Consider the following 72,089-nt stretch of genomic DNA (forward strand, 5'->3'; position numbering starts at 1 on the left):
TCACCAGGAGAAACCACCTGAAGAATGAGTCAAAAGGACAAAACAATGTTACTTAAATAGAATAGATCCAAGGTAGAGACAGTCTGGTGCTACAGTGAACAGAGCACTGACCCTGGAGTCAGGAAGATGTGAGTTCAAAGAAAGCTTCAGATACTTGGGAGTTTTGTGACCCTGGGCAAGACACTTAGCCTCTGTTTGCCTTAATCTACAGAAGGAGATGGCAAACCACTCCAGCATCATTGTCAAGAAGCCCTCCCAGATCTATATACCTCTAATCTCTCTACTAAACTTTAGTCCTGTATTAACAATCACTTACTTTGATTTGTCATAGGTACCTTAAACTCAATGTATTTAAAACTTAACTCATTATCGTTCCTCCCAAGGCTATCTCTCCTTCAAACTTCCTACTTCTGTTGAGGACACCATCATCTAGTTTCTAATGTCTCCCTTCTCCAATTTATCTTTCATGCTATAGTTAATTAGATATTCCTAAATACAGGTCTGGCAAATCTAGTCCCCTTCTTAAAAAATCTTCACCGACTCCTTACTGGCTTTTGGATAAAAAATAAACTCCTCAGACTGGTATTTAAAGTTTTCACAACTCAGTTCTCACCTACCTTTCTGATTTCATTTTTTTTATTTTTTGTTTGTTTATTTTATATTTTATTTATTTATTTTTTCCATCTTCATGCAATGGTAGTTTTCAACAATTTTTTTTGCAAGATTTTGAGTTTTACATTTTCCTTCCTCCCTCCCTCTTCTCCCCTCCCCCTCACAGAAAGCAATCTAATATAAGCTATACATGCATAACCATGCTGAACATCAATCCATATTAATCATGTTGTGAAAGAGGAATCAAATTCAAACAGAACATTAGAGAGAAAAAAGAGATATAATACATAAGAGATCTTTTAAAAATTGAAGGTAGTAAGCTTTGATCTACATTTAAACTCCACAATTCTGATTACATATTATACCCCTTTCCACATTCTAAGTTTTTGTCAAACCCTGTTGCCCAGAAACAACTCTCCATCTCCCTCCTCAGAGTCTTTTCATAAGTGATCCTTTGTACTTGGAATGCATTCTCTCCTTCTGTTATTCACCACTTAAATTCACAGCTTCTTTCAAAGCATAGGTCAGCTGCTACTTCTTTCCTGATCCCCTCTGTTTTCTCCTTTCCTCACCATCTGTTTATTCATATTCTCTACCTCTTCAAATTACTTTTTATGACTTTGTATATATATTTTGCGTTTTCTAATTTGTATACAGTATGTATTGCCTGACCATCAATATAATAATATAAGCTCCCTGAGGATGAGGACTGTTTTTTAGTGTCTTTCTATTCAGTATCTTGTAACTAGTAGGTGCTTAGTGTATGTTTAATTTAATTTAATTAAAGTATACTTACCTGATTAAATCTTTCATTTGGAATTGTATTCTATTTTCATAGTCCATGCAAACTAACAAAAACTGCCTATTGTCAGACGATGGTTCAGGAAAAATAAGATACTTGATCACATCTGAATCCATCAGTGTCAAATTTGCTGAAGGAAAAAAACCACATACACAAGGGAATAAGTGATCCTGTTGAGCATTGTATAATTAATTAAAATCCTATTTTAGAGCACTCATTCAAATGGAATATTTTAAAATTTACCATTCTTCAGAGATGAAAATTGTGCATATTGAGAGGTTTGCTGTCACTTGCATTGAATATCAGACTGATAACACATTTCTGATGAGTGTCTACCATTATGAGTTGTAAAATATCCCTCAGTCTTTTCTGTTATTTTAACCCCAGAGAAGACTAGCTTGCTAACTTAATATCTCTGGTTTGAACCAGTGTCTCAGGGGTATTGAAATACTCTACTCGGCATGAATGTATATATCATTTATTTGTTGTTTTTCAAAGAAGAATTTATCAGTAACTTATTTCATATTTTTTCATTGGAATAGGTCATCAACTTATGAAAAGAGAACTTTGGTCTTTGTAAAATGTATTTAATTAGAGTTTTTATGCAACATATATACCAAAATCTCTTACAAATTATAATCATTGTCCTAGATTTCACCCAAAGTGTAGTTTCATTCTCATTAATCAAAGAAATCTGAGAAACTGGCTGTGGTCATGTTAATACCATAGAATAAATTCTCATTTATTTATATAATAAAGATACTATATTAAATCTAAAAGTATAGCTTTTAGAAATCATTGCAACTAGAAACAGAAATATTGAATTCCTCCTGTTATGGACAGCTGCCCTCATTTCTCTCCAAAATTTCTCTGGTTTCAGTGAATTTTGGATTCTTTTGATTAGTACTCAGTGAGATGCTAATCTGACTTTTGTTGTTCAGTGATGTTCAACTCTGTGTCCCCATCTGGGGTTTTCTTGGCAAAGATACTGGTATAGTTTGCCATTTCCTTCTTCAGCACATTTTACAGATAAGGAAACTGAATTAAATAGGATTAAGTGACTTGCTCAGAGTCATACAACTAATAAATGTCTGAGGTCAGATTTGAACTGAGAGAAATGAGTGTTCCTAATCCCAGGCCATGAACTCTATCAGCTTCTACATCTAACTGCTATAACCTGACTTTAATTCTTTGCTTTTAATATAGTGGTGGGTAGGGAATAGTCCTGCTAGCTTCTCCACCCTTCCCCATAAAAAAAAAAGATGGGGGAAGGGGAAGCACCCCGGCAATGAACCTATTCTAAGCCCTCTCAACCTCAGATGGTACACTATAAAGGAAATACTATAAAGACCAGAAGTGAAGGTGAACCAGGATTGAATTCTAAAGAAGGAACCCAGGGGGAAGGAGACAATAAAATGAATCCCATTTTTGAAGGCAGCAGATGGAAAAATTACCCAACACCCTGGGAAATAAGGACAAAGAAAATATGTATGACTCATCAAATTGGCAAAGATGATAAAAGACAAAAACAGCAAATGTTAGAGGTGCTAAGGGAAGACAAGCAATCTATTATACCATTAGTAGACCTGTGACTTGATCAAGGCAAGAAAAATTCAAAATATTTTTCATATCCAGGAATTCCATTACTATTTTATCTCCCAAGGAGATAAAAAAAATTAAATCAGATAAAAGGTCTATGTATTAAAAATAAAAAATGTCACAGTAGCATTTGCCTGTGATAGCAAAAAACAAAACCTGGAAACAAAGTGGGTATCCAAGGACTGAGGAACAAATTACAGCATATGAATATCCTGGAATATTACTGTGCTATAAGAAACCACGAATTTGAGAGATTTAGAAGTTATGGGGATCATAACCTGAAGTGATTTAAAGTGAACTAAGTAGAACTAGGAGAACAGTGACACACTGATTATTGATGGTGACCACTCTCACTGTTTATCAGTTATTGGTTCTGAGCAATGCTACAAAAGAGAAAATGCACTTCCCTCTTCTCAGTAAAGAACTCAAAATATTGCATTCAGCCCAATAGTCATTACACTGGTTTTGCTCAACTTTTTGTTGGATGGAAAAGGAAGCTGAGGAAGAGGAGATTGTTTCTATTAGGACTCTAGTTATCAATCTATATCCAGAGAAAGAATTATGGACTTTGAACAAAGACCAGCAACTATTACTGTTAAATTAGGGGAAAAACTGTTATATTATTATGTAATTTTACTATCTCATACTTTATTTTTCTTTCTTAAGGATATGATTTCTCTGTCATTACATTCAACTTAGATCAATGTATATCATGGGACCAATGTAAAGAGTAATAGAATGCCTTTGGTGGAGGGTGGGGGGAGGGAAGCAAGAATGGGGGAAAATTTGTAAAACTCAAAATAAATAAAATCTTTCTTAAAAAAAAAACCAACACGGGGTAGCTAGGTGGTGGCACAGTGGATAAAGCACCGGCCCTGGAGTCTTGGGTTCAAATTTGGTCTCAAACACTTAATAATTCTAGCTGTGTGGCCTTGGGCAAGCCACTTAACTCCATTTGCCTTGCAAAAACCTTAAAAAAAAAAGACACTAGGTATCAGTAAACTTAGGTAATAAACAAATTTTATTGGAAAGTGCAAGGAAGAAAAGAGGATTAGTAATAGGAATGACAAAAAATATGAAGATCACTGAAATATATATGTTTATGTATATAATCCACAATAGAGAATGGAAGTTCGAAAGTAGAATTTTTCAAAAAATTGTGTTCTTATTTTTTTTTGCAATATGGTTAATAAGGAAATATTTTGCATGACTTCACATCTATAATTGATATATTGCTTATCTTTGGGGTGGAAATGGGTAGAAAGACTAGAGGGAGAAAAATGTGGAACTCAAATTTTAATAAAATGAAGTCAAAAAAATGTAATACATATTAATATACATGTATAATAAATATAAAAATATAAAAAAATTTGATGGATTTTATGGCATTTTTTTAAAACTAGTATTATGAAAAGGATTTTCCTACAGCTTCATACGCAAATTTTGGAAAGTTCTGCTAGGTCTTTGGAAATGCTTTTTTTTGGCATTTAAATTTAATCTCGTAAAAAATTTTTCTTTTCAAAAGGAAGCAAAGATGGCAAAGGTACCCAGAGCGGGCCTGGCATTAAGCATCGGCTCAGGAAATGGGGGGGGGGGTGGATAAGGGGGGGGCCCTCTGGGGCAGTCCGTCTGTCAAATTTCGGAAAATAGGGCTCCTGAATGGCGCCGGTGGTTGGCATCTGCCCGTCTGATGTCAGAAGGGCATGATGGGCGCCCTTGGAGGCATGGTAGTGCCCGTTAGGCCCCGGGCTGCAGGTGGGCAGCGAAGCCAGCAGGGGCGCAGGCCGCTGCGCAGGCGCACTGGGCTGCTGCGCGGCGCACCCCCGCAGGCCTTGCCGTCCTGGGGGGGGGGGGGGGGCGCGTAGAGTAGCCCAACCTCTGGATTTAACACACAGGGATCGGGAGGAATGACTTTGCTGTAAGATCCAAGGCCGAAAAAATAAAACACCGCGGCAGTCTGGGCCCGGAGCCCCGAGTTACGTTAGCGGCGCCTCTGCTGTCCCCCCTCCCCCAGCCCAGCGGGCCCGAGGCGGCAGGGAGCGGTTTCCGGGGGAAGAGGGGGAACTACATTTCCCAAGATTCCATGCGGCCGCAGTCGCGGGATCGCGCGCGCCACCGGGCGGAGGCAGGGAGGGGGACGAGCAGGAGAGCGATGCGCGCGCCCGCGCGCCCCAGAGCGCGGGAGCGCGGGCCGGCCGGCACGAGGCTGCCCCGGGCCGGCCGAGGTCAAGTTGTCCCTCCCGACCCGGCTGCGGGGAGCGGCGCGGCGGCCACGGCCACGGTCACGGTCACGGCCACGGCCACGGTCACGGCCGCGGGAGACGGGCTGCGTCCACTGCGCGGGTGAGGGCGAGCGGAGAGACTGCGGCGCTGCCGGCCGACTGACCGGGCCGGCCGGGGGCCGGGGGCGGGGGGAGGGGCAGGAGCCGCCCGAGGGGGGGGGCGGGGGGCTGGGCAGCAGGTGTGCGGGGGGGAGGAGAGGGCCGGTGTCCTGGGTTCGAATCCCGCCCACTTCGGTCGCTCGCATCCTAGCCCTGGAAGCAGGCGGCCCTGGGGCGGCCGCCCCGCGCTGGACCTCGGCCACCCCAGCCCCACGCAAGCTGGCCGGGCACCCCTCGCCGCAGCCGGTCCTGAGCCCACGGGGCTTCCGTGGCAGACATACGGGAGGGGCGGGCTATTTCTTTGTAGAGCTCATTTTACAGATTGGGAAACTGAGGCAGACTAGTGTCTAGAGCCGGATTTGAATTCAGGTGGAGTCCACAGGGCTACCTGGCTGGCCACGCTCAACGTTTGCAAGTCTCCTCTTCTGAACTGGGGGGCAGTTTAGACCACCTCCCTCCTGTACAAAAATAGATAATTTTCAATTCAAACTCTTAAGTCTGATCCCAAGATCCCAAGTTGGGGTGCAGACTCTCTCTGTCTCCGTCCCCACCAGTCTCTGCCCCCCCCCCCCCCGTCTGTCTGTCTCTCCCTCCCTTTGTCTCTGTCTCTCTCTCTGTGTGTTTCCCCCCCTTCTCTTTCTCTCTCTGTCTCCCCCCTCCCTCCCTCTCTCTTTCTGTCTCTTCCCCCCCAGTTTTTCTCTCTCTCTCTCTGTCTCTTTCTCTTTCTCTCTCTGTCTGTCTCTCTGTCTCTCTCTCTCTGTTTCTGTCTCTCTTTCTCTCTGTCTGTCTCTCTTTCTCTGTCTCTATCTCTTTCTCTTTCTCTCTGTCTCTCTTTCTCTTTGTCTTTCTCTCTCTTTCTCTCTGTCTCTCTGTCTCTCCTCTCTTTCTCTCTCTTTCTCTCTGTCTCTCTGTCTTTCTCTTTTTCTGTCTGTCTCTGTCTCTCTGTCTCTCCTCTCTTTCTCTCTCTTTCTCTCTGTCTCTCTGTCTTTCTCTTTTTCTGTCTGTCTCTGTCTCTGTCTCTCTCTTTCTCTCTGTCTCTCTCTTTCTCTCTGTCTTTCTCTCTCTTTCTGTCTCTCTCCTCTCTGTCTTTCTCTCTGTCTCTCTCTCTTTCTTTCTCTCTCTTTCTCTCTGTCTCTCTCTTTCTCTCTGTCTCTCTCTTTCTGTCTCTCTCTCTTTCTCTCTGTCTCTCTCTCTTTCTCTTTCTCTCTCTTTCTGTCTCTCCTCTCTGTCTTTCTCTGTCTCTCTTTCTCTCTGTGTCTCTCTCTCTTTCTGTCTCTCCTCTCTGTCTTTCTCTCTGTCTCTCTCTCTGTCTCTCCTCTCTTTCTCTCTGTCTCTTTCTGTCTCTCTTTCTCTCTGTCTGTGTGTGTGTATGTGTGTGTGTCTCTCCCACCCCCTGTCTTTCTGTCTCTCTCTCTCCCCCTCCCTCTCTCTTTCTGTCTCCCCCCCCCCCAGTTTCTCTGTCTCTGTCTCTCTTGTCTCAAACTATCTGCTGGAAAGGCATCTACCTTTTAAGTCTGTTAGCATGAAAATTAAACCAGGTGGAAGCACATCTAGAAGGATTAAGAAATAAGTATTTCTCCAGCCTAAAGTCCATTCCACACTTCCTGTTCAGTTGTGCCCAGCTTTCCCTGACCCCATTTGGTGTTTTCTTGGCAAAGATACCTGAATGGTTTACCATTTCCTTCTCCAGCTCCTTTTGCAGATAAGGAAACTGAGATAAGTGACTTGCACAGAGTCACATAGCTAGTAAATGTCTGAGATCAGATTTGAACTCAGGAAGATGATGCTTCCTGATTACAGGTCTGGCACTTTATCCCCTGGACCACCTAGCTGCCCATTTCAGATTTGCCTAAGGGGGAAAAAAACCCAACTTTAACAGAGGGTTTGGCCTGCAGTCAAGAAGACTTGAGTTCAAATTCAGCCTTAGATATTGACTAGCTGTGTGACCTTGGAAAAGGCACTTAACCTCTGTCCCAGTTTCCTTAATAGTTACTTTAAAATGAAGACAGTAATAGGATCTATCAGATTGTGCTAAGCATCAAATGAGATAAGGTCTGTAGGATGTACCTGGTGCTATATAAAAGCTAACTCTTATTAGAAAATTATACTTTCCTCCAAAATACTCTTCCCTCTTATAAGACTTTTCTTTAAAAAGAAGAAAGGGGGGCAGCTAGGTGGCATAGTGGATAAAGCACTGGCCTTGGAGTCAGGAGTACCTGGGTTCAAATCTGGTCTCAGACACTTAATAATTACCTAGCTGTGTGGCCTTGGACAAGCCACTTAACCCCATTTGCCTTGCAAAAACCTAAAAAAAAAAAAGGTACTTGTAATTATTACTTTAAAATGTTTTTTAAGTTGGGAGTTTTATGGCAGATAAAGGGATTCTTCCATTTCTCCCTCTGAACTGAAAAAAAATGCTTAGTTTTAGGGGAAAATTATAAATTAATAAAGATTATTTCTTGTAGACATAACCCTAAAATGTTTTAGTATAGTATTATTTTTTTCCTCCAATAGTCACCTGTGCTCAACCATTTTCTTCATGGGCAAATGTTCCTTTATAAGCACTTAACTTTGTGTGTGTTTTGTGTGTGTGTGTGGAGGTACTCAGCACTTGCCTTTAGAACTCAATTGTAATCACACTCTGCCCCTTTATTATTCCATACACAACCTAAAATTTAGTAGCATTCTCCTAGATCCATAGAATATCAGAGCTGGAAAGGACTTCAGAGATTATCTTGTCCAATGGATCTCAAACTTTTTTGTTCAGAGCCTCTTAAAATCATTGAAGATCTCTCAAAAAGCTTTGTCTATATGACCGGAACAAAAGCAAGACAGCTGGTTGGCTCAGTGGGTAGGTGCCCTGGACCTCGAATTGGGAAGCCCTCCAGCCTCAAACTTATATGTGATCCTGGCAAGTCACTTCCCCTCTTCTCAGCCTGTTTCCTCAATTATGAAATAATAACAATAGTTCTTCCCACTCAAGGTTTTAGTAAAGATAGAATAAGGTATTTTTGTACTTATTTTGCAACCCTTAAAATACTGTGTAAATGTTTGGGTTTTTTGTAGCTAATAAGAGGTGTTAAATTCTGGAGCTTTGAAGAGAATTTGTTATATGAGAACTAGTAAAGAAATCACAGAAGAATGGGAAAATTCATGGGAAGTTTTCCACAAGAAAGAGGTGATTGCCATAGAAGAGGAAACTGTTTTCTGTCACTCATTAGGCTGCTCTAATTGATGTAATGGAAAGAGCAATTAACTGAATTTGAGGAGGATGAAGACATATGTGAGTTCTAGTCTGGTTTTTACCATTGATAAAATTCCTGACCTAGACTACTAACACTTTAACTCCATAAACCTCTGTTTCCTTCTCTGTAAAACGAGGGTTACTGGGTGAACCTCCAAGCCCCTTCAAACATTCTGAGTCCTTGCTGGTCTGAGGTTTAGAAAAGGCAACAGGATGAGCTTTGAAAAAAATTATATTACAGAATAAAGGCAAACTGCATACTTTTACATATTAATTCCCTCCTATTTGTGGTACACAGATTTATAGGCTTAAGATCAAAGTCAAAGTAAAAATTTAAGAGGAGAAATGTACCCTTTTGTATTCATTTGTGAATTTACATATAAAAAGAGCCAAAAAGAACCACTTCCTAATTCTTTCCAATTCCAAGAAAACTTCAGTGTTCTCCTACTCCTCATTGCCCAGAACCTTTTGAGAAACTTGGGCTTTAAGCTTCTGATATCTAGTGGACATCTCTTAAATTATCAATGCAACTAATTCCCTAATCCTTACAACTTCCCTTTCTATTCATATAGACTGGAATATATCCATTATCTGCAAGATCAAAAGTGTAAAAGAGGAAATATTGGTCAAAGAAATAATGTTCTATAATTAATCTGTTCTGAGATGGCCTTACAGGTAATACTGATCTCCATCCCATTGCTCAAGCCCCTTGACCCACTTATGTGCCCCAAAATACCTTCTCCCTCTTTGGAAAGGACTTGGTAAATCCCTGCCTCCATGCCCAACACAAGCCCCTAGCAACAAAACAATGGATCCCTGTCCTAAACCTGAAAGAATTAAGTCTTTGAGCCATTACCCTTTGCCCCATACCCTTTTTGTAGCTTATCCCTTGGTGGTGGCAGTTTCCCTTTGGGAAGCCAGCCTACTCTTGGGGAGTGTGATCCCCCAAAAAACTCTCATGCTTCTATATACTTCCTTATGATGCTTCTGCTGCTAATCCCCTATTTCTCTATCTTAGCTTCTACTAACTTTAGAAATATGTAAATAAATCTTTTTTTGTGTGTGTGTCCCTAAATTCTTCTGGGTCAGAGTCAATCTTTCAAGTGAATTCATTCATGGTTCCTCAAACCCTTGAAGCCTATAGCCAGCCACATATTTTCTAGCAACAAGAGAAAGTCTATAAGCAAAGAAAGCATTGGATTTTCCTTCTGAAAATAGTATTGGTCTCTGGAAACAGAGAGTCAGCTTTATCTTCAATTTAAAAGTAGTTGATGTTTTTTCTTCATTCTCAAAGAAGACCATGGATGCCATGACATGCAAGTGAAATAGATTTAAGTTGTGGGGGGAAGGTGTGCAAGGTTTCCAGCCTCACTTTCTCCTCTAGAGCCATCTGTTTCAGGATGACTAAGATGGCCCTGGTTGCAATGGGAGACCTGGACCTTTTAAGCTAGTCTTTCCCAGGTCACAGTTTAATTGAAGCAGCACTCATTAAGGTTAGATAAGAAAGAGAAAAAGCTTAGAGGACAAGAATGACCACTTTTACTTAGTCAAAAAAAATTTTTTTAAAGGGGAAGGGAAGACCCTCAGGGGGTTTTTCTGTGATTTAGGTTGATAAGAAAGAAATGAAGCAAATAGTCTCTTTTGTATAGACCAAAAAAGGGAGGATTGAGGAACTGGAACAAATGCTATTTACATGCACTATGAGTCAATCAGAGATCCAATCAAAGAGGTAGAGTGATTTGGAGGCCTGTAAAACCCTAGAAATCTTATGGGCCTTTGGGCAGTCACCTCTAAATACTGAAGGAAAAGAAAAGAGGCCCTCAATTTGAAATCAGACATGCTGAATTTGAGTCTCCACTCTTCCTCTTAATTAGGCAAGGAACCTCAGACAAGGCCATCTCCCTGATGATCAGCCTCCTCATCTATAAAAAGAGAGATGAAGATTGTACTTCTCCCAATAAGTCAATTTAGAGTGGGTGGAAACAAATAGACCCTTTATCTTAGACATTTTTGTCATTCTTCCAAAATTTGAGAATGGGGGAAAAAGAGAAGGAAGTGCCATGAATAGGAAAACCTTTTAAGTAAGAGAAAAAATAAAAGGAAATATTTTTCCCTAAAAGTGTTTCCTTTCACCTTTCTTTTCCTGTTTTTCAAGGCTGTAACAATTTGGTTGAGTGGTAGAGTACTGGGCTTAGGAGCCAGAAAAAATGAGTTTAAAGCCTGCCACTTAAACTGAGCCTTGTTTTCCCCTTCTGTAAAATGGTAATAAAATCCATAGTTCCTATTTCACAGGGTTGCTATGGGAGTCCAGGGAGATTAATTGTGTAAACTTCTATATAAATCTCAATTATCATCAAGGCTTCATTCAGAAACTTCATAAAAACTTGGGAATACTTAAGAAGGATTTTTAACGTTTCTTCCTCTTCATGACAGATCTTCCTCTTTGACTTGACTCACTCTACCCATCATTAACTAACCCTCATTACTTTTTTAGATTTTTTTTTAGATTTTAGCTTTTAGACAGTCATAGGATTGCATTCGAATTGTCTGTAAACCTGCTGAGGCACTTTGGAGACTGCTGATTAAGCCTGTTATTTCCTCTTCTATTGCTGTTCTCAAAACCAAGTTCTCTCTGAAAACACAAGTCTTTAACAGAATTCAGAAATGCTTACTAGTTTGAATTTGGGCCAGCTTCCTGAGCCTGCAATGTAATAGAGCTTGTTCCTCTTTCCTGCCAAATAAGTTAAGATCTCACTGTTCATTATGAACATCTTCTACCTGGAGAGGAAGAGATTAGAAAGAAGATGAAACTTAAGCTTGATCACTTGTCACTCCCTCTGAAGGTTTTTTTTAGTAATTTCTCAGTACCATTCATGGACTGGCATTCAGTTTGGTTCAGGTGGCTGTAAATCCATAAAACTGAGAGACAAACTAATGAAAATTGAGATAGAGAAACACAGTTTAGTGAAAAGACTAGGAATATAGGAAGGATACATGATATCTAAGTTACAGCTGTGCCAGTAATAATTCTGAATAAGTTACATCTAGGTCTCTGTTTCATCTTTAAAATTAAAGAGACTGGGTGGAGAAATCCTCCCTTGATCACCTCTAAAATTTTTCTCCATTTTTGTGACTAGAGAGTCATGGAGTATAAATTTATTTTAATTTTCTTAAGGCATCTATACAATGAACTCTAAATTCCCAGAGGAATATTTTAATGTCTTTCAGCAGTTGCATTAAAAATTCAGCTTGAGCAATAAGAAAATATTTTGACCAGTTTTCTTTGACACAAAGTAGAGACTTTGTATTTCAGGGGTAACATTTTAAAGTATTTTACCTTTATCTAAAAATCGAATGACAAATGTAAATAGGGTCCCTTGGGCACATTGCTATTTAAGCACTAAAATTTTTTTTGGGGGGGGGGATTTATTATTTCCACATCATTATTTCTAGGATCTCACTTTTTGTTAGAGCAGTTTTGATCCAAGAGCCTGTCCAAGATCAGAAATGTAAAATCTCTTTTAAAATTAATTTTTTCCCTTTTTTTCAAAATTTTAAAAAGAAAAAAAGACTTTGTTTTGTGACTAAGTTGAATCCCCATCTCTGCTTTGTGTAACAGCTAAACTTACAGGCAAGATTTAAACTAAATTTCAATTTATATCTCTTGATAGTGAATAAATAGCCTGTTCAGAGGAAGAGATGGATACCTGGAAAATATCCAGGGCAAAAATGGTGAAGGACCTTGAGTTCTTCATGTAAAGATCAGTTGAAATAATTGGGGACAATTACTCTGAAGAGAAGACTCAAAAGGGAAGTGATCCCTATGCCCCGTGTTTGAAAGCCTGTCTTGTGACAGGATTTTGACTTAGTTCTGCTTAGCTCCAGAAGACAGAATGGGAGTGTTAGGTAGAAACTGGACTCTTTTTTTTCTTGCATTGGTTGGACAAAATAGCCTCTGAAATGACTCCATCCCTGACATTCAGTGATTCTATGATTTTTTTCAATGAGCAAGCAGATTTAATGAGTGCTTTCCATGTGCCCAACACTTTTTTTAGATGCTACATCTGACAAAAAAGAAAAAATAGAACATAAACCCTACCTTCAAAAATCTTATATAGTTAGGGAGATGAGCACATAAAATAAGTACTAGAATGGATGGTATAAGTTATAAGCTCTGAATGAAGTCAAAGCTAGAAGAGATATGAAAAACTTCATGAAGAAAGTGGTACTTAAACTAGACTTGAAGAAAAACAGGATCAGATTACAGAGAGGAAAGACTGTACCAGGCCAGAGGAAATTCATATGTGTGTGTATATTGTGTGTGTGTGTGTGTGTGTGTGTGTGTGTTTCATTATAGATTATCCTACTATAATAGGAGAAATGGATTAAATCACTTTTATTGCTTGATCTATCATTAGGATAATCTATAGTGAAAGGAATTTGGTTTCCTAGTCACCTATGGCTTTCTAAGATGGTAGACTTGATAACTATTCAAAGCCCTCAATGTTAGCTAATGAATGTCTCAATTTAAATTGTATACAAAGATAAAGCTGTAACTAATATTTAAATTTGATTTCATTTATTTTAAATCTTTTAGGTAAAATTACAAAAAGAAGATATTGGCAAGCTAAATAATTCAGCCAGGAAGAAATTTCACTATTTTCAAATATGATCCATAGACTTTTAACTATATGCCTAGGAGACTATTAAACCTTTGACCACCTGTTTGATTTGTTGGCAGAACTACTTTAAATAGGTGTTCTTTTATTTTCAGAAAGCTTACTGTTATTTTTTATTTCTGTCAAATGTTAAGTGATTTTATTTTATTTTTCTTGAGTTACTTAGTACACATTGTATTATTATCCCATGATTTGAGGCTTTGAATTAGCTCACTTGGATTCATTTCCTGTGGTTTATGCAACATCTTATTTTTTAAGTGAATATTTTAGATATTCTAAAAAACACACTATGGGATATATTCCAACAGACTTCAATATTTCCAGGATATATAATTTCATCAGTGTGGGTTCCCCCCAATGATAAACTGCAGCTCCTTACTAACTTAGATTATCATAGGATTTATATAGATCAGGGGCAGCTAGGTGGTACAGTGGATAGAGTAGTGGCCCTGGAGTCAGGAGGACCCGAATTCAAATTTGATCTCAGACACTTAATAATTATCTAACTGTGTGACATTGGGCAAGTCATTAACCCCATTGCCTTAAAATAAAAAAAATTAAAGGATTTATGTAGACCTTTTACAAAGTTCTTAACATGTTTTATTTCATTTGATCCTCCCCAAAATCCTATGGTATAGGTTCTATTCTTATCCTCATTTTATAGATGAGAAAACAGAGACTGAGAGAACAAATGACTTGTCCAAGGTCACATAGCCTGTAACTGACTGAGGCTAGATTTGATTATTTTATCACCTAAGGGATGAGCCAGCCTTCAAGATAATCGACATTGGTTCTCCAACCACAGACACATGTTCTACCATTGGGCATTAAGTTTAAGCCATCCCTTTTTAGTTAGAGGGCAGCAGTGGTTAGGGTGGCAAAAAAGTCAGAAAGATTCCCTTTCCTGATTTAAATTTAACCTTAATTTGCTAGTTGTATTATCCTGACCAAATCACTTAACCCTTGCTCAGTTTCTTCTTCTGTGAATTGAACCATAAAAGGAAATGATGAGCCACTCTAGTATCTCTGCCAAGAAAATCTCAAGTTTGGGCAGCAGGGGAAGGGTTGTGAAGAGTTGGTCATTATTGTAATGAGAAGTCTGGAAAGGACTTTAAAGCTGGAAAAATACTTATTTCTTAATATTTTCATTTGAAATAAAAAGGGTTTTAATATGCTACCACAAGTCTTTCCAGTATCTTTGCCAAGAAAATCCCAAATGAGGTCACAAAGAGTCAGACCTGACTGAAACAACTGAACAACAACATCTTGGTTAGACTGGCCAAAGCCTGTGTTCCACTGGCCTGGCCCTGGGGACTTTACCACACCACTATGAGTCACCAAAGACTTTAGCAAACAATTATACTCCCTGTAGAGCAGTTTGACCCCAAAAAAGAGAGGTCATGATGACTTTGTGCTTAGATAGTGAACTTCCAAGAGATTATAGAACATGATGCCTTTAAGTGGTGACCTGAGAGGTATTCAAATTGGGGGAAGGGGCTATCTCTTAAGGCAGTAGAAGGAATTCCATCTAGAAGGAGATTAAATAGATGGCCTCTGTCCTTCCTCCTAAACTGTACCTTCCTCCAATTTTAGAATGGTATGGAATGGTAGATTAAGAGGTAGAATAGACCTCAGAAAGCTGCAGTACAACCTCCTCATGTCACAGAAGAGATGGACTTGTAGAGGTAATTGATGTGGCAAAGGTCACAGGATAGCAGGGTTCCAATTAGAACCCAGGACATTTGACCTGGACCCCAGCAAGCTTCCTTTCCATTGAATCAGGCTGCTGTGGTTCCATGGAGACACACACACACACACACACACACACACACACACACACACACACACACACACCTTCCACCTAGTTTTTTTCAGATGTGGGGGACCACGGGTATGAACTTCACATGCAGTGTCTTTACATGCAGACTTCTTTGGTGTGTTGGTTAATTTTGCTTAACTCCCCCCCACACACTATTTTAATTTTGTGAGAAAGAACATCTCTCTGGGAGGGAAAGGGGAAAGGAATACATTAGAAATGTAGCTAATGTGGAAAAAAAAGCTATAAATAAGTTGTATTTAAAATATACATCAAAAGAATATTAGATCTCTCCAACACAAGTTCTGCTTCCATTTCATACCTGTCAAGCTAGACTGCACAAAATAGAAAAGTCTATAATTTTCTCTCCCCACAATGATACACAATGCCTCTAATCACCCCAATCCCACAATGAAACACTGTGGTGTGGGCTGATGCCAGAGAGATGAAGGTGTTTTTTATCTTAGGAATTTGAACGTGGTAATTTTGTGGAGAAAATGGCTAGAACTTTATGCTGTGAGTTTGGTCAGGGAAACATCTCCCCTAAGCAGCATTAGAGGTCAAAGAAATAGAACCTGCCAGGTTGCACATAGACAACTCTAAGTTTATTCTCTTCTGAGAAAAAAGAGACTGTCAGTCACTATCTTGGAAGATTTACCAAATGGTTTGATGTGATTAACTGTAGATACTTCCCTACCAAAATAAGTCTGATCTTGAGATACAAATTTAACTCTGGTCCAAAATGTGGCCCTGCTGTGGGTTTATTTGTTTGTTTGTTGCTAGGCATTGGGGTTAAGTGGCTTGCCCAAGGCCATACAGCTAGGTAATTAGTGTTTGAGGCAGGATTTGAACTCAGGTACTCCTGACTCTAGCTCCAGTGCTCTATCCACATCCACGGCGCCACCTAGCCACCCCTCCCCCTGTGCACTTATTAAGTGCTTTAGTAAAAGAAGTGGAGCTTCCACAGAGTTCTCACTAAAATGGCAATCAAAATATATTGTCTATTGTTTCAGTAAAAACTTTTAAAAGTAAAGTTGGACAGCCCTGATAATAACCCTAAGCTTAAGTCATTCTAACCTCACCCCACCCCAGGAAAGAGTAGAGGAGCCTTACCTGATTAGTTCCTTTAGCCACCTCCCACAGAACTCTCTAAAACCCTACATATATCCCTCTGTTATGTAGATTTGCTAGTCACCTGCCCATCAGCTGATCTAATTAGACATTTTATCTTCTTGCTGCTTCTCTTGGTTTACTGACTTCCAGTTCTTCTGATCAAGCATTTAGCCTCTCTGGATTGAAGAATTCCCCTACAATCAGGTAAATCCCTCAATGACCCTAGGTGAGGGTCATAACTTGATAAAGTTTTCCCCAAAAAGAGGCTGAGAAAAGATTATCATTTGTCCTATTCCCTCCTTGTTTGTACCTACTGAGTTCATTATATATAAGATTTTCTTGACCTCCAAGCTCTCCACTCCTTTGATATTTTTCATGCTGGTATTTCCAAGATCCATCCCCTTTAGTTTTACACCAAGTGGTGCCTTCTCAAGGCCTTAAGATACTGTTTTTTCCTGTCCATTGATTTCTGAGTGGGGACCTTGTACATGTCAGTTAACTTGACTGAAAGGCATGGGGAGTGGACTTTGTTTGGGAGTTTTGTCATTAATGGGAGCTCTCTGAAGAAGGAAGGCTCTAAGCTGTGTGTTTTCCTGACTTCTTCCAGCAGTACAATGGCCCTCCCCAAGAAGAAGCTTCAAGGTCTTGTTGCAGCAACTCTCACACCTATGACTGAGACTGGGTAAATATTACTCTGGGACATGAAGGGTTGTCTTTATAACTACATGACTATAAAGACAGTCAACATTAAGTGACTTCTATATGTCAGAAATTTATTATACAAAGTGCTGGGGTTACAAACGGAGTCAAAAGGCAGGTATTTTATAGTCTAATGGAGGAGGAAGGAGATTAACAACTGAGTACAAATAAGTTATATACAGGAGAAACTGGAAATAATTAAGACAGTAGGATTAAGAGGAATTGGGAAGGGTTCCCTGGAGAATGTGAATTTTTAGCTCAGGACTGAAGGAAGCTGGAGGCAGAGATGAAGAGGGAAAGCATTCCAAGCAATGACAGTCAGAGAAAAAGAACAAGATGGAGTATCTTGTTCGTGGAACTTCCAGGAGTCCAGGGTTACTGGAATGAGTAGTACTTGACCCTGAATAAAGTGTCAGAAGTCTGGAAAAGTAAGAGAAAGCTAAGTTATATGAAGGGGGTTTTATGCTTAACAGAGGATTTTATATTTGATCCTGGAGGTTAACAGGGAACCACTGGAGTTTTAAGTTGGGTTGGATGTCACGGTCAGACCTGTGTTAGGAAAATCACTTTAGTGACTGATGGAAAGTGGATTGGAGTGGAGAGAGAGGCAGATAAAGTCACCAACAAGGTATTGCAATACTCAAGAGGTGAGGTCATGGCAAACTGCACTAGTCTCAGGAGAGAAAGGATGTATTGGAGAGATATTGCAAAAGAAATCAACAGGACTTGAAAACGGATTAGATCTAAATGGTGAGAGACAGCACAGAGTATCCCTACCTATTATTGTTTCTATTGTCTAAATCACTAACCTAAACCAAAAAATACAATGTCTCATCCTAACTCTCCTACCCAACCCCTGGCCCAAGACCAGTTTATAGAAGCCTGTCTCAAAGCTTGACCTAGGAGGAATGAATGTGTGTGTGTGTGTGTGTGTGTGTGTGTGTGTGTGTGTGTGTGTGTGTGTGTGTATACACACACACACACACATGTTCTTCCTCAGGTCTTGCATTATAGAGCCAGTCTTTAAAACAACATCCTCTGACTTCAAATCCTGCATCTTTAGATCATTCTACAATCAATGATGATCAAGTTTATATAGCAATTTAATGTTTGTAAAAATCTTTATTATTTGAAATCTCAGTCTGTTAGGTACTTCAAATATTATCTCTATTTTATATGTGAAGAAATTGATTTGCCCCTAGAAAGAAGGGAAAAAAAAAAAACAAGATTTATTGGGTAGTACTCTGTGCTAGTAGCTTACAAATAATCTCATCTGATAATGGTTGCACAGCTAATAATTACCAAAGACAGATGCTATGAATTGGTGTATCCATTCCAGATGCCAATTTGGAATTATTCAAGGTAAATAATCAGAGCCTAAATTTAAACCCAGGCTATTCTGACTCCCAAGTTCATCTTACCAAATAATGTTCTTTCTCTGACAGAAAAAGGGAATGACAAACAAGGGAGCCAAAGAGATGAATTAAATGAGTCCCTTCAGCTGTGACTAAATAGTACAATTAAAATCAATTTATTATATTTGTTATCAATAATAATATTTGTTGAATGAAATGCCTTTTTTGTCAATAACAACACAGCCGAGCAATCACTACACCATCTGTTAATTCCTCATAATATTAGCAATATTACCTAATTTTGTTTTTAAGGATTGACATTTTGGAATCTACTAGTGTAAACCATGGTTTTCGTTTATCCCTGTATAACTAGATAATATAACCATTTTTTTTCACATGAACCCATCTCCTTTTGCTCAATATTCAGCTCTGCCTTCTACTCTTTCTCTCTTTCCATCAGTGATTCATTCTATATCCCTCAACTCTGGCCACAGCATTCTTAATCTAAAAATGTTAATAACTTTTATAGTATGATTGTTTTCCTTAATGATCCTGTGTATTTTATTTCACATATTTGAAAACATGATGAGCAGGAATATAGACTTCAGCAGACATTGCCAAAAGGGTCCATGAAACAATCAAGGTGAATGAAGCATCCTCCTCTAACTAGATATGCCCAGTACCAATACAACTCAGGATAATCGAAATAATTAGAATTGTTATTCAGTCAATGAAACTGTCATATAATTCATCTGACTAAAACCAATATAGATTTATTAATATATGTGTCTGCTGGTAAGTCTTTACAACTGGCTCTTAAGAAAAATACCCAGGGCTCACTAGATGCACTATTAGAATCAAATTCATCATTTTCTTTAATCTAGACAATCTCCAAAATAATCAATCCAGCCCTGATTTGTAGTGAGCACCAATTTCAGAGGTATGAATGACTCCCAAGGTAGTTCAAACTGGCTCTATCACACCCCTGTGTATTCCCCAGTAAAATGTAAACACAATGCTTTAGGTCAGGAACTATTAGCTTTTTTCCCCCCTGTTATCCTCAGCTTTGTTTTTTGGTGTTGTATCCTCAACACCTATCACAATGATTTGCACTTTTTAAGGTTATGCTTAAGAAGTGCTAGTGAATTGAATTCAACTTCATAAAATTAGAAGCATCCTAACATTTGAGAATAGTGTAGTGTCTTAGAAAGAGAGATGGGAAATCAGGAGACCTAAATTCTAAGCTTAACAGTGCCATTTATCTTGAATAGGTTCCTTAATTCCTGAGTCTTTTTCTCTATTTGTCAAATTAAGGAGTTGAATTAGATAAACTCTTAAAAAAAACTTTATCTAGATTTCTGTGTTTCTATGTGACTCAGGTCTTGCTCAAGAACCTCTGGGGACATGTTTCGAATACTCACTAGAATCACAGCATAACAGTGGGAGGGACTTTAGAAGCCCTCCATTCTTCCTACCCCCAGAAAGACAATGTGACATGCCTTCACATTCATGGATCTAAATGCTGAAAAGGTGAACATACTTTTGGACAGGCACCAGGTGAAAACTTGCTGAGGATGTGGCATTTCTGTGATTGCAGCTGGTTAATACCAAACTTGTCTGGTTCTCCACCCTTCTCCTGAGCTACATGGATGAAACCTGAAGTCATCAATTTCTCAATGTTTTTAGGGCCTTTGTTGGCCAGATAAGCTAGAAAACATGTGACTGTAAGAATTTACAATTTTTACATCCTGTTATGAGCGATCCTTTTTCAAACTGAAGAGCTGCATCTGGTGGATGTTACTTTAACCTTTTTGAACTAGCTTCCTTCTAGCCTGGAAATAGCTTTTAATAGCTTTTTTATTCTTCTTGTGACCTATTAAGAATGTTAGTGTGTTCTTTGGGCTCTTGTGTCCAACAAAACATCCTGCATGTAACAGTTTTTCTCACATGAACCCATCTCCTTTTGCTCAATACTCAGTTCTGCCCTCTCCATTCTACTCTCTCTCTTCCTTTCCGTCAGTGATTCATCTTGTCTCCCTCGACTTCGAGCCTCAGAGTTCTTAATCTAAAAAAGTTATTAAGTTTTATAGTATAATTATAATTATAATAATAATTTTTATAGTATTATTATTTTCCTTCATGATCCTGAGTATTTTATTTCACTAATTTGAAAACATGATAATGAGCAGGAATCTATAGACTTCAGCAGACATTGCCAGAGGGGTCCATGAAACAGTCAAGGTGAATGATGCACCCTCCTCTAACCAGACATGCTCAATACAGAAACTAGCAGGTCTGGGGCTATCTCAGAAAACAACCAAAGGAATGACTTTTTTAACTCTGTGTGCCATGAGCTGGTTTTCAGTGTCTATTGGAAAGGAACCAAATTCCTTGAGGAGTTTAGTAAGACAGATAAAGAAACATGTGTAAATCCATTATTATGATATTACTGAGACAACCCTGCACCAAAGATAATCAGGGTAATCAAATCCTGGCTCTGCCACTTACTAGTTGTTTGACTTGGACAAGTCACTTAATTTCCCCTAAACCTTAATTCTCTCACCCAAAAATGAGAGCATTAGAATAGATTGGCCTTCCAGCTTTGACATGTCATAATTCTCTGGCCAGTAGCAAGATTCTCCTAATTATACTTAATCCTTATCCACAAAAACAAGAAAAAGTAACTTTGCAACTCCTTATTTAAGAAAAACTGGAAACTATTAGCTTTCTTAGAATGCTTCTGTATTAGTGGAAAGTCCCCTGAATTTGTAGAGAAAAGACTAGGTTCCAGTCTTAGTTTGACCTCTTAGTACCTGGGCCTCAATTTCCTTATTTGTAAAATGAAGAAGGTTCACACTACATACCATGATAAACTCTGGAAGGTAGAGAATTAAGATGTATAAGGTCGTAACCTAAAGATATTAGAGGGAAAAAAGGAAGATAATACCTTTAGTAATTGTGGATAGGGAGAGGAATAGAAATGATAAAATGGACAAATTTGATTATATAAAATTCAGAAGTTTTTGTGTAAACAAATCCAGTATTGCTAAAACTGGAGGGAAAATAATTAACTGTGAAAAAAAAATTTCATCTAGTTTCTTTGATAAAAAAAAATCTCATTTCCAAGATATATAAATAATGGAAAAAAAGAAGAAAAGTTATTTCCCAAGTGATGAATGGTCAAAGGATAAGAAAAGTAGTACTTTAGAGAAGAAAACAAAACTATAGCCATATTAAAAAAAAAATCTCCAAATTACTAATAGTGAAAGAAATGAAAATTAAAGTAACACTGAGGTTCCATCTTATATCCAGACTGGCAAAGCTGACTCAAAAAAAAGAAAATGACAAATTTGGAGGGGCTAGCAGGAAACAAAAGCATTGTTGCTCTATTTATGGAACTGTGAATTAGAACAGCCATATTGGAAAGTAAATTGTATCTATGCCCCCAAAGTCACTTTACCAAGCACTTTGAATTTACTACTAGGCCTGTAATCCAAAGGAATCAGAAAATTGGGAAAAAGAACCCATAAATACAAAAAAATGTTTATAGCATCTCTTTTCCTGGAAACTAAAAGGAATGCCCATCAATTGAGGGAATGACTAAGCAAACATTATATATTAGTCTGATACAATATTATTATTATACCATAAGAAATTCTGAAAGGAACAATTTCAGAAAAATTTGGATGCAGAATGAAGTGAGCAGAAGCAAGAGAAAAATTTTTAATTATGACATCAATACTACAGAGAAGATAATTTTGAAAGATTTAAATACTTTGATCAATGTAATAACCAATCTCAGTTCTAGGAGATTACTGAAGAAGCTACAGTCCACCTCCTGGCAGGTGATGGACTCAAGTTGCAGAAGAAGATACATTTTTAGATGGAGCCAATTAAGGGATTTGTTTTGCTTTGTTATGAAAGGAGACAGAAGGGGCGGCTACGTGGCGCAGTGGATAAAGCACCAGCCCTGGAGTCAGGAGGACCTGGGTTCAAATCTGCTCTCAGACACTTAATGATTACCTAGTTGTGTGGCCTCGGTCAAGCCACTTAACCCCATTTGCCTTGCAAAAACCTAAAAAAAAAAAGGAGACAGACAAGAGAGGGAAGAAGAAGATGGAGGAGGAGGAGGAAGAAAGAAAGGAAAGTCATGGAAGCATTTTTAAGACCAAAAGAGAAAAGGAAGGATAAATAGAATAAAAAAAAGTTAGCAACTTTGAAAGTTACTTATATTTCTTAAAAGAAAAGCAAGTTGTACATGACAGAGATCTGTGATTTTATATACAATCTTTATTGTTCCACTATGTATATGGAAATACCTATTTTTATTTGGGATTTGTTCGATTCAGAATAAAAACTTTTTCTAAAAAAATTGTATGAAAGGGGCAGCTAGGTGGTGTAGTGGATAGAGCACTGACCCTGGAGTCAGGAGGACCTGAGTTCACTTAACCCCATTGCCTTAGCAAAAAAAAATTAAGAGAAGTTAGATGTAATCCCCTGCAGCTCTAAAAACCCAATCCTATGCTTGTCTGTTTACCTAGAAAAGTACAGGTAATAATGTTGAAGGCTGGCAGTGGTCTGAGCTGATTGATCATTGCTATCCCTTTTACTCAGGGGGCTGGATGATAAGGGTCTCCAGAAAGCCTCCTCTCCTTCCTCACTTCCCTTCTCTTGGTGCCCTTTACTTTTAGGAAGATGCTTGATCATGTTTAAGGATGCCAAAGAGCCTAGTGCTCTGCTCCATGCTAAATAACTTCAGAACCTAGGTTTCAGGGAAATGAATGACCCATCCTCCTCCCACCCTGGAACAGGACATTTTTCTACTTCTGGCAGTCAAGGCCTTACTTGCTCCTTTGTCGAAAAGAGGTTTTTAAGCCATGATTTTGGCAAAGACACAGCACACATTTCAACTGTTCTTGGGTACTGAAAGTGATGTTGAAAAGCAAAAAAAGAAAAGCACAAACAGGAAGGAAGCAGATTTTTAAACATGTATACCTCTTAAGAGTACTGTCCTATTTATTCTCAAATGTGGAACCCAAGTCTCTTTGTGTCCTTTCTGCACAAAAGATTAGCCACGAGGCCAGGCAGGAACAATAGGGATTTTTTCTCTGAGAAATCACCTTGAAACAGTCTTTGTGGCTTAATGAAAAAGGAGTCTAGGCTGGCATTCTGAACCCTGTGATCTGGGCCAACTTCAGTGTACACACATTGAAATGGGGATGATAGGGATGATGAATCAGGTCAGATTCACCCAGTCCTTTTTGCTCCTTGGGAGAAAAGTACTGGTTTTTATATATCCATTCAGCTGGAGAATGAAAGATCAAAGAAGTCACCCAGGAATGTAACCCAACTCAGTAGCTCTGGGCACATTCCCAGGGCCAGCTTTTGGTCTACAATGGAGGGGGAGGGGCAGAGAGTTGGTCCCCAGTGCATCCAAACAATGTGGCTCCCTACCTCGACTGACAAAGCTAGCAAAGAGTTGCTGAGGGGCTTCTTGGGGAAAGAATGGATGCAGCAGAACCAGGAAGGCACCAGATCAGTCATTTGGCAAGTGCCAATTGATCCTGTCTCTTTTCATCCCCATTGCTTAGCACATAGTAGGGACTTAATAAAGGATTGCTTCATCATTTAGTAATGTACATAATATATTTTGAACTATGGAGACAAATTTTAAACTCAAGGCTGCAAAGGCAAGAAGCCATTATATGGTGCTATAAAGTTTACAAAGCACTTTACATTTGTTAACCTTTTTGATTCTATTATTATGGACTGAGGCAAACAAAGAGTCCAATATAGTAGTAGTAGTAGTAGTAGATGGATGGTGGATTAGGAACCCAGGCTAGGTGACTAGAGGTAAGACTCAGGGATTGAGCTAGGTTGACTAGTTTTAAGCAATAGAGCATCAAAAACCCAGACCATAGAGAGAGGACAAGCAACTAGCCTAAGAATTTGATTCTGAGCCAGACCCCTTCTGAGACACCTTCCAAGCTTCCTATCCAATGCCAGGCATGGTTGCAGAGGATGAGGAGGCCTCAGTCTGAAGATGGAGACAAGAAAACAGTGTATGGTTGCAGTCAAAAAGTTCAGAACTAGAAAATCAAGTTGTCTCTTTTGATAAAGTTTAAATTTATCTCAGCTGTCACCGTAGAGTCGTAAAATGTCCTCAACCAAACCAAATCTCATTTTTAGAGAAGCCATGGAGCATAAGGGATCTCAAAAAGGAGAATTGAGGTTCAACCCTTACCTCTCAGTTTCCTTATTAATAAAATGAAGGGGATGAACCAAATGATTCCTAAGGTCCCTTTTTATCCCATGATCCTATGATTCCTATTTATTGGGCTTCATGTTTAATGAATGAGATTGGGTCAGATAATGGAAGTTTAGTATCCATGTCTTTTGGAGATTGGATAAAGGTTTCAGAATTAGGGATCTGCCAGACTTTGAGTGGCTCCTCCATCCAAAAGACTTTGTGTTGACTTTGCAGATAATGTCTTTACTTCCAGATGTCAACTTTGTTTCCTTAGATTAAAATGTAATCACACTGATTCTGAGGGCACTGATGGCTAGTTTTATCATTGGTTTTATATCCCTAGCATCTTTAATTATTTGATGGTGAGAAAAATAATCCTCAGTATCACACTATAAATTAAAGCAAACTGTTTCCATCTCTATTTAGAGAAGAAATAAGTGGATAGCCTGAATTGACCTCTTCCATTCCAAGGACTATTTTTATTATTTATTTTTCCAATTATTTGTAAATATAATTTTCAACATTCATTTTTGTAAGGTTTTCTCCTTCAGTCCTCTGCCCTAGGATAGCAAGTAATCCAATATTAGGTTATAAATGTGTAATCATATTATTCATGTTCTCATATTTCCATATATCTTTAGAGGAGGTAAAATTTCCTCCAAGCTATTAAGAATAATAAAGGACATTCGTTTATGCCCTTTGAGGAGACTGATTTCACTATTCCAGAGCTTTGCAGAGATCTCCAGGCTTCCTATCCCATAATCCTGTAGACTATCCAAAAAAACATTCAGCTTTATGTTCATAAATGAGAAACGTCCTTCTCTACTCATGGCTTAGGAAAGAACAACACTAGTAGAAGGGAGAAAATAGATCACTTATGAGATGAGCTTTTTATGCTCTAGTGGACATGCTACATTCATAGGTACATGTTCATGTATGGGTGCACATGTATACACATATATATATATATATATATGTATACACGCATCTCTGTATGTATATCACTACCCCCTTCTCAAATGCATTACCATGATCTTATCAATCAACAAACATTCATTATGGCTCACTGCTTGCTATAGGTATTGTTCTAAATGGAACATCCTACCTAGATGAAATGTGATCTGGGAATAATACAATAGGACTGAACTTGGGTTGTTATGTTCATTGTCCCTCTAAGAATTGTCCTAAGATTGCAATTAGCTTTTGTGGCTCCAGGGTTACTGCTGACACATGGAGTTTGAAGTTTACTAAAAGATTTGAGCAGTTGAATACCAGGGTTGAAGTCTACTCACCTCTGTCTCTTAGTTTCTCTGGCTTTCTTCAAGACTCAACACAAATGTTATCTTCTACATGAAACCTTCCTTGACTGGTCCCCTATTTAAGGGCTTTTTGTATCTGCTGTCTGTTTATCTGATTATATGTCAATTTATACATGGTATCCTCTTCCATTAGATCCAAGTTCCATGAGGGCAGAAACTTTTCTGCTTTTTATTTGTATCCCCAGTACTTTCCACAGGAATTGGTACATAGTCCACACTTAATAAATTGGTACATAGTCCACACTTAATAAATGTTCATTGATTGATTGATCATTATGTGTAAAGGCCATGATTTGACTAGTCATGGTGTTCAATTAGAACAATACCAAACTTGCAGTATGCCCACTGTGAATGTTTGTTGATTGATGGAGAATAGCTGGCAGGATATTGGGTATATCTAAGATATACCTAAGAAATCTATATAGATATACCTAGACAAAAGAAAAATATGTTTCCTAGTAAGGGTCTCCATGAGGCAATGGGATTAATGCATGTTACCCCTTAAGTAGTAAGGCGAAAATATTTTGGTAAGGGATGGACGATAAGCTTACATTAAGTTCCTACTTATAATAAGTTGAAGGAATGCAAATAAAAACATTTAGATTCTCCCTCCTTTCTAGTAGGGGGAAACAAAAGGAAGCAGAAGAGGAGGGGAGAAGGGAAGTTGAAAGAAGTTAAAATCTCAACTTAGAAGCATTGTAAAGAACAGAGAGTAATATAACCTGGAGGAGAAGAAAGGGATAGGACAGGGATTATTAATTTTTTGTGTAATGAACCCCTTATGTAGTCTGCTGAGGTTCATGGACCCTTCTCAAAATAATCTTTTAAAATGCATAGGATTACAAAGAATAACGCAATTTTATTAAAATACAGTTTTCAAAATACTTTTAAAAAAAAACAGGCTAAGAATGTCAATGGTCTCTTCCAGCTCTAAACCTATGACAATACTTCTCTTTGCTTTCACTTGTTGCCTTCTTTCTGCTGCCATTATTTCCCTGATATAAAGACCTTCCTTCTGTGGAACCCAGAGTGTTTAGGTGGCAAGAATATTAATGGGACTAGAAATTTCTTCTCTAAAAATCTGGAATCAGAAGACAAATGTAAATGACAGTGAGCTAGTTCTTTGGATTCTTGCCAATATCAGCTTGGATTCTTGCAAAAAGTTAACCCAAGCTGCACATAAATATGGTTTTCATTTCTTTTTAGCCTTCTTGTCTCACATGCTGAATAAAGTTGTTGTGAGATTTCCAAACCATTGTGGTTTTTTAAGAGTGAAGGATCCCATTGTATGATAGCTTCTGGTACTGTGTATCTTCTTAAATTATTGATCATGTTCAAATTTTCTATCTCTTCCCCCCATGTTGAGCAAAGGATACAGTATTCAATTATGTCCAACTCTATATGATCCATTGGGGTTTTGGCAAAGAAGTGGTTTGTCATTTCCTTCTCTGGATCATTTTAAAGATGAGGAAACTGAGACAAACCAGTGTTAAATGATTTACTGAAGATCACACAGCTAAGAAGTGCCTGAGGCCAGCTTTGAACTTAGATCTTCCTGGCTCCAGCCTCAGTGCTCTAGCTACTGTACCACCTAGATTCCTTCTCAGAATGTTTATTAGAGATGAAGTTGGAAGAAATAAAAGAAATAAAGAAGAGCTTTCAACTTCCATAAGCTGCCATCAGTAATGAAGAGATGAGCATCAAGGAATCAGTTTTAAGTTTTCAAAGTGAACCAGTTTCTCTTTCTCATCTTCCAGGCTTTTTTCCCAGACTCCTTTCCATTTCCTTGGAACTAGGAATATCCAGAAATCAAATTTCTTTAATGTTAATTCCTTCTGCAAGAAGAATAAATTCAGTGTTAATAGATCTCAAGCTAAGCCCACTTAGTCATTGTTTGGGTCCTGATTGGTTCAGAGTGAATGCAAATAGCAAAGTTTCTGCTTTGACCAGAAATCACAGTTAAAAAAATTTTTTTGGACTAAGTAAAAGTGATCAAACTGTGACCGGGGAAAGACCTTAGCTTTTAAAAGCCAATGTGTCCCATTGCATCTAGATGGCCATTTCCAATCATCCTGATCCATATCTGACCCCTGGATCAAGATGGCTCTAGAGGAGAAAGTGTGGCTGATGACCTTACACAGTTGTTTACACACAACACACACACACACACACACACACACACACACACACACACACACTTAAATCCAATTCAATTGCATGTCATGGCATTACCTGATGTCATGGTCTTCTTTGAGAATGAAGGACAAACAACAAGATCTAGGATCATAAATTAGGGATGATATAGTCCAACTCTCATTTAGCAGATGAGAGAACTAAATCTCAGTACTGATTTTCTCTCTTCCATCACAAACTCTAGAATTGAAGTGAGGAATGACAAAATTAATTTGCCATTTAGAAGATTAAGGGGTTACCAAACTAAAAATATTTTCTGGAATTTGTATTTATTAATCCTTATTTTTCCTTTTATTAAAAATGATATCTTCTGATGAAATCACATCAGGTCACAAATTTTTTTTAAAAATCAGTCACTTAAAATACTTAAAATGTAGTCATCATTTAAGTTACTTTATGTTGTCCTAACAGTTCAAAGTCCATGGACTTTGGTTTGTCAGGTATACTTTGGTTTAAATTAAAATAAACTCTCTCTAGGGTGTTTGCATTTAAAACTTTATCTCTATTTGAGAATTACAACTTCATTGCTAAAGGAGGGTGAAAGGGAAGGGAAGAAATGGAGGAAAAAAAGACAAATTTTTCAATACTACTAACATTATTGACTAAGTTGAGTTAAGTAATTAAATTCTTACACCAGAGAGATAATTACAACAGCATAGGACAGGGACTGGGTCTGTGATTTCTCAGGTATGAGGACCTTCCAGATTAGCCGACTCCTTCCACCAGTGCAAGATGGCACCTTCTCTACAACTTAAGAACTTAAAAGTGCCTAGGACTAGGAATTGACATTATTAAATATTTATATGTAAACCTTGTTTTTCAGGGAAATCAACTTCTCCATAATTGACCAATATGTGGACTACCTAATAAATGAGCAAGGTGTGAAAAACATCTTCGGTAAGTCATTTTAGAGTCACCTGCTAGATGAAACCTAGATCTTAGCAATTGCCTAACCCAGACTCTTTAATTTTGGTGGGGCTTACTCTGATTTCATTGATAGAATATTCTCTTTACCAATATAGTTACTACCTTTTCTGTAGACTGTAGAATATTGCCTGTGGGAGGCATAAAGTGGTTAAGAACCTGACCAGTCACCCTGCCAATATAACTTCTAGATGAAACTTGTACTCATGGTTTCCTGACATCAAGGCCAGCTCTCCTCTCTGCTACCTCTGCACTTCCTCTCCTAGCCCCCATCCTTTTTTTGCAGATGAGAAAATAAACCTTAGAGGGACTGCCTTGCTCAAGTTCACATAATTATTTAATGGAAGATCTCAAGCCAGAGCCTAATTTTCCTGTCATTTCCAATTCTCTCTTCCCCAAAAGAAGGTGAACCCCCCAGAGAACAGAGACTATCTTTTACCTTTCTCAATGTCCTTAGTCCTTTGTATAGTATCTGACATATAGTAGGTGCTTAATTAATACTTGTTGATTAAAAGAATTGCTTACACAATAAACGCTATTACTATATAGCAGAAATTAAAGCAATTTAATTGATCAGGGTAGACAAGGGAGCTGCACAATTCTGGCTCCAAAGCCCCCAAGTCAAGAGCAGTTGAGCTACCTATAGGGTTTGGAGTCTAATAATGGAAAACATCATCTAGTTTCTCAGGGTTCATTTCCTTTCAAATGGGCTCTGACTTTGTATGCTCTCTGGTTCCTTCTTGAATTTTATTCTCCTGGAATCCAGGCAGGAGGACATGGTCACTGAATCATGCCCCCAAGATAATTCTATCCTGAATACATTACCCTGAAGTCCCCTAGAAATAGGATAATCCCAAGGGTTTAATCAGGATCTCTCAAAACCTTTGTTAATCCCAGGTCATATCCCCAAAAGAATAAAAACTCTACAATGATTTAATCCCAAACCCCTAGCCAAAGAGAGTGATAGGTAAGTGTAGCTTCTGCCTGCCCTGGAAGTACACATCTTATCCTCCTTCTTCAAATAGAGTACACTTTGAGTGTCTATACCCTCTTGGAAAAAATAAAATAGATTAAGTAGGAGTTACTACTTAATCTGTCCAAAACTACAGCATAGGGATAGCTACAGTAGACTTTTTCTATTGTCACTAACTTCTCCTTCCCACAGCCCTTAATATATACCCATGAATCAGAAAATTTGAGTTGTGCTGTTGTTCAGCTGACTATGAAAAATAATAGATCTTCTATTGATGGCAGACATCAAGATTTTCATCAGCTCTCTGTTTAGGTTTTTCTTAGTATATAGAAGCATAGACTCAGATCATTCCATCCCACCCCTATATTTTACATAAAATAATTGGTTTCCTATTTGAACTTTGTAGTTATTTGGAGAAAACTGGTTTATTAACCCTGTATGTTTTTATCTGCATTGGTTGGAGGATTATAGTCTCCTCATTTTCTCTGATTAAGCCTCTTTGTGTGTGTTTGAAACAGTGAATGGTTCAACAGGAGAAGGCCTGTCACTGAGTGTCCCAGAGAGGAGACAACTTGCAGAAGAATGGGTGACAAAAGGGAAAAATAAGTAAGTAGCTGTCCCAGGATCCAAAGAATCATTTGCTAAGTTGTCGTAGAACTTTTCTTTATGTGAAGCACATTTCCTTTCCCCATCAGATATTAAGCCCAGGGTCAATTTGTTGGATAGTGAGTGGGAGCCCAAATGACATTAGGAGTCTCTGTTCCTACTAAAACAGACACCCAGAATATAAATCCTTGAAATGATCTCTGACCCCTAGATAGCTTGTAAATAACATTTCTCCCCAAAAGTACCCATGTCATTCCACCCATTGACTGAGAGTAGTAAAGAGAAGTTATTCTATACTTTTTGCTTTGTCCAATGTCAACAGTCGGGGATTTTTTCTGTTATTGAACTTTGCTCATATTCTTGGGTTTCCATTTTCCAGCTGCTAAACATTACAATTCTAATCATTCTATAAAAATTAAAAAAGAGAGCAGATAATTTCAGTTGTTCATGATGAATCTAGGTAATCACTACTTCCTTTCTGGAGGCTGTGAGGGCAAGAATGTAGACCTGAAAATATATATTTTTTTAAATCAAGGCTGTTACCTATTTCCATTTGTTTTCATCCACAGTCTCTTTAAAATAACTTCTCTTTCTTTGCCTTTGAGATTGCTTTTCTTTTGTCTTCAGAATTTCATTCTTGAGAGTTTCCCATCCCTCTTAGTCTGATTTCCTCTGAAGAATCCCAACTATCTTTTTTCAAGTCTTTAACATTTCCCCCCCCAAACTTGGGGGGTATGTCAAACCATTAAGCTAACCTTTCTTCTCCTCTCTTCCAAAGTCCAAGATGAAATGGTCATTGCCTCCCAAGACTCTATTTCAGTCTGGTTGAAAGTAAAGAGATCCAGTTAAAAGAAAAGGATGACAGGAAAAAGGCCTTGGAGGAGTTGACCTGGAAGTAGGTCTGGAGGAGGAAGACGAGGACCTAGGGGAAAAGAAAGAAGAAGGTAGTTTGAGATAAAGGGGAGCACACCTCTGGAGGTAAAGAGGCCTTTTTATGGAGGCTGGTACAGGGAAAGGATTGAAGACAGTTCCATCAATTAACAAGCATTTATTAAGTACCAGCTGTGTGCAGGCACTATGCTAAGCATTGAGGATACAAAAAAAAAATTTCCTGACTTCAAGGAGCTTCTATTCTGTTGTAGGAGAAAATAGTTAGACATGGAATCATATAAAAAAATCAATACAATGTAATTTAGGGGGTCAGGAGAAGCAGTAGTAGCTGGGGGAGAGCAAGAAAGATCTCATGTAGGAGATGAAGGGTAACTAGGCAGCACATTGGTCTTGGAGTCAGGAGGATGGGAGTACAAATCCAGTCTCAGAGATTTGTTACTTACTAGCTGTGTGACCTTGGGTAAGTCACTTAACCTTGATTGCCTCTCATCCAGGGCCATATCAAGTCATTCTGATTCATATCTGGTCACTGGACCAGATGGCTCTGGAGAAGAAAGTGATACTGGTAACTTAGCACAGTATTCCCTCACTCAAATCCAATTTATATGTTTGTCATGACATCACCTCCCCTGATGTCATGGTCTTCTTTGAGAATGAAGATCATCATGGGGGGATGGCACCTGAGCTGAACTTGATTTATTTTGGGGTTTTGCAAGGCAATGGGTATTAAATGATTTGTCTAAGGTCATACAGCTAGGTAATTAAGTATCTGAGGCTGGATTTGAACTCAGGTCCTCCTGACCCCCAAGAACCGGTGTTCTATCCACTGTGCACCTAGCTGCCCCTGAGCTGAACTTTAAGGGGAGAAAAAAAGGATTGCTAAGAGATAGAAGTGAATTGGGAGTACCTGCCCCCAGCCACAAGGGACATACTTGAGGGTAATGATTAAGGGGCAGCATATAAGTCTATTTGTTTAAATATGTGAAGGAGAAAGTTATGCATAATAAACCTAGAAAGGTAGAATAGGTCTAGGCTATTATGAAGGGCTTTCAATGCCAGACAGAAGAGGGCATTTTATCCTAGAAGTAATAAGAAGCCATTGACGTTTCTTGAGCAAAGAAGAACCCAAGGAAAAGTACAAGGAAGATCGAGATCTATCTCAAAAGTACAATATATAGTTAAAACCCTGACTGACTGTAGTAGACCATTCACTCTCTAAAACTTTCTTTCTCAGTTTGATCCCAGGGATTTCCTAGATGCCATCTTTTTTTACTTTTATGATCCAGTCTCTCTCCATTGGTATTCTCAGGACTTTTACACTATGTCCCACAGTTAAGGAGACTGCCATCTGACTTGTCAACTGTTGATGGACTTATGCCTTCATCCAGGTGATTGGCTAGTTTCTCACCATATGCAAACTTAATAAGCATACCTTCAATAATTTTTATCCATATCTTTGATAAAAAATATTAGTCAGCACAGGGATAATAAAAGATCTCTGGAGACCTCCAGCTAGGTTGACATTTTATTCAGAAGTTGAAATAATCAGTTGAAGACCCCATAAGATAAAAGAAATATAATCTTAAACCTATTAAACTGGTAGACATAGTGTGAAATGCTAAAAATTAATGCTGAAGAGATTTTGAAGATTCAGGATAATGCCGCATTCTCCAGGAAAGTCCTTTTGGGAAAGATTGATGGCAGCTGAAGGACACTAGGATCATGCCACATGAGGAAGAGGGGCTATGGAACTTGGAGAAGAAAAGACTTAGGGAGGATATGATGATCATCATCAAGTATCTGACAGGCTATTCCCTAGACCAGGGGTTGTTGTTCCATTTGTTCCCAAAGGGCAGAACTAGGAGCAATCAATGAATGAAAAAGACAATTTGAGACTTGATGTAAGGAAAAAACTTTCAGGAGACAGTTGTTTCATGAGGTCACTAAGTTCAGGCTGTATAATCATTTGACTGTAGAAGGAACTTTTCCTTATTCAACTGTCTGGTTACCTAGGTGATCACCAAGGTTATTCCCAACTCTGAAATTCTGTGATCTTTTATAATCCATTCTAGACTCTGTTCTCTACCCATTTTTGAAATTTGGGTAGTTCAGCCTTTCTTCATAAGTAATAGCATCTCCAAGAATAACCATTGATTGACCTTCTCAGCTCTCATCAGGGAGAAGGTGTAGCTGCCTATGCCATACTAATCTGACCTACAGACTAGAAAATAATTGGGAAACTGCCTCACTTATACCTGGCCTCTAGTTGTGCCCTTAGGAGAACCTATTTTTTTTATACACAAAAATATTACCCTAATTATATTTGTCATCATACATAGACTTATACATATCCCTGTCAGTTACAGTACCTGTTGAAATGACTTAAAATTATCAGGTCCTCAACAAACGTTAATTTGACAGTTTATTAAATAATTAATATAGTATACCTAAAACTCACTTATTCTATTTACTTATACTTTGAAAACTGAACTCTACCTCATAAGTATGGCTTTCTTGCATTTATGAGGAGAACTTTACGTTTTCCTTCAACAAGAATTTCTTAAACATGAATATATACCAGGCCCTGGGCTGGACATAGAGACACAGAGGCAAAAGGAGCTTGCATTTTTGATGGGGAAACAGCATGTATGAAAAGCCACATGAGGGTAGGGAAGGCACTAGCATCAAGGGACATCAAGACCCTTTCAGGGAAGAACAGGGTCTTCTCAGAGGTGAAAGAAGGGCACTTCTCTAATCTCTGGATAGATAGAATCATGGTTTGAGTAGCAGCAAGCAGGCCAGCTTGACTGGAACACAACCATGGGCATGAAGTGGAAAGAAGATAGGGTTACAAGGCAGACAAAGAGCTTCCCAGGGCTGCTGTTCTCAGGCTTTATCAATTCTCTTCCTTCTGTGGCTGCACTTGGTGGCCCCTCCCCTTGGCACAGCTTCTATTGTATTTTCAACCTACTTGATAAGCAGCCAAAGCCTCTTGAATCCTTTGGTGGTGGTTTTCTTCTCCTGAATTCTCAGCCTTTTCAGCTTCACAGCTTATAATTCTTGAGGCTTGGCTGAGATCTTCTGGTATTCTATTCTGTATTGAATTATTGATTATTTCTGGTTATATATCCCTATTATATCAATTAATCAATGAATATTCATTGAGCCCCCCAAGCATGGATAGTAGAGGCCCAATCTTTGCTCATAGCAGTCCCACTTCCAACATTTTAAACTCTATCATTCCCTCTCAGGTTGTATCCCTTTGCCTTTGCATTCCATTCTGCCATTCTAATCACCTCTCCCCAATCTTGGCTTCCATCTTCTGAAACACCTCCTTCCCCTCTTCACTCTTTTCTCATTTGAATGGATAATTCCTTGTTTCATTTACTTACATTACTCAACTTGAACTCCATGGTCACTAATTTTAAGTATGTTCTTACTAGAACCCTAGAATCTCTGGCTTATTTGGTCTTTTTACAGAGCTGCTGGGGACCTGAAATCAGGAAGACAAGTTCAAATATGGCCTCACATATTAGCTGTGTAATCCTTGGCAATTTACTTAACCTATGTCTGCCTTTATTTCTTCATCTGTAAAATGGAGAAAACAATAGCACCTTTGTCACAGAATTGCTGTGAGAATCAAATTAGATAATATTGTAAAGCACTATACAAATTCTAACCATTATTTTTTTTTCTCAGTTCCAGTACCTTACCTCATTCTCAGAAGCTGATGTTAACTCTGAAGGAAAAATATTAAAGCTATCTGATGTGACATCCTTAGACTTTTCTTTGTTCCTCATTACTTTCATTCTAGTCACTAAGGTATAAAACTTTGTAGAAAATTCCAAATTGTGATAGTTTAATCATCATCTCTATCATCTGGTCTATGAGAAAGCTGGTTTCATGTGATCTTTCTTCTGGCAATGGACATTTCAGAACAGTTCCACCTTTTCTTTTAACTTCTATCTTGAGTTTCTTTCCATAGACTATATTATCTGCAACATTCTTGACTATGATGGGCTTAAAATGTGTCTCAGCACTGAATTCCTTGCATTCCTGATTTGGAAGAAAAACTGTACCTTGCATTGCAAGCACAAGGCCACTAGAAATAATTTCTATTCATTTTAACATATTCTAAATCTAAGTATTTTTCTGCTTCCAAAAGTGTTTAAACTAACAAACTCTTCATGTCCTTAGATAATTAAGATGTATCATAGTATTCTTGAATAATATGGAATAATTCATAGTCTAGCTTAAGCAAGGGCATAGAGTTTAGGTTTTCTTAACAGATATAATCAGATATAATATTAATCATTTAAATCTAAGCTTATCCTTAAAGAATTTTTCTTGTAGTCATCAATTCCTCTTTCATCAATTTTTTTAAGGGTTCTATCTCAAAGATGAACACATTAGAGAGATTTCCAATAACTGAAGTAATCAAAGAGACTCCTTCCTTCACCTGGGTAGATCCAACTAAGGCCTGTGGTCTTGACCAACCACCACAACCACCACCCTAATTACTTTTTTTTTTTAGGTTTTTGCAAAGCAAATGGGGCTAAGTGGCCTGCCCAAGGCCACACAGCTAGGTAATTATTAAGTGTCTGAGACTGGATTTGAACCCGGGTACTCCTGACTCCAGGGCGGGTGCCTTATCAACTGCGCCACCTAGCCGCCCCACCACCCTAATTACTGAAGGAAGGAGTTCTTCCTGGGCTAATCTGGAGATGGTAGAACAGGATATTATTTCACAATTGACAGTAAAAGACCAGTAAGAGTTTCTCTTTCAGTTTAGTAATAAGACTTTGGAGCAGGATAATTTTTAAATGCTTTCAGTGTTTCTCAAGGAGAGAATCGGGGGCAGGGGAGATTTATTTTTATACTAGTTATATCCAGTATTTGCAGATCACCATTCACAGATCCATGAAAGGATCTAAGACTTTATTTCCAGAAGGTATTTCTGACTTTTCATCCTAGTCCAATTTCTTCTTGCAAGGCACCATGATGACTAGTGATATCTTTATCAAAATCTAGAAGCTTCCAACTGACCTTCATAAACCTTGTCAATCAAACAAGCCTTTAGTGTGCTAGGTATGGTTCTAGTTGCTGGAGATACAAGTACAAAAAAATGAAATAATCCCTACTTTCATGGAATTTATATGCTAAATCTTTCCAGAAGTATCTGGGCCAGCAGCAGACCAATAGAATAATATGCTGCAGAATTTATCAGACCAATCTTTGGATTATTGATTAAAGTAGTGACAAAGACAATTGTATCACCTGCTACTTGGGCATAAGCAATCTGGTGGATAATATTGTCATTGGGGGCAGCTAGGTGGCACAGTGGATAGAGCACCTGCTCTGGAATCTCAAGGACCTGAGTTCAAATTAAACCTCAGACACTTAATAATTACCTAGCTAGGTGACTTTGAGCAAGTCACTTAACTACATTGCCTTGTAAAATCAAACAAACAAACAAAAAGATAATATTGCCATTGTTATATAACTAGGAAAGATGGGAATTCAGTGCTGTAGTGCATCAAAAGCTCTTCCCCCACAAACCAGACTGTTTAGCATGACATGTTAACTAATGGAAAAAGATGTAGCTGCTTATCTAAAGTAGTTTTCACAGTACATCTTATATTTTGAAGTGTTGCCCTTGTTTTTAATCTGTGATTACCTAGTATTTTTGTGTATAATATATCATCTCATTACTTCTCTCTTGGTAGAAAGGAAAAGAACATTGGACTTGGAGTCAAAGCACCTGGATTTTAATCCCTGCCCTGATAGTTACTACCTGTATGACCTTGGGCAAGTGGATTTACTTCTCTAGGTCTCACTTTTCTTATTAGTCAAATAAGGGGACTGGACCAAATGGATAACTGAGGTCCCTTCCAGGTCTGATCATATGATACTAGGAATCTTAACTGATATCTTCTGTAGTAGATTTCATTCTTTTTGTTTTTTAGTAGACTTCCTTCTTGAAAACTTTGATTAGCTCCTTCCTTTTGGTAAGAAGCCCAGACTTAATGACTCTACCTAGGCCTTTGATACTTTTCATCCACTTGATTTTCGAAGTGTGACTGATTCAACAACAAAAACTCTCTTTTGCATTTCTAGATTTCACTAAAGAGAGTTGCATAGGTTGCATAGGAGCAAGGTAAACTGCCTTTAGGAGCATCTGGAAAATCTCACCACCTTTCTTGTATCTAGACACCTCCCACTACACTACCACGGATGTCACTATTTAAAACCTTTGACATCATTTCCCAATGGATTCAAGGGAAACAGTTGTCTCTTTAGTCATATATGTCATAGAGATTAAGTGATTTTTATTGTAGCCATAGAGATACTATATTCTTTTGAGTAACTGCTCAACTTAATCTTATTTATGCAGGTTGGACAATGTGATCATCCATGTAGGAGCATTAAGCCTGAAAGACTCACAAGATCTGGTATGTATCAAGGTATACAGAAATTTGGGGTAAATCACATAGTGTGGGTTTGTTCCCCCTTTTTATAACATCTGGTTAAAGTGAACATCAAACATAATCTTAGTCAATGGAATAATAATGACAATAATAGTAATAGCACTTCTATTGCCCTTTAAGGTTTATTTTTATTTTTATTTTGCAAGGCAAACGGGATTAAGTGTCTTGCCCAAGGCCACACAGCTAGGTAATTATTAAGTGTCTGAGACCGGATTTGAACCCAGGTACTCCTGACTCCAGGGCCAGTGCTTTATCCACTATGCCACCGAGCCCCCCCCCCCTTTAAGGTTTATAATGTGCTTTATAGTTAATTATCTCCTTTGATCCTCTTAATAATCCTGGAAGGTGGATGCTATTGTTATTCTCATTTTACAGTTGAGAAAACTGGGGCCAAAAGAGGCCAAAACTGAGACCAGGATGACATAACAAAGAAGTGTCTGAGGAAAGATTCAAACTTGGGGCCTTAATCTTGTAGAAATCAACAGGCAGAAAGGAAGAAGCATTGGCTCTGGGCATCAGAGGACCTGAGCTCAAATCTCAAATCCTCTACTTTTTTTTTTAAATTGGTGGCCTCAAGCAATTCTCTCTCTTCTGTAACACAGTTTCTACATCCATAAAATAAGATAATTAGAGTCATTCACCTAATTGTCAGTTGGAAGCCATCCATTTCAATTGTTCCAAAGGGTTTTCCAGAAAGGCTGGACCAATTTATAGGTCCTCCAATAGGGCAGCAATGGGTCAGTTTAGAGTCCAGAATATGCCTCTGGAAGGGCAAATGAGGAAAAGAGGAATTTTTACCACTTCTTTTAATTGGTTTGCATGTACTTTTGCCTGTTGTCTTCCACGTAATTTAAAGTTTTACATAAGGTTGGGTTACCAAGCACATAAAAGACACTAGCTCTAGTAAATGATGAGTGTGAATCTCAAAATTCCTAGGGCTCCTTTGCAGATGCGGAGTTCTGATTAATGCCTGGTTGGATGCATGTGCATGGTACCTGTAGAAAGGTCAGCTCTGAAGTGTTGATCAGCTAAAAACATTTATCAAGCATTTACCATGAGCCAGAGCCTGTACTAAATATTAGGACCACAAAAAAGAAGACAAAAGACAAATTGCCCTCAAATAGTTCACAGTCTAATGGGGAGAAAACATGAAAACAAGCTATCTACAGGAGATAATCCACAGAAGGAAGGCAGGAGAGTTGTTTGGGTTTTTTGTTTGTTTGTTTGTTTGTTTTGTCAAGGCAGTGGGGTTAAGTGACTTGCCCAAGGTCACACAGCTAGGTAATTGCTTTCCATTTGAAGAAGATGGACTGCTCTACTGGCCACAGAGGCCTAGAATGAACCAGTTCTGCACTTTGCTGTTGACTCCTTTCTTACAGGATTCCTTTCAGAATCAAACTCTTTGGTCTCCTTGGAGTCTCTGTTCAATTGGTGCTTCACAATCCAAAACCCATTTGAGTTTTCAAATCATATTGCTCTTGTGAAGGTAAATCTCCTCAGAGTACTACTCCTTCAACTAGAAAAGTAATCAAGAAATGCCATAATAACAATTAACAACAATAATTATAACACATTTATATAGCCACTTATTATGTGCCTGTGTCAAGGGTTTTACATTTATGATCTCATTTAGTCCTTACAACAACATTGGAAGGGAGCTGCTCTTAATGTGCCTATGCAGTTGAGGAAACTGAGGCAGACAGAGGTTAAGAGACTTGCCCACAGTCTCACTGCATTTGAAGTAGATCTTCCTGACCCCAGGCCCAGTGCTCTATCCACATTGCCCACTTTGATAGAAGCAACCCCTGTCTCTGCAGAAGACCAGCGGTTACACTGGCTACAGAAACCTGAAAGGGTGTGGACTTTCTCCCAATGAGCTCTTTGATCAGCTGGACCACCTCACCACCATGTCTCTTTCTCTGGCCTCATGAGAAAGCATTGCCCTGGGCAATGGAACTTATAAATAAACTGAACTTATAAAATTATCTTAATGAGACAGGAAAAAATCAGCATCTGCCAGCAAGGAATTTTCATTTTCCTGAACTGAAGAAAAGCCTTTAGAAGATTGAGAGCTCCATAAAACCCTTCAATGGAACCAGTAATTTTCAATGGCAAATCATTGTTTGAGGGTTTTAGGAACTGAAACAACTTTCTTGTGTCATACATCCTTTCTCAGAATAATGCTTTTAAATGCCTACAATAAAATGCATAAGATGACAAAGGAAACTAAAGTTTAAATTTACATTAAAATGTAAAATTTTTCCCCATCCAAGTTAATAGACTTTCTTAAATCTTTTCATTTAAGAACACTAGTGTGTGGGGCCTGCTAGGTGAATAGAGCACCAGCCCTGAAGTCAGGAGGACCTGAGTGCAAATCCAGCCTCAGACACTTAATAATTACCTAGCTGTGTGACCTTGGGCAAGTCACTTAACCCCATTGCCTTATCCTAAAAAAACTAAAAAAAAGCACACTAGTGTGCATGAGTAAAATTTTGACAGTATAAGTAAAGAAATGATCATGACCAGCCTGAATGCATTTTATTTCTTCCTCCTTCTCAAGGCTCAGCATGCCACAGAAATAGGAGCTGATGGGATTGCTGTCATTGCCCCTTTCTTTTTCAAACCTGTGAACAAAGGTGAGTAACCTGGATTTAAGGTCACATAGTCATCTTGGCCCCCACACACACACACACACACAAAACCCTGGAATGCTCAAATGCTCAGCTGTCCTCTGGATAAAGACATAGATAACACAATCAGCCCATTTGCAGTTAGGCAGTCATCTCACATTTGTTCTTATTTACCTATATGCCAGGCATCTTAATGGCTAGAGTTACAAAGAAAGGCAAAAGCAATCCCTGCCCTCAAGGAACTCATGTTATAATGGGGGAGACTACACTCAAATAACTATAATAAAGATATATACAGTGTGGATATAAGGTAATTTGATAGAAAAAGGACCAATAGGAAGGTCTGGGCAAGGCCTCCTGAAGAGGGTGGAAGGGAAGTGAACAGTCCTGAAGTAAGCCAGAGAAGCTGGGAGGTGGCAGGAAGAGCTGGGAAGGGGTATAGAGGAGGAAGACAGAGGAGGAAGAGAGGGTCTTGTGCAAGGAACAGGCAGGATGCCAAAGTGAACAAGAGGGGGATAAAGTGTGAGAAGGCCAGAAAGGTAGAAGAAAGCCAGACAAGGAGGGGCCTTACACATCAAGTTCAGGATTCCATGCTGGACCCTGAAGGTACTGGGGAGCCACTGGAGTTTCTTGAAGGGAAGTGAGTGACAGTCAGACTTGTTCTTTGGAAAAATTCACTTTGAGGCTGAATGGAGGATGATTTTGAGAGGGGGAAGAGACTTGAAGCAGAGATGAAGTAGAAGGCCAAGAACAAGAAGGACTAGAGTCCTGCCACCAAGATGGAAGGTGTTTATATGAGTAAATGAAAGGGAGCCAAGACCAGAGAGAGTGTGAAGGCAAAATGAAGTTAGAAGAGAATTCAAATGGTCTCAGGAGATTACAGTCCAAATTTAAATAGGATAAATGGAAAGCCTTGAATTTCAGTGAAAAGAATCATTTGCTCAACTCCAAGGATTAGTAATTCCTTGAACATTGTTCCAAAGGGCTTTCCAGAATGACTGGACTGATTCACAGGTCCTCCAATAGTGCAGCAATGTTTTCCTGTAGCCCTTCCAGCATTCATTTTTCTATTGGTAGGACCTCAAAGTTGCTTTAATTTTCATTTTTCTAATTATTTGTGATTTTAAGCATTTTTTAAAAATATGGCAATAGATTAGCTTGAGTTTCTTCCCTTGATGCTTTAGAGTTTGCAAAACACTTTATATACATTGTTTCCTTGGAGTCTCAGAATAACCCTGTGAAATGGGTGCTAGAGATATTATTATCCCCATTAAATAGATGAAGAAAAAAGTAAGGTTCAGGTGACAGCTAGGAAGCAATATTGACTTTCCTGATTCCAAATCCAACTCTTTATCTAATAGACCCTGCTACCTCTCAAAACAAAGCACTTTTCTTCACAACACCCTGTTAGGAAAAGTAGCACAACTAATATTTTCCCTGTTCTATAGATTAAGATAATGAAACTCAGAGACATTAGCTATATTGTCCTTAGACACATAGATAATAAGGTTGAAGCTAAAACCTAAACTCAAGTCTTCTGACTCCAAATGAATAGCTTTTATTTAGCATACACCAAGCATGTTGCTAAGCTCTAGTGATGCAAATAGAAAAAGAAGATAATTCTTGCTGTTAAGGAAGTCATGGTCTAATTGGGGAAGGCAACACAGTCAGGAAAGCTTGACATAGATGTTTCTAGGGATGTTATAGACATATACACAGATGTACATCCATAAGTGTACCCCCCCCAAAATAAAATATTGGTGGGGGTTGGGAAACAGCAGCTGTAGTATTGGTAAAGACTTACATTGACAGTAGCACTTAAACCATATTTTGAAAGTCACTAGGGAATCAAGAGGCAAATGTGATGGGAATTCATTCCAGGTACTGAGGACAGGCAGTCTAAAGGAATGAAGGCAAGAGATGGACTGTGGTATATGAGTAACAGCAGAGCCAGTTTGGCAAGAATGTACAGTGTATGGAGGGTTAGAAAGTGACTCAAAAGGTAAGTCAGAACTGGGCTGTGAGGGCCTTTGAATTCCTCACAAAAGAGTTCATATCTGATCTTGGAGGTAATAAGGACCCGATGAAATTCATTGAGTAGGAGACTGTACAGGCCACACCTGTTCTTAGGAAGAGTTCTTTGACTGCAGTTTAGAGAGAGGAGACTTGAAATCAGGGAAACCAGTTAAAAGACTGGTATGGCAGGCTAGGCAAAAGGTAATAAAGAGAGGGGTGGCTAGGTGGCGAAGTGGATAAAGCACCAGCCCTGGAGTCAGGAGTACCTGGGTTCAAATCCTGTCTCAAACACTTAATAATTACCTAGCTGTGTGGCCTTGGGCAAGCCACTTAACCCCATTTGCCTTACAAAAAAAACCCTTTAAACAAAAGGTAATAAAGACCTAAACTGAAGGGACAGTATGTGAGGAGAAAGAAGGAGATCAAATATGAAAGATGTAATAGAGGTAAAAATATCAAGATCTGGCAAAAGAGGAATGAGGGAAGTGAAGGAGGATCACAACTTGAAGTTAACACTAAGGTTTTGAATCTGAAAAAATATAAAAATACTGATGCCTCAAAAAAATTGGCTTGGTAGATATGAGGGTCTTAAAGAAAAGAGAATGAATTATATTTTATACATGTTGAGTTTGGGCCCATCTACTTTGAAAAGTCCAGTTGGTGAGAAGACTCTGTTTTAGGGGAAAGGCTCGCTAGATATATATCTGAAAGTCATCTACATAGATAGTGGGGTGGCACTGACTAGCTCACCAAAAGAGTAAAGACAGAAGACCTAGGTCATAGCCTTGAAGTACATCCACACATAAGGGATGTGATATGAATGGAGAGCTAGCAAAGAAAGCTTGAGGAGCAGACAACAGGAAACTAGGAGGAAAAGTAGAAGAGAATACTGTCATGAAAATTCAGAAATGAAATCCAGGAGGGATGGGCATGGTCAACAGTGTCCTACTGTAGAGAGATCAGGAAGGAAAAAAATGTTTAAAAGTCCATCAGATTTGACAATTAAGAGGTCTTTGGTAACTGGAGAAAACAGCTTTAGTTCAGTGATAAGAAGTTTATGTTGGCAAGCACAAGATCCACCTAGTTGTTAGATGCTGAGGGAAAGAAAATAAGGTTTCTTTTCAAGGGGTTAGGGGATGGAAGGAAGGAGAGAAGCAGAAACTTAGAGTGAATGGCTTCAAGCTTCTCAAATAATCCCAAAGTTACAAACATGAGAGAGAAAAATGGTCCCAAAAGTAAAAATCATCTACTCTTGAATTTTAGCCAAAACTCTCAAAGACAAATTATTAAATATATAAATGTCTCCTTGGAGGGAAGTATCCTGACTTTGACAAAACCTTTGACACAGCCTGACTTTGACAATGACACCTTGGATAAGTCTTTTTAACCTCTCAACCTCAGCTTCCTCATCTGTAAAATGAGGTTAGACCAGAAGGCTTCTGATTTCCTTCCTAGATCTAGATCTTAAAACTATAGGTTCTTGCTGGTCAAAGTTCTAATAAATTAGGCAAGATTTCACCCCTCAAGTAGTTCTCAACTATGAGAACTATAATAATAATTGTGAAACCAAAGATTAAATTCTACCACATGTATAAAACAAAAGTGTATCATTTCAATTAGGGCTTTTGGAATTACTAAACAAAGAAATCCATGTTACTTTAAGTACCCATGTCCTTGAAGAATTTGAATTTAGTAAACTAAACACTCCCTCTTGTAGTCTGGTCAATGATAATCAAAAGAGATATCTCTGTATTTTGGTAGGGTGATAGATAACCCCACTTCTTAGACCACCTTTAATCACCCCTAATGATCTAAGCCACTGATACTACTTCTTTGGGTCATTCAGTATACTCCTGATTAGGTCTTTACTCCACAGAGATTACGACTTTAGACCAGGACACTATTATACTATTAATTCTCAGTTTTTATAGTGCAACTGAGGTCTTAGTGCTTAATTTTTTTTATGGGTCTATATCTCAGTTTGAGATACAGGCCATGGTCACCTAAGCCATTAGGTAACTCATGTTGGTGACTCATCAGAAAAATCTGGACTTTTGATATATATTTAGAGGTGATCAGGAAAAAGGAGACGATTGAAGCTGCAGAAGTGAAAAACATTGCCAAAAAAAAAAGAGATTGCCAAGGACTTACTATTGGTTTGAATACCCATAATAAAGGGGTCAGGAGAGGATAAAAGAGAAAAATGAAGAAATTGAAGAGATAGCAGGTACAGGTACAATGAAGGTACAGTGAAGCTAAATACAGAGAGAGTATTCAGTAAGAAGCAGTGGTCACTAATCAAAAGCTGTAGTGGTCAGGGAACCTTTGGACTGGGAAAAAAGACTGATCATTAGATCATTGGTGACCTAGAGAGAATAATTTCAGCAGATTAGCAGTGACAGAAGCCAAATGGCAAGGACTTGAAAAGAATGGTGAGAAGTAAAGAGATTAGTTGTAGAGTTAAGACATTCTCAAAAAGCAAGAACAAAAGAACATTATGAAGCATAGAAATTGCACACACAGACACACACACACACACAACACAGGTTTGAAAATGAAATGTGAGCTTCATGAAGGCTAGGTAACTTCTCTTTTGGCTTTGTATTCCTGGTCCCCAATACAATACCTGATGTATTATAACTGTTTAACCAATTCTTATCAAATGAATGAATGAAATATAATGTCATATTCAGATAATAGGTAAAAATCAATCTCACTGAACTCTTCTGAGTTTATTTTCTCATTTATAAAATGAAGAGATTAGATTAAAAATCCCCAGCTCAAATCTGACAGCATCTAAACACAGGACAGCTTTAGTAATACAAGACTGTTGGGATTTATTGGAATATGTTCTGGGATTTGCAAATCCAAATTCCACAATTGATAGCAAACCTCAAACAATGCATCTGAAGTCCACACAAAAGGATTAACCATAAAGTTATTCTCAAGGTAAACCTTCCCCTCTCTGAACTTCCCCATTTTTTTGTCAAGAACACCAACATCTTCTAGTTATCCTGGCTTGGAATTTACTTACTCTTACCCTAAATATCAAACCTTTTCATTTATACCTCCAGGCTTCTCTCTCATAGCTCTCTGTCTCTACTCTAATCACATGGCCACCACCTAGATTGTTCTCTGATCAACCAGATTTGTTGTTCTCTCCACCTTTAAGGCTCTGAGAGGAGCCATTCTCTGTACAGCTGACAAAATGAGTTTCCTAAGAGCATAGATTTTAGTAAACTTCAAGGATCAAATAGAAACTCCTCAGCTGAGGGCAGCCAGATGGTGCAGTGGATAGACATTGGCCCTGAGTTCAAATCTGGCTTCAGACACTTAATAATTACCTAGCTGTATGACCTTGGGAAAGTCACTTAACCCCATTGCCTTATAAAAATCAATAAAAAGATTCAGGATCAGTTCAGGATTTAAACAGTTCCCAGACCTGGTCCCTGTCCACCTTTCTAGCCATATTCAAGTTGACTCTGCTTCATGTATTTTACAGTACGGCACAAACTGACATTGCCATCTCTTACCAATGACTGTTCTGTCTCTTTTCTCCATGCCTTTTGTCTGTCTATTCACCTGAAATGCACTCCTACCTCACATCCACCTGAATGCTATCTCCTACATGAGGCCTTCCCTCATCCTAGTCACTAATGTCCTTTCACCCAATTATCTTGCACTAATTTTATATAAACATACATATATATATATATATATATACATACATATATATTATATATACATATTGTTTCTCCAATAGGATGAAAGTTCCTTGGGGGTAGAAAACAGTTTCTTTTTGTATTTTGAAACTCAAGGCATAGATAACAAAGTACTTGGTATAGTATTTAATAAATGCTTGTTAATTGATAATTGCTTGTGAGAGATATTTATGCTATTTTTTTTTTGTAAGACAAACGGGGTTAAGTGGTTTGCCTAAGGCCACACAGCTAGGTAATTATTAAGTGTCTGAGACCGGATTTGAACCCAGGTACTCCTGACTCCAGGGCCGGTGCTTTATCCACTGCACCACCTAGTTGCCCCTATATGCTATTTTTTAAAGACCCCCTCTGAAGGCAAAATTTCAGTCCTTTATCCCTTAGGCAATAATTTCTAGTCACCACTCTGCCTTATTCTAAAGTAGGGGTTTTAAACCTTTTAGTATTTCATACATCCCTTTGACTTTCTGATGAAGCCTGTGGACCTTTCCTTCAAATGATGGTTGTTGGTGTTGTTATTTTAAACCTATAATTGAAGAAAATACCAAATTTCCTTTAAAGGTTAGTGAAAATAAGGATATGATGTTTTTCCCCATCAAAGTTGACAGAACCCTTGCAACCTTTTCACAGATCCCTTGGAATTCTATAAAGAACCCTAAATTGATGTGTCTTTTTTTCTGTCACCAATTCTTGGCCTCATTCTGCCATAAGCAAGGCAGTAAGTTTTCTTTCCCACCAAAAGGGATTCTCATATTTACAAAGCATGCCAGAGGATGTGTCCTAAAATGTCCTGACACTGCCACCGGTTTTTTCCAGCAACCCAGGATAATGGAAAGGTTGTTATGTTATATCCTATGCAAAGAGACTTGGGATCTTTGATCAGGAAAACAGAAAAAGATGCTGGTACTGAAAGTAGCAATGAGTTTCTGCTTCAGAACTAGATGAAGCCATTGTTAGTGGATTTCTCTCTCCCTGGTTGGGGGAAGGTTTGCTCTGCTTTTTGCTGGGGTGCTTTTTTATTATTATCATATTCCTGCTTTGACTGGGGTAAAAAGTGAGTGCCTCTTATTTGTTACTTAAGTCTTGAGGAAAATTTGTGAATGGTGGCACTAACTACATAGATTGAGATCTCATTGTTACTTAACAGGTGATTCTCCATGATTTGCTATGGCCAAAAATATGCATAACTTAGTGGCCAGTCCTTTAGTAATAAGTTTCCCAAATTAGAACAGTTCAACCCAATCATCTTTGAGGAATCAGAGTGGATGGAACAGTGGAAAAGGCTCTGCCATTTAATACCCATCCAAGCTAAAAGCAAGTCACTCAAGCTCTCCAGCTCTCAATTTCTTCATCTATAAATGAAGAGGTTGGACTCAAAGGCCTCTGCAGCATCTTCCAGCTCTGGAACAATGATTAATTTGGACCTTTAGGGACAGATTCAGAAGTCTTCCCAGGGCTTCTTGGGATCTGCCAAAACTAATATTCCATTAACATAGTTTCTGTGACTATTTTAGTGAACATAACACTTGTATCTTTGTTCATATAGATGGGATAGATACAACTTTTTGTACATATATGTGTGTGGTATATGTACAGATACATATATCACACTTGTATAATTTTGTGTCTTTTGTACTCATCATACCAGTGATTTTCTGATACATTTCTCCCTCTCTGAATTATCCCTTATAACAAATAACAACTGTTGAGCAGGCAGTGTTGAAGCTATAATGTTAAATTTGAGATAGACTTTTTTTAAAATTAGGAAAACTCTGCAGACCTAAAATCTACAAATGACATATATAACATTCTATATCCCTTACCTCTCTATTGAAAAGAAGGAAGTATTTTCTCTCCTACTATTCTCCTAAATAATTCTGCTCATTTCAGTTAGTCATCATTCCTCTTCATTTCATTTTTTCATGTACATCAAGGCTTACAATTACTTAAATTGATTTTATCGATGTTTCTTTCAGATGCCCTGATTGCATTTTTAAAAGAAGTGGCTGCTGCTGCCCCTGGGGTGCCATTTTATTATTATCATATTCCTGCTTTGACTGGGGTAAAAAGTGAGTGCTTCTTATTTGTTTTTTTCCTTATTTCCCTCATTTTCTCCACCATTAATCATTTTTTCTTATTATAATGACCCATTGACAAGGGACTAGATACCTTCACTGAGGGATCCCAGTTCTGAACTTTCAAGGATCAGGTTCAGTTTGGAGAAAACCTAAAGAAAGGGGACAGGGTTTTTCTTCCTTATTCCTGGTTCATTTTGCCTCCACCCCAGAATATACCTCTGAACACAGTCTCTTAAACATATCTTAGGTTTGGCTCATGTCTGAGGTCTCCCCAAAAGGAATTAACAGTTCCTTCTAAAAATATATTCAAATGTACAAAGAAGATCCGTATTCCAGCAGTGCAGAGATGGTTTAACATAAGGAAAACTGATTATATTTGTGTGAGATAATAGATGCTCACAGGAATCAAGACTTCAGAGTCTGAGTCAGGGAGCAAGAAAGGTCTTTATTTCCTTAAGGAAAGGACACATCTTGTTGCAAAATAATAATATTTGCAAGGGAGTGTGTCAAAAATAAAAACATTCAGGTCATTTTTATAGTAATTAATAATCCTACCTCTAAATTCTGTCTTATCCCACCATTGGCTGGTAAGACAAGCTCACAATCTTCTTACTAATATTACTCAACCAGTGCATTTGCAAAACAAATTCAATCCTCCTTATCCTAATTATTCATAACTAATTTCTATCCTATTAGAAAGTTATACTTTTCAATCCCTTATTTCTATAATTATCCATAGCTTAATCTATACCTATTAAAAATGATGTTCTACAAAATCTATTATGCATTTCCTTTGACCAAATTTGGAGATATCCAATCTGAAAAAGAACCAATTTAATTCTTCTTAAAATTACATCATTTCCAAGAATATGGATAGTTTTTTAATAGTTTTACTTCTAGATAAAGAATAAAGAAGGTAAAACAAAAGTATATTCATGAGAAGGCCATACTGAAGATCATTCTCAACACCTATGCATAAGAATGTTTTCTTTATATATAAACAACAAAACCCAAGGGCAAGAGATAGAAAGAGAAATTTCAGTTAAAGTAACTGTAGACAACATTAAATCCTTGGGAATCTACTTTCCAAGGCAAAAGCCAGAAACTGCATGAGAATGGTTTTCATGAGGAAGCTTCACGGGAGACCATCTCTCACAATATTATTAACAGAAATATCAAAAATCATATGATTTTATCAAGAGATGCAGAAAGAGCTTTTGATAAAATTCAGCACTTCATTCCTATTAAACACTCCAAAGGTTCTAGGTATAAATGGAATTTTCCTTAAAATGAAAAGAAACATCTTTGTAAAACCATAAATAAGTATTATTTGTAATAGGCATAAGCAAGAAGGCTTCCTAATAAGATCGGGAATGAATCAAAGAGGCCCATTCAATATTTTACTAGAAATAACTATAGATAGTTTAAAACATTTAGGAGTATCCCTGCCAAAACAAATCCAGGAAGTACCTAAATATAATTATAAAATATTTTTATACAAATAAAGTCATATTTAAATAATTGGAGGAATATTAATTGTTCATAGATAGCCAGAGCCAGTATAATAAAAATGACAATTTTACTTAAACTAATCTATTTAATCATTGCCAAATCAATTAAATTACAAAAAAATTATTTTATTAAGCTAGGGAAAAAAATCATAAAATTCATAGGGAAAAATAAAAAATTCAAGAATATTAAAAGGGGCAGCTAGGTGGCACAGTAGATAGAGCACTGACCCTGGAATTAGGAGGACTTGAATTCAAGTCTAGCCTCAGATTTGGGCAAGTCACTTCATCCCATTGCCTTGCAAAAAGGGGGGGTATTAAAGAAATTGACTTTTTAAAATGTAATTTAAATTTAAAATGTAATTTAAAATGTAATTTAGTAGTACCAGATCTTGAACTATGTATAAGGCAGTAGGTATCAAAAATTTCTTATGTACTATCTAGAAATCGAAAGGTGGATCAGTAGAACAGAAGAGTAGACATACAATATCAATAGTGTAAATGATTATAATATCCTTGTATTTGACAAATATAAAGATTTAAACTTTTAGAATAAGAATTCACTCATCAGGAAACATACAGAAAACTGTAAAGCAGTCTTGCAGAAATAGAAATTCAACCAATATATATAGAGAACTTTGTCAAATTCATAAGAATCCCATAAGTCATTCCCTAGTGAGTAAATGGTCAAAGACTATGAACTGGCAGTTTTTCAATGAAGAAATCATGCTAAATGTTGTCAAAGGAAAAAAATTTTCTAAATCATTATTGATTACAGAAATACAAAGTTAAACAATTTTAAGATATCATATCACACCAATAAGACTGGCAAAAATGATAAATGGAATGGATGAATTGGGACACTTATGCAGTGCTGATGGAATAGTAAAGTGATCCAACCATTTTGGAGAACAGTCTGGAACTATACCTGAAGAGTTATAAAACTGTATACCTTTTGACCCAGCAATACCACTATTAGGTCAGTTTCTCAAGGTAATCTGGGGAAAAGGAAAAGAACTAATATGTTCTAAAATATTTATAGTAGCTGTTTTTGTGGTAGAAAAGAACTGGAAACTGAGGGACTGCCCATCAATTGAGTTTTAGTTAACCAAGTTGTGGTATATGATTGTAATGAAATACTATTGTGCTGTAAGAAATGATGAGCTGATTGTTTTTAGAAAATTGTGGAAATATTTTTATGAAATAATGAGGTAGGAAATAAGGAGACCCACAAGACATTGTACACAATAATAGCAATATTGTTTGAAGAACAATTGTGAACACTCAAGTTATTCTGAGAATTGAAAGTATCAGTTACAAAGAAGCTATACAGGAAGATGCTATCCACTTCCAGAGGGGAGGAAAACCTGATAAAAAAGATATGCATAGTATGGATTTACATATATTTATATATCTTTGTCAAATGGTTTCCTTCTTGGGTGGGAGCAAGGGTGAAGTGTAAGAGAGCAGAGGGAGGGAAGGAGACAGTTTGGAATTTAAAATGTAACCAAAAAATTTATTTAATTTTGAAAAAGTAACAAAAAAGATCAGGACAGCTATCTCCGTTTTACCACCAAAAAAAAAAATGCTTAAAACACAAAAGGCCAGATTCAAGTGCATATTAACAAATATTTAAAACATGACTCCTGCTATTTTCTTCCAAGAGGCTAATACTTACAACATCCAAATATGAAACCCTTTTGTAAATTGCTGAATGAGCATTTTATCTTGTCTATTCTCACAAGAAATGAATTAAGTTCATCTTCCCGTCAGTGGTCACCCTCTTCTTTGACAAGTGTAATAGTAACTATGGATAATAGCTTCTGTGAGGGTAGAAGAAATGTTACAGTCCCAAGTTACATTTTTAGAAGAAAGGAAGAAAAGAGTGAGATCAGAAGTTATTGCTTCCTCTAAAGTATTCTGAGTAGATGCTTTTGTTGCTTCTTTATTGCAAGCCCCATCATGGGCAAGGGGTACCATGCATGGGAATCAACCAGAAGCCTTGGCTTGAGCATGTTCTTTATAAGGAAACCAAAGACATGACCTTGACATTAGAAAGGGAAGTCCAAATCGTGTATAAGAGGTTATTCTGCAGCCACTATTGTCTCTTCAACTCTATTATCAGAAGATATTTCCACTGGATTATATATTTAATGATGGGAAAGAATCTTATCAACCTCTAGTCATCTAAGCTGAAAAATAACACTTCTACAAAACTATGTTGGTCATGTTGGGAGCAGAAGGAAGAATTGTGACTGTCACTTTCCTTTTCCTGTTATGTATACTGTATCTGTTAGAAAATTGTTTCTAAGGGAGAATACCTCAGGACCTTGTTGCAATGGTGATGGCTTCTTTAAAAAGCTGATTCAGATACTGAAGAGGGCAAGTCTTGTCTTTGGCAATGAGAGAGAGGGATCTAGGGCAGGGTAATATGGGACTGCTGATGGACAAAGGGTTTGACCTCCCTCCAAGGCTGTGGATTAATGAGCAATCCTTGTTCTGAATAGTTCGTGCTGAAGAACTGCTGGATGGGATTCAGGATGAAATTCCCACCTTTCAAGGGTTGAAGTTCAGCGATTTAGATCTCTTAGACTTTGGACAATGTGTGGATCAGAACCGCCTACAGCAATTTGATCTCCTTTATGGTGTGGATGAGGTAATTATTCTCCCTCCATGTCATTAAGCTCAGGTTCTTCATGGTTTTCTACACATCATTCTCCTTTGCTGAGCCGTGGTAAAGAAGGGATGTCATAAAAGACATTATATAAAAGTAAGTGCTTTTTATTTTTTCCTGAATAGCAACTATTGAGTGCCCTGGCCTTGGGAGCAACTGGAGCAGTTGGCAGGTAAATGATGACATCTTCTGCAATATGTAATACTGAATACCCACCTTGTGCCCCTCAACTCACTCTGTCATCTTTCATTCTCTAGCTCTCCATCTTTTCTTCCTCTTCTGCAAATTTTCCATTCTCTTTTTGCTTTTTCTCTTCCTCCTATGGTATTTTCTAGCACTGTTGCTGACACAACCAAAGAAATTGCTAACCCATTAGGAGAACAGCTTCTAAAGATAAACTTCCCCCTTTTTGGGGGAGGGTATGTGAGCATGTTTGAAAGTGTGTGTATGTCTACAATCATATATGTAAATAGCTATAGAATAGATATTGAAAACAGCAGAGGGGCATTTTTCCTTATAGTTACTAAATCACTTGTATGTCTTATTTTCTTGGCAGCACCTACAACTACCTGGGTAAAAAAACAAACCAGATGTTGGAAGCATTTGAACGCCAGGATCTTTCTTTAGCTTTGAATTACCAGGTATAGCAATGTCTTCTATTCACATAAAACCTTATTTCTTCTCTTCTTCTAAGCTCTTCCATTAGTTTTGTACTAAACTAATGAGCTCTGTTAATTTTCTTTTCCTTTCTCTCTCTCTTTTTTTTGTTTTTTGGTGAGGCAATTGGGGTTAAGTGAATTGCCCAGGGTCACACAGTATCTGAGTCTGGATTTGAACTCAAGTCCTCCTCCACTCCAGGGATGGTGCTGTATCCACTGTAGCACCTTCCTGCCCCATCTTTTAGGTACATCTTTTTTTTTTCAGTTTCCTTTCTTCCCTCCCTATTTGACTTATTCTTTTTCTTATTGGCAGAATCAGCTAATCCCCCCTTCCAAATCTCTATTTATCTTGTCTTTCTTCCCTGGTCTTCCATAAATCTGAATACTTCAAAACCAAGTGTGTCCTGCAGATCTAACTAGACATCTTTGAAAAAACAGTGGTCAGCTTCTCTTGTTAGACATCATTGTCTATTGTTTTTCACTATATGTTGTAAAAATTTTTTTTTATTTTGTAAAACAGTAATTATAGGGTGCTAGAGAATCACTGCCTTGGGGATGTCATTTGATAATTATAGAAGAGGACCTTGGAGAAATACATAGAACTAGTAATGGGGAGCCAATCTGAGAACTTAGACTAAATGGTCCCTAAGAAATTAGTTCAGATGCTAGTCTACAGGCATATGTATAGTAAATTTATTTCTCTAAAATATAGAAAGAGCCCTAACCTCAACCTAGGTTGGAAAATAAGTACTTTATGTAAATTAAAGAGGGCAAAGAAATAAAGGAAGAACCTGTAGAATCCCAAAGCCTTAAAGATCTGTATATGATGTCCAAAGGCTAAGAATGGTGTCTTTAGTGTCTTAATTCTCATTTTCAAAAGTCTGTCTTTAGTTCATTCACTGAGGGCTTACTTTGATGCCTTCTTTTGACATGGAGGCCCAACAACGACCATTGGAGTTTCTCAATACAGAACTTTAACCTAGCTAAGTTCAGAAGCTCATAACCAGAAGATTGACTACTTGCTGTCAGTAAGAGCACAATCAAACCGTGTGAATTCTCCTCTATATTGTGAGGTAGACCTTCCTCACAGAATTGCTGAAAGCTTCAAAAAGAAACACTTTTGCCATAACAGTTCAGGAAACCTTCAACTGGGATAGAAGACAGTCTGTGGACTGATGAAGTTACTGATGATTCATAGTGTTGAAGTATATTTGGTAAAAGAATGTTATGTTTTCTGATTTGGCAGCTACATCACTAGAGCTATAGGCTGCAGCCATTCAACTAGAATCTGAAGTCATTGGCACCAGTTTCCTCAAGGCTTTCCAATTTTACTCTGCCTCTTGTAAAACCAAATATTTTAATTATCAACTGATCAGTTATCATGGGGCAACTAGGTGACCCAGTAGATAAAAGACTGGAATAAGGAGGATCCAAATTCAAACCCAACCTTAGACATTCCTTAGCTATATGATCCCAGACAAGTCACTTTTCCTCTGTCTGCCTCGGTTTCTTCATCTATAAAAACAAAGGTAATATTAGCACCTACCTTGAAGGGTTGCTATAAGGATAAAATTAAATAATACTTGTAAAATACCTTGTAAACCTTAAAGCATTTTATTTCTAATATAAAGCATTCATATGTATGCAATATAAATATAAAGCCACAACATATAAATATATATAAATTATATATATGTAATATCATTCTGGGGTTTGGGGACAGGTTTCCCTCTACTCTCTTTTATTCCATTCCTTCATGTTTCTTTTTCTTCACTTTAACTTTCAAAAGTAAAATCAAGTACCATTTCTAATCTTTGGAGTCTAACAATGTGATACCCATCTTCTCTAGGCAGCTAACACTCAGTCTTTAATAGTAATTAGAAGTTTTTTTCTTTTTCTAGTTTCAAATCCAGAAATTTTTGAACTATGTAATCAAACTGGGTAAGTACAATATCTTTCTTCTGTTTTCTTTATAATAGGGCATTACCAAAGGAAGTAGAAATAGAAAATACATCTCTGCCTTTTGAGAAGTTTATAAAATGTTATTGAATTTTTTGGAAAATAAGTTTCCCTCCTATTATCCTTCTACTCAGGAAAACTCCTAAGACAAGCTCTAGGTAAATTTTGAAGTAGACAGATTCATAGTCACCTCTACATACCATGCCCTGGAAGCTCAAGAGTTAAAAAAAAAGGGGGGGAGCAGCTAGGTGGCATAGCGGATAAAGCACCAGCCCTAGGGTCAGGAGTACCTGGGTTCAAATCCAGTCTCAGACACTTAATAATTACCTAGCTGTGTGGCCTTGGGCAAGCCACTTAACCCTGTTTGCCTTACAAAAACTTAAAAAAAGGGGGGTGGGGATCTGCCTTCAAGGAGTTCATTGTTTAATGGGGATAAATAACCATATACAAAATAAAACATATATAGGATAAACTTGAGCCAATCAACAGAGAGACGGCAATAAGTTCATGGTAATAGACAACTGCTAGAGTTTATTGAATTGGGGGAGGTGGGGATACATGGTCTGACCTGGGCTTTGACTGAGTAGAGCATTGATGGGAGTGGGAGAGACTTGATGGAGGGAAACCAACCAGCTAGTTATTGCAATAGTCCAGGATAAAGTGATGAGAGCCTGCATCAGATTGGTGGCAAAAGAGAGAAAGAAGCATAAATAAGTCACTGTGAAGGTAGAATTGACAGGATTTGGAATATTGTTTAATATTTGGAATATTGTTTAAAGAAAGTTGAGAGAAAGTAAAGGATGGGAGCCTACATAATTGAGAGAATAATGATGCTCTTGATAGTAATAGGAGAGTTGTTGGAAAGAGAAAAGCTTCATATATCTAGGGGATATCCAATTTAAAATGTCCATTAGGCAGTTGGAGATGTGAGAGTGAAGATCAAAAGAGAGGTTAGACCTTAATAAGTTATCATCTTCAAATCAATGGTGATTGAATCCTTGTGTTCTCACCCTGAAGATGCCTGTCATCTTCATGCTGTCCTCTGCTTGCTCCAAGTTATTCCAGAAGATTCTTCCTGGAGCCATTGTCAGCATCCCATGAGTCTCCCTGCCCACTCAGTCAAATCTTTACTCTCTCAGCACTTACTACCAAACTGCCCCTCTAAGAATAAAGCTTCTATGCACACTGCCAAGAATTGAAAAATGGCAATAGAGAACCCCTCATTCTTTTGTTCAGCAAGCTTTTATTTAGCACCTACTATGTGTCTCACACACTGTGCTAGGGGCTAGAAATTTAAAGATTAAAAAGTAGAAAGTTTTCCCTTCAATAAACTTATATTCTATTTGAAGGAAAGAACATGTACACCACTATGTAATTAAAAATAAGAGGATCAGAATAGACCTCAGGGCTCTGAATCTTCCTTATGACATGAGTAATTTACATATTTCCTTGGTTTGTCAAGGAGAATTTCCTCAACATTTACAAATTGTACATTCACTTAAAATTTATAGTTAAAACATAGTTCAAATGGTCCTTCTTGGTAAGGCAACTGTCTACTTTTTCTATACTCCTTCTGCCCCCATGAAATATTCTGACTCTGAACATATAATAGATTGATCCTTAAAATCACAGAATTTTTAAAAAGTTGAGAGCTCCAAGGTCATCTGATCCCAAGGATGAGAACAATTATCATGTCCCCTATCTTCTCTTCTCCAGGCCCTTCAGTTAATCATGAGCTATTGTCTTCTTTCCAGTGGATGTTTTTCATTATATTCCTTCCTAAAGCGTATTTCTTAATAGGTGAAGAGTGAAAATAATCTAAATGTACATCGAAAAGACCTGGGTTTAAATCCCTACTCTTATTCATTCCATCTGTGTGACCTTAAACAAGTCACTTAAAGGGGCGGCTAGGTGGCGTAGTGGATAACACGGGCCTTGGAGTCTGGAGTACATGGGTTCAAATCCGGTCTCAGACACTTAATAATTACCTAGCTGTGTGGCCTTGGGCAAGCCACTTAACCCCATTTGCCTTGCAAAAACCTTAAAAAAAAAGTCACTTAAAGCTCTGCACCTCAATTTCCCTTCTGTAAAATTAAGTCATTCAAGATCTCCTTCACCTCTAGCTCAGGAATCCAATGAACATGATACTCCAGATGTGGCCTCAACACACATCCGAACATTTCTGTAGACCATGATGGAATTAATCATGCTTGCTTTTCCTTCCTTGCCTAGGTCTGGGAGTTGCACAGACAAAAGCTATTATGACTTTTATCTCTGGAATTCAAATGGGTCCACCTCGGCTGCCTCTACAGAAAGCTTCCAAGGAATTTACTCTTAATGTTGAGGCCAAGCTGAAGAGCCTTGAAAGCCATTGCTTTTGCTGACTGAACACTGAGAGAGACTGGGGACCAATCACACAAAAATGTTTTTGATGAGATATAACCACTGTGCTATTGCATTTCTCAGGGAATTTTATAATCAATCTGTACTAAACACTATTTTTAGGAAGAAAAATACTTTACAATTGATCATCAAGTATTTAAAAATTACTATGAGTCTCAAAGTGATATTTTATTAAGTGAACAGGAAAGAGTACCTTTCCATCTACTCTAATAGGATGAAATATAGTGAGAAAATTGTATCACTTTTGACTCTTCTCACCTGTTTGAGGAATTCTCTCAGTATCTTGCTGAGTTCTGTGCTTTATCTTTCTTTTCCATCAGGATTTCTCAGTTCCTGGAGTTTCACAGTGTAATACTGAATATTTCCTATATTTTCTGGAATTCAAGGGCAGATCACACCTTTTCAGAAAATAGTGAAAGTGTAACACAGCATGGCACGGTCTGGAGAGTGCTAGAGTCCACAGAATCCCAAGTTCAAGCCTATATCAAAATCAGCAAATATTCATTAAGCCAGGTCTAACCAGAGCCTGAAGCCCTCCTGCCTACAGGAACTCCCTGGATTGCCTCCTGAGGCCCTGGGGAAGTCACTGACATCCAAATTTCCCTTCATCTAAATGGAGATTAGCAATACTTTATCTACCTACCACATAGGTTAGGACAGATAGGGGATACAGTAGATAGAGCACTGGCCTTAGAGTCAGAAGGACAGGAGTTCAAATTCAGCCTCAGATACTTGACTCTTACTGTGTGACCTTGAGCAAGTCACTTAACCCTTGTTGCCTCACATCCAGTACCATTTCCAGTCATCCTGATTCATATCTGGTCACTCGACCCAGATGACTCTGGAGGAGAAAGTGGGACTGATGACTTAGCCCAGGATCCCCTCTCACTCAAATCCAATTCATGTGCTTGTTATGGCATCACTTCCCTGATGTTGTGGTCTTCAGAAATGAAGGACAAACATTATTACCACATAGGTTATTTTGTCAACTTTTAAAAGTATGGAATTCTGCCAATTGAATATCCTTCTTTACTGTTAGAAGATATTGAGAAGACTCAAGAAAGATATCACTTTCTCAATCTAGACATGTCTTGTTAACTCTCCTTCAACATCCCTTCTGCCAAACCATATGTCTTTTCCAGTAATATCAAGAATCATCATTTTAGACCTGAAAGAGATCTTAGAGGCCATTTGGTTGAGCCACCCTCATTTTTACAAATGAGATAAGTGAAATTAAGTGACTTTCTCATCATAAATCTGTTCAGTCAGTAAACACTTATGAAGTTCCTACTATGTACCAAAATACTATGCTAAGCTCTAGAGATACAAGGAGTTAACAATCTAAAGACAAATTACTGAGGGCAGCCTCTTTACAGTCCTAGGGAAAGGTTTATAAGGGTGAAAAGGCTGGAGCTCTTGGCTGAAAAGGGAATTTATAATGATTGGTTATCCAATGATCCATGCTAACTGACCAAAATTTCTTTGGCCCTCAGGTTTAATTGGAGGTTGTGGGCTGGGGGGAGAAGGGAGGAAGAAGGAATGTGCCACTCTGAACACATCACTCTCATTTTAGTAGAAACTTTTTACAGAGTCTTTAGTAGTTTAGTAGAAACTTTTTATAGATTCTTCCTCACCTGCCCCATTTGTTTAGATCTGTTTTACTAGTAGAAACCATGCAACTTGAATGGAATGGTGGATAGAGTGCCAACCGTAGAGTCAGGAAGACCTGAATGGAAATGCTTCCCTGTGACTCTGAGGAGATAATTGAACCTCTGCCTCAATTTCTTCATATGTAAAATGATATACCCATCTCTCAGAACTGTTATGAGGATCAAATGAGGTAATGCATGTACAAGGTTTTGCAAACCTTAAAGGGTTACATAAATGCTAGCTAATATTACTATCCCTTGATAATTCTATCTGCTGCTTTCCATCAGCAGTAGTTTCTGCTGTAAGAACTCCCACTAAGTTTCTGTTTCTAGTCTGTTGGGAAACCTTCAGCAGTTCCTCCATGTTTCTCTGCATACCTTCTGGAAGAAGTGATTAAACAGTAATGACTAGCTGAAAAGTGAGGGGAAAAAAAGACTCAAATAATCATTATAATTGACAGTTTTTTAGCATACATGTTAAACAGTAAGAATCATTCTCCACCGTGAAGCAGGATGAGGGATGTTGCCTTTATACAGTCATAACTAGGACACAGGTAACCAATTTTACTGAAAAGGTCCATCATATCAGAGTTGGACCACTGCAAAAACCTAAAAAGAGCCTTCCCCTAGTGAAAGACTGTTGAAGTGGAAGAAAAAAGCATTGAGTGAGAAGTCAAAAGGCCTAAGTTGATTAAATTTAAAATAATAATAATCATTTCTACAGTACTTTTAAGATACACAAAGACTTTCCTTACAATTCTGTGAGCTAGGAGGTACAAGATTTACTATCCTCGTTGTACAGGAGAAGAAATTGAGATTTGCCAACTTGCCCACATAGCTTAGTAGGTATTGTGCCTGGGAATCAAGTCAAATAAGGCAGGTAAAAAGCTCACTAGGTAAGCAAGCTGCTTCACATCATCACCAACACCAATGGCCCCAAGAAGTGATGCTGAAGACCATCTAGAGGATCTATGATGAGAGAAAGGGGTGAAGCTGGGGGAAAATAACCAGGGGATACCCAGAGGGCTTCCCTAGGGACCACATGAAAAAACTGGAGGAAAGCTGCCAAGAATGGAATAGGCAAGAAGTGCTGGGGGACGTCACCGTCCCTCCTTGCGGGATCTCCAGGGCAAGGAAGGCTGAAATACAAAGTGGACAAACAGAGCCCCTCTTAGGAGGCAAGGCAAGAACCTACCCAGGAGGATTCGCAGGACATCCCCAGGGCCGGAGAGGACAGAGGACCCGGAGGGGCTGAACCTTTCGAAGAGGGGACCTAAGGCCAGCGGAGGGGGTGAGGGAGGTGGGGCGATGCAGAAGGGAGCCAAGTCGGGGTGCAAAAGAATGGGGGGAGGGGGCACATCAGCTGGTGGATGGGGGGAGATGCAGGAAGAAGTGCGGAGGAAGCCGGAGCCGAAGACACCCGCATACTGTGCCCGTGTGGGAAGGGAGGGAGGGATGTGGGGGGGGGGAGGGGAGGTTGCGGATGGAACCCAGGAGCTGGAGGAGACGAGCCCGCAGGGTGGAGGGTGACGTCAGAGCTTTGTTCTTGGAGCTTGATCTCTGAAGGAGAGGCCGAATCCTCTGGACCTGGGAGTATGCCTCATCCCCACCTTCATCCAGACTCATCTAGGCTGCAGCCACTTCTAAAGTTTGGCGTTGGCATTCTCATGATCCGGCCCCTGCACCCTCATCTGAGACTCCCCCCCCACCATGGGGGCTAGGATGTCGCCAAAGGGGACTACTCTCTTAGGCTCAGACAGGAGACTGTGCCTGCAATGTTTATTCATTCTTCACCCTGCCCATGGAATTCCTCCCTTTCTGCAAAAAACCCTCACCTTAGTCTTGGACTATGATAATAGTCTCCTAATTGATAGGGGTCTTCAGTCCCCAGTCACACATATGTCAAAAAGATATTCTAGGGGTGGCTAGATGGTGCAGTGGATAGAGCACCAGCCCTGGAGTCAGGAGTACCTGAGTTCAAATCCGGCCTCAGACACTTAATAATTACCTAGCTGTGTCTTGGGCAAGCCACTTAACCCCATTTGCCTTGCAATAACCTTAAAAAAAAAGGATATTCTGAAAATGCAGATCAGTGTCACTTTTTGCATTTATACATCTTCTATGGATCCAATTGCTTCCAGAAGGAAATACAAAATCTGCAGCTTGGCATTTCAAGCCTTCTTTATTCTAGGCGCCTTTCCTTCCTAAACTCAGTACTCTTGCATTCCAGTCAAACTAGCCTCTTCCTTATAAATATCACTCCATCTCATATTTTGGGGGTCTTCCCACAAGTGATCTGTGAATTCAGATTTAACAAGACTTTGCCGCCCTGAACCTGTTTCTTTTATAAAAAGGGGGGGAGGGCATTGGACTGCACCATTCTACCTCTGGATCTACAACCTTGATCTTATTAAGTGCCTACTATATATAAGTGGGGGGAGGGGGAGATAAGAAAACAAGAAAGGAAATCATCCATCTGGGACATTCAGTTTATGGTAGAAATGTACATAAGTAAATATAAAGCATATCCAAATAATTTCAAAGGAGAAAGGCACACCCTCATCAATGAGTCATGATCTCAATTAATTATTAAGCACCCACTATGTACCAGGTTTAACTAAGTTCTAGGGATAAGGCAAAAGACAGTCCCTGCTCTGAAGACAAGAAGCAAACAAAGTTGTACAAACATATTCTATATAGAATAAAAAGGCAGGTATTAATAGAGGAAAGGCACAGGAATTAAGTAGAATTGGGAAAGACTTCTGTGGAATATGGGATTTTAGTTAAGACTTAAGAAGCCAGAGAAAGGCAGCAGGTAGCAATGAGAAGAGAGAGTACTCCAGGCACAGAGTCATTCAGAATGTCTGGAGTGAGAAATGGAGTATCTGGTTCCTGGAAGAGCAAAGAAGCCTATGTCACTGGATTGAAGAGTAAATGCCTGAATATGTGATAGGTAATAGAATATGAGAAGTAGAAAAGTAGGGGGACTCAATTATGAAGGACCTTGAATGCCAAACAGGATTTTGTATTTGATCCTGGAGGTGACAGAAAGGCACTGCAATTATGGAGTAGGAGGGTGAGATGAGATAGAAGCTTCGACTTAAGTAAGTCACTGTGGTCTTTGGACTGGAGAGAGACTTAAGCAGGCTATTGCAATAATTCAGGCTTGAGGTGAGGAGAGCCTGCACCAAATGGTGGCAGTGACAGGAGAGAAGGAGGTGTATCTAATAGGTATTGAAAAGGTGATAGTGATGGGCCTCGGCAACAGATTAGATGTGGAGGAGTGAGACATGGTGAAGAGTCAAGTATGACACCTGGGTTGCCTATTTCAGGGACTAGGAGCGTGGTGTTTCCATCTACAGAGAAGTTAGGAGATGGAAAGCTAGTTTCCCTTTGGGAAATGTTTAACATGTCAACTGGATTTCAGTTTGAAATATCTGAAAAGTAGATGAATGAGCAAGATCGGAGATCAGCAGAAAGATTGGGGTAAGGTAAATAAATTTGAGAATCATCAGCAAAGAGATGGCAAATCCATGAGAACTGATGTTATTAAAGTAGTATAGAGGGAAAGAAAAGAGGAACCAGAAGAGAACTCAATGGGATACTTATGGTTAGAGGAATGGATGAGTATCCAGCAAAGGAAACTGAGGAGTGGTCAGAAAAACAGATTTCCTAAGAACTTAGAAGGAAGTCTCAAGGAGAGTGATTAATAACGTCACAAGCTACAGAGAGGTCAAAGAGAATAAGGATTGGAAAAAGATCATTAATTGGATTCATTGGTAACTTTGGAGAGAGAGCAGTTTGTTATTGGAGAGGTGGCAGCGCACCAGAGAGAAGGAGCTTCAGCCTCCTGGGAACAGCCCCAGGGTGCCTGGGAGTGCTGGTTCCTGGCAACTGAAGCAGTTTCCTGACTTGCACCCCAGGGAGCACCAAGTACAACTTGGAAGATCAGCAGGGAGCCCTCTGCCAGAGTGAGCGCAAAACCCAGGCCCTCAGCTCGGTTGCCGCACTCAGTGCTGCCGTGGCAGCCCAGATTCAGGAAAAGGAAGCAGGTCCATGGAACTGGCCAGCAGGAGCCTCCAGGCAGCTGCGTCTTGAGCACTCAGCCCACCAAAGGTCAGGGAGTGGAGGGAGACTGCTGAAGTCTGTCCTCTGTCCCTGGAACAGGACTCTGGGGCTCTGGCCACATTCAGACCCCCAGGAATATTATAGCCAAGTTCCAGAACTCCCAAGTCAAAGAGAAAATATTACAAGCAGCCAGAAGGACACGATTCAAATATCGTGGGGCTGCAGTCAGGATCACACAGGACTTAGTAGCATTTACATTAAGGGCTCATAGGGCTTGGAATATAATATTCCAGAAAGCAGAAGAGCTTGGAATGCAACCGAGAATCAACTACCCAGCAAAACTGAACATCCTCTTCCAGGGAGAAAGATGGACTTTCAATGAAACAGGAATTTCAGATGTTCCTATTGAAATGACCAGAGCTGAACAGAAAGTTTGAACTCCAAGTATAAGACTCAGGTGAAGCATAGAGAGTGGACAAGAAGAGTAAATAATGAGGGACTTAATGATGATGAACTGCATATATTCCTGCATGGAAAGATGATATTGATAATACTCATATGAACCTTTTCTTTTAATAGAGCAGGTAGAAGGAGCTTTTATAGATGAGGCAAGGAGAGAACTGAATTTGAAGATATAATATATTGTAAAAATGGAATCGATGGGTGAAAGGGAAATGTACTGGGACTAAGAGAAAGGAGAGGTAGAATAGGCTAAGATATTTCATATAAAAGATATTTCATGTAGCTTTTGCAATGGTATGGAAGGGGGAATGAGGGAGCCTTCCTTCTCATCAGAAATGGCTCAGAGAGGAAACAGCATACACACTCAATAAGGTATAGACATCTAGAAGAAAAGGGAGAGAAGGGGGACAGGGGGAGGGGAGGGGGGATGTGGATGATAGAGGAGAGGTAAGATAGGAGAGGATAGATATAACACATTTTCTTTTTCACTTCTTCCAAGGGGCTGGGATTGGGTGGCCTGTCTAGGACTACAGGGCCTGGTGGTTGCTGGGTCTCTGGGGTGGGATGTGGGCTTGGGGCCTCTTGGCCCCAGAGCTGGTGCTCTCTGTCCACTGTGCCACTTGGCTGCCCCCAGCACAGTTTTGAAGAGGGACAGAGTGAAAGGAGAGAGAAAATATAATAGATGATAGTGGGGAGGAATGGATGGAGGGAATTACAATCAACAACAGCAACTGTGGAAAAATATGGAAGTAACTACTATGATGGACTTAGGATAAAGAAACGGATCCAGCTGAGACAGAGCTGATGGTATCAGAACACAGACTGAAACACATTTCTTCCTCTTTTATTTTATTTCTTATGAGGTTTTATATTTTTGTGGGGGAGGGGGTATTATGTTTACCCTTAAACAGGAATATTTTAAGTAATGTGTAAATAAATTAAAGAAAACAACAAAAAAGACCTGTATGAACTAATGGAGAGTGAACTAAGTAGGACTAAAAGAACAATATCATTTTTTAAATGTTGTAAAGAAAATTAACTTTGAATGAAAAGAACTCTGATCAATGAAATGACTAATCCCACTTTTGTAGTTTTGATAATGAAGTATGTTACTCACCTCATGACAGAGAAGTGATGGATATTATAGATGTACAGTGAAGCACATAATTTTGAAAATGGCTGATATCTTAAAAATTTTTTAATTAAATTTTTTTTTCAAATGGATGGAATGGAGAAATCAGAGAGAAAGACTCCCAAAAGAGAGAAAAGAAGAAAAACCATAATCACAGATAAGCAAGGCAACTTTGAAAGTTAGATGTTAAACTTCTTAAATATTTTAAAAGGAAAGCAAACTCTACCTAATAAATTTGTTGCAGTTTTATATACAAAAATATTCATTTTATTTGGCTTTTGTTAAGGAAAATGGAATAACAAAAAAAATAAACTTTCTATGTCTCTCAAAAATAAAAGAATAAAATGAAAATAAATGGAGATATTTATTGTAGAAAACATTTTCAAGGAATTTAGGCCCAAAGGCCAGAACAGATATCAAATGATAGCAGGGATGAAAGAATCAAGTGGGGGGTGCTTTTTTTTTGAGTATGGTGGAGACATGGAAATGTTTTGCAGCAGTAGGAAATGAACTGATAGCTTAGTGAGGGAAGTATCTAGCACTCAAACTTTTTTTTTTTAGGTTTTTGCAAGGCAAATGGGGTTAAGTAGCTTGTCCAAGGCCACATAGCTAGGTCATTATTAAGTGTCTGAGACTGGATTTGAACTCTGGTACTCCTGACTCCAGGGCCGATGCTCTATCCTACCACCTAGCTGGCTCCCAGTACTCAAACTTTTAAGGAAATTAGACAATACAAGAAGCAAGAAGTGAGGAGAGAATGTATGGGAGATTATTTGTACAAAGGCATCATGGAGGGGAGAGAATATTATGAATGGGGAAGAATTTGACTGGAATAAGGAATGCATGAGGGGAATAATATGAAATAGGTTTGAAAAGATAGCTAGCTAGATAACAAATTATGTGGGCTTTAAATGGTAGGCAAAAACTTTTCATTTTTTTCCTAGAAACAATAGGGATAATAGGGAGAATTTTCAGGTTAAGGGGTGACATAGTCAAATCTGTATTTGAGAAATATCAATTTGGTAGTTCTATGATGGAGAAATTGAAAAGGAAAGAGCCTAAAGACAAGAAGATCAATTGGGAAACTATTGAAATAGTTCAGATTAGAGGACTAAAACAGGAAAGTATACAAAAGGTACAAAGATACAAAATCCTCAGTTTGATATTTAAAAATCCTCATAATTTAGCAGCTTCCTACCTTTCCAGTCTTTTATCCATCACATATTCTGTCATGTACTCTTTAATCTAGCGACACTGGCCTCCCTGCTCTTCCAGAGATAAGTCATTTCTCTTGCTCCACCTTCTAGAAAAGTAGTTTCCCTCAAAACACAGTTCAAGTGTCATCTCCTACTTGTGGTCTTTATTATTTTTCCCCAAATACCAGCAAACTATCCCTCTTGAAATTACTTTCTATATTATACAAATTATAGAGGGATTTACATGCTAGGCAGAGTATATTGAATTCTATATGCTTTTTCAATATACCCAGGCAGCTATTGGCCATTTTCAAAATTATGTGTTTCACTGTACATCTATAATATCTCTCTCCTGTCCTGGAGTCAGGAAGACATGAGATTAAAATCCTGCCTTGGTCATACTTATTAGCTACGTGACCCTGGGCAAGTCACTTAACTTCTGGTTGGTTCAGTTTCAGTAAAATGGGGATAATGACTGCATTTACCTTGTAAAGTTAGTGTGAGGATCAGATGATATTTCTGAGTACATGGCTTGTCCTTTGTTCTTGAAGAAAACCATACATCAGGGAGATGATTCCCAAGTGAACTGGATTTGAGTGAGGATGCTAAATCACCAGCCTCACTTTCTCCTCTGGAAACATTTGGGTCCAGTGGCCAGATATGGATCAGGATGCCTGGAGATGGCCCTGGGTGTGAGGCAATCAGGGTTTAATGACTTATCCAAGGTCACACAGCTAGTGTCTGAGGCCACATTTGAACTCAGGTCCGCCTGACTCCAGGGTTTGGTACTCTTATCCACTGCACCAGCCAGCTGTCTGATACACAGTAGACACTAAATGCTTATTCTTTCCCTCTTCATTTTCTGATTTACTAGCTCCTTGATTGCCTTTGTATCCCCATTTACTGACTCCATACTCTGCACATTGTGGGTGCTTAATAAGTGGGGTTTTTTGTGTTTCTTATATCACCACAGTTAAAAGCCAAGTATTCTCTCCCTTTCTCCTCCCAAAAAACCATCACATATGACAAATTATATTCTAAAGACGCTAAAAAAAATAAGAGTTCAACTGATCAATACACTGGAAAAATCCAAAAATGTTCAATGTATGACATTGTGTAGCTCCCCAGTTCAACAGAGAAGTTGGAAGTGTCCTATCATATTTCTTCATTTGTTCTTGCTTCATCTTTGTAATATTATATTCACTTTGGGTTTTTTGGTGTTCTTTCCATTTACAGAGTTGTAGTTACTATGTATATTATTTTCTTGACTCTGCTTCATTCTATATCAGTTCAAGTAGATCTTTCCATGCTTCTCTGTGTTCATCACATACATAATTCCTTACAGCACAGTAATATTCCATTACATTCACATAATATAATTTGTTTAGCCATTCCTTAATTGATGAGTACTGTGTGACAGTCATCTGGTATAAGTGAATACCTTCTGGAAACAAATAGGATTCTCTCACTGAGTCTTGCTTTCTATAATTGGTCTCCCAGGGCCATATGTCCCAGTGAGTCAAGTTCTTGTCTGGTACCTAGTTTATGTCTAAGGAAAGGTACTGGGGCCAGCCAGAGGTCTGAGGGAAATAACACTTTAATGAGCTTGAGTACTAAGAATAACATGTGAAAACACAGAACAATTCAGTGAAAAGCTTCATTATCAGCAACGGGGAAGAGAGGAATAGGAGACCTTACATATAAATCAGCCTATACACTAACAGAATATAAATTACATAAAGGTAGTGCTGCATTAGGGAATGTAGAGAAAGACGGGTCCATTCAGCAGGAAAGGGTGCTCCGGCTGCAAGGAAGTGTGGGATTCAGGCCTGGGTTTCATTCTTGTCCAGCTGAGCTGGATTGAGTATGATTTCCTAAGAAAACTAATCTTAACCTTTGTAGAAACCCCAAATGTCTCTCAACCTCCATGGAGACTCCAAACAACTCTCAATCCCTATGGAAGCCATAGCACCCTGCTTTCCTATAGCACATACTCTATTAAAAGTGTGCTCTCCAGTTAGCCAGTGCTGGAGTCTGGGTTCAAGCAGGGTAAAATATTTGGGTTTTGTTATCAGTGGAAAAAAAAGCAAGCTGGTGATAAATGAATTATTATTTGGGAGATGGAATTATACTAACCTTCAAAAGATATTGTCAGTATTTTGCCCTGAGTATGTTTTATAAATTTACAACTTCCCTTAAAGGGAGACTGTCACAATGGTCTCAAAACCACTAGGCCCATTCTTATAACAATGAACATCTATTTTGTTCCCAATTCTTTGCTATTAAAAAAAAGTGCTGCTATAAATATTTTGGTATATATATAGAGAGACTTTCTTCTTATTGACAACTTATTTGACTTATATGGTCAGTAATGGAGTCTATGCTCCAAAAGGTCCAATTTGCATGATTTCATATTGCTTTCTAAAAATGTTTGTATCATTTCACAGTTCTACCAGCAGTATGTTAGTGTGTCTATTATTCTACAACCCTTACAATATTAATCATTGACAATTTGGGTCATTTTTGCCAATTTGCAGGATATGAGGTAAATAAGACTTTCGTGTTGTTTTGTTTGCATTTTTTTTTTATTACTAGTGACATAAAGGAATCTTTTATGTGGCTATGAACTTTAGAATTCTTCTTTTGAGAACTCTTTGTTCATATTCTGTGACCATTTATTTATTGAGGAATTGTTATTAGTTTTATATGTGTGTGTGTGTGTGTGTGTGTGTGTATCTGTATATGTTGCTTACAAATATTTTGGATACCAAATTTTGCCAGAGAAATTTGATAGAAAGATCATTGATTTTGTCTGTACAGAAACTTTTCAGTTTCAGGTAATCAAGGTTATTGATTTTATCTTTTATAATTGCCCCTATATCTTGTATAGCTAAAAATACATCTCCTACCCATTGCTGTAAAAGGTATATAATCTGTTTCTCTTCCAATTTTTTTCAGATTGAGTCTGCAATATTAAGAGTGCATAACCATTTAGAAAGTATTATGTAATATGGTATAGCATGTTAATATAAGTTTAATTTCTGCCTAAGTCAGGAGGACTTGAGTTCAAATCCAGACATTTGTCACTTACTAGCTGTGTAACCTTGGATAAATCATTTAATTCTGATTGCCTTGCATCCAAAACCATTCCAGGCTTCTTGATTTACATCTGGTCACTGAACCAGATGGTCCCAAGGGAAAAAATGAGGGTGGTGACTTACAATGGCACTGCCTCACTCAAATCCAATTCACTTGCTTGTCATGGCATCACCTCTCTCTTATCATGGTCTTTAAGAACAAAGGACTAGTAAGATCATCAGTCAATTTCTGCCTCACTGCTTTCCAGTTTTCTCAGAAGTTTTTAACAAATAAGGAATATTTTCAGAGGGTAATTTATGTTTTCACTTATCAAACATTGTTTTATTGAGTTCCACTGTTTCTGATTCTCTATTCGGCTATATTTTTTATAAATATTTTGTTTTCTAAATATATAATAGTAGTTTCTATCTATCATTTTTGTAAGGTTTTGAATTTTACAATTTTTCCCTTCCCTCTCCCTTCCTTCCCACAGAAGGCAACCTGATAACCTTTACATTGTTTCCATGCTATGCATTGATCAAAATGTTGAGAGGAAAAATAAACATAACCTTGAGAAAGAAATAAAATATTAGAGATAGGAAAATTATGTAGTACATAAGACATTTTTAAAAATTGAAGGTAATGATCTTTGATCTTTGTTTAATATTTGAAATAATTGATATATCCTTGTTGTATGCAAATTTCTTTTCCTTTAAATTTGAAGATCTTTCTCCTGATCATTTGCAGAACTTGATTCTGAACTGAAGTGTTAAATTTAACTATTATGTGTCTTACTATTTGTTCATAGTTCTTTCTCTGGATACAGGATGGTATTCTCCATCACAGATACCCTAAAATTGTCCCTGATTATTGCACTGATGGAACAAGCAAATGCATCAAGGCTGATCTCCATGTTGCTGTTAGGGTGCACAGTGTTCTTCTGGTTCTGCTCATCTCACTCAACTTCAGTTCAGGCAAGTCTTTCCAGGCTTCTCTGAAATCCCATCCCTCCTGATTTCTTTTTTTTTTTAATTTAAATATCTTTTTTTTTTGCAAGACAATGGGGTTAAGTGGCTTGCCCAAGGCCACACAGCTAGGTAATTATTATATGTCTGAGGCTGGATTTGTATTCAGGTACTCCTGACTCCAAGGCCGGTGCTCTATCCACAGGACCACCTAGCTGCACCCCTCCTGATTTCTAATAGAAAAAGTGTTCCATAACATATATATATACCACAATTTGTTCAGCCGTTCCCCAATTGATGGACATCCCCTTGATTTCCAATTCTTTGCCACCACAAACAGAGCTGCTATGAATATTTTTGTACAAGTGATGTTTCTACCCTTTTTGATGATCTCTTCAGGGTATGGACCTAGTAGTGTTATTGCTGGATCAAAGGGTATATTTGCAGTATCAATTTGCAGTTTGATTGCCCTTTGGACATAATTCCAAATTGCTCTCCAGAAAGGCTAGATCAGTTCACAGTTCCACCAATGATACATTAGTATCTGAGATTTCCTACATGCTTTCCAACATTGATCCATTCATCTATTTTTTTAAACAATGCCAGAAAGTTTTAATGATTGCTGCTTAAAAAATATAGTTGAAGGTCTGGAAATGATATTCTTCCTTCATCCCCACTACTTTTCATCACTTTCCTTTTTATTCTAGATCTTTTTTTTTTAAAAGAATTTTTTGTCATTATTTTTATCAAGTTTTACAAAGTATCCCCTTGGTAATTTAGTTAGCATAACATTAAAGGTGCAAAATTAATTTTGTCAGTATTAGTTTTTATTATAGTAGCATGCTCTAGCCATGAGCACTAAATATTCCTCCAGCCATTTGTTGTCCTTTATTTCTTTAAGCAGCACTTTTCTAACTGAATATAAGTTGCTTATATGCTTTAGTAGGTTAATTTTCAAGTATTCATTTTGTAGTTATAAGGAATTGGGTTTTTCCCTTCTATTATTTTTTTCTTGGATTAGGATTTTTAAGGGTTTATTTTGTAGTTTGCAATTTTGCTGAAGCTATCAATTATCTCAATTAACATTTTTGCTGATTATATCATTTGTAAACAGGAATAGCTTTATCTTCTCTTTATTTCTGTATTTAATTGCTCTCTTATTGTTACACCTAGCATTTTCAGAACCATATCAAATAATAGTAGATAGAAAATTGTAAATAATGCTTGCTTTTGGCTTTAGATAGTTGCTTTTTATGATATTAAAAAAAAGATCCCTCTCTGCCTATACCAGGTTCTGTCCATAATGTCCCAAGACTGTCTTTTTACTATTCTTTCTACTAGACTCCTGCTGCCACCTGTTTCCTTCCCCCCCCTTCTTACCTTTGGTCTTTAATGTTTATATTCTTCTGGATGTTAAATATCAAATTTTCTTTTAAGTTCTGCTATTTTTGTCAGAAATACCTGAAAGTCAATTAATTAAATGTTAATTTTTTTTTTTTCATTCAGGATGACACTTAACTTTGCTGGTTAAGTTACCTTTGGTCCTAAACCCTAGCTGTTTTCCTCTATAAAATATAGTCCATTGTAGTAGCTGCTAGGTCTTGTGTCAACATTATTATAACATCCTTCTTTCCTTTGAACATTCAGAAAGAAGTCTCAAACTGATATATTTCTTGCAAATTAAAGCTTCTCTGAGGTGCCACCTCATACCTCTCAGACTGGCCAATATGACCAGAAAGAATAATGATCATTGTTGGAAGGGTTGTAGGAAATCTGGGACACTATTACACTGTTGGTGGAGCTGTGAAACTCATCCAAACTTTCTGGAGAGAAATTTGGAACTACACCCAAAGGGCAACAAAAATGAGCATACCCTTTGACCCAGCAATACCACTACTGGGTCTATACCCCGAAAAGATGATGAAAAAGGGTAAAAACATCACTTGTAC

At 38.2% G+C, this 72,089-nt stretch overlaps 1 protein-coding gene across 4 annotated transcripts; it reads left to right on the forward strand.

The window, feature by feature from the left end:
• Window positions 1-5,185: 5,185 nt before the first annotated feature.
• Window positions 5,186-60,516, forward strand: NPL (N-acetylneuraminate pyruvate lyase). Of its 4 annotated transcripts, XM_074222194.1 has the most exons (13): window positions 5,187-5,356; window positions 16,397-16,450; window positions 16,854-16,928; window positions 28,886-28,959; window positions 30,478-30,565; window positions 37,851-37,908; window positions 40,505-40,580; window positions 48,286-48,378; window positions 52,403-52,551; window positions 52,695-52,741; window positions 53,126-53,210; window positions 55,130-55,169; window positions 57,420-60,516. In XM_074222194.1, exons 3-13 carry the CDS (start codon window positions 16,861-16,863, stop codon window positions 57,569-57,571), a joined length of 930 nt encoding a protein of 309 aa, XP_074078295.1. In that variant the 5' UTR covers window positions 5,187-5,356; window positions 16,397-16,450; window positions 16,854-16,860; the 3' UTR covers window positions 57,572-60,516. The 4 variants fall into 4 exon arrangements, with proteins under 4 accessions (XP_074078298.1, XP_074078295.1, XP_074078296.1 ...); XM_074222197.1 differs by lacking the exon at window positions 55,130-55,169 and having other exon boundaries at window positions 5,186-5,356; window positions 57,420-57,540; XM_074222195.1 differs by lacking the exon at window positions 16,397-16,450.
• Window positions 60,517-72,089: the final 11,573 nt, after the last annotated feature.

Source organism: Macrotis lagotis, chromosome 2 (genome assembly GCF_037893015.1).
Source record: "Macrotis lagotis isolate mMagLag1 chromosome 2, bilby.v1.9.chrom.fasta, whole genome shotgun sequence".
In the NCBI taxonomy this organism is placed as follows: Eukaryota; Metazoa; Chordata; class Mammalia; order Peramelemorphia; family Peramelidae; genus Macrotis; species Macrotis lagotis.

Coding starts and splice junctions, on each gene's coding strand:
- NPL (XM_074222196.1), top strand. CDS start 16,735: ATGTCAGTTAACTTGACTGAAAGGCATGGGGAGTGGACTTTGTTTGGG. Junction 30,566..37,850: donor GTGACAAAAGGGAAAAATAA/GTAAGTAGCTGT, acceptor TTATTTATGCAG/GTTGGACAATGTGATCATCC. Junction 48,379..52,402: donor TGCTTTGACTGGGGTAAAAA/GTGAGTGCTTCT, acceptor TGTTCTGAATAG/TTCGTGCTGAAGAACTGCTG.